This window comes from Miscanthus floridulus, chromosome 9 (genome assembly GCF_019320115.1).
Source record: "Miscanthus floridulus cultivar M001 chromosome 9, ASM1932011v1, whole genome shotgun sequence".
Classification (NCBI taxonomy): domain Eukaryota; kingdom Viridiplantae; phylum Streptophyta; class Magnoliopsida; order Poales; family Poaceae; genus Miscanthus; species Miscanthus floridulus.
In genome coordinates this window covers 95499778-95571179 of record NC_089588.1, presented here as the reverse complement: position 1 = coordinate 95571179, position 71402 = coordinate 95499778, and the positions used below count along the sequence as shown (strand labels likewise).

General features: G+C 43.1%; 4 protein-coding genes and 2 long non-coding RNA genes across 17 annotated transcripts; 5 read left to right on the top strand and 1 right to left on the bottom strand.

Annotated features, from left to right (window-relative positions):
- The first annotated feature begins 7496 nt into the window (after positions 1-7496).
- Positions 7497-9913, top strand: LOC136482420 (binding partner of ACD11 1-like). Of its 3 annotated transcripts, XM_066479631.1 has the most exons (4): positions 7497-7685; positions 8268-8390; positions 8929-9108; positions 9230-9913. In XM_066479631.1, exons 1-4 carry the CDS (start codon positions 7680-7682, stop codon positions 9866-9868), a joined length of 948 nt encoding a protein of 315 aa, XP_066335728.1. In that variant the 5' UTR covers positions 7497-7679; the 3' UTR covers positions 9869-9913. The 3 variants fall into 3 exon arrangements, with proteins under 3 accessions (XP_066335728.1, XP_066335730.1, XP_066335729.1); XM_066479633.1 differs by lacking the exon at positions 8268-8390; XM_066479632.1 differs by lacking the exon at positions 7497-7685 and having other exon boundaries at positions 8262-8390.
- A 989-nt stretch (positions 9914-10902) lies between these two features.
- LOC136482419 (uncharacterized) lies at positions 10903-13793 on the top strand. Of its 6 annotated transcripts, none has more exons than XR_010765068.1 (5): positions 10903-11426; positions 11496-11666; positions 11834-11918; positions 12021-12175; positions 12302-13793. It is a non-coding gene; the product is annotated as an uncharacterized lncRNA (long non-coding RNA). The 6 variants fall into 6 exon arrangements; XR_010765067.1 differs by having other exon boundaries at positions 12021-12338; positions 13223-13793; XR_010765064.1 differs by having other exon boundaries at positions 12021-12871; positions 13223-13793.
- A 27960-nt stretch (positions 13794-41753) lies between these two features.
- LOC136483985 (adagio-like protein 3) lies at positions 41754-45060 on the top strand. Its single transcript, XM_066481150.1, has 2 exons — positions 41754-42160; positions 43155-45060. The coding sequence occupies exons 1-2, from the start codon at positions 41865-41867 to the stop codon at positions 44740-44742; spliced, it is 1884 nt and encodes a 627-aa protein (XP_066337247.1). The 5' UTR covers positions 41754-41864; the 3' UTR covers positions 44743-45060.
- Positions 45061-46223: 1163 nt separating this feature from the next.
- Positions 46224-53184, bottom strand: LOC136483986 (14-3-3-like protein GF14-D). Its single transcript, XM_066481151.1, has 5 exons — positions 52334-53184; positions 47977-48055; positions 47772-47894; positions 46822-46938; positions 46224-46710 (listed from the first exon to the last, which is right to left on the bottom strand). The coding sequence occupies exons 1-5, from the start codon at positions 52948-52950 to the stop codon at positions 46648-46650; spliced, it is 999 nt and encodes a 332-aa protein (XP_066337248.1). The 5' UTR covers positions 52951-53184; the 3' UTR covers positions 46224-46647.
- On the top strand, positions 48076-51998 carry LOC136483987 (uncharacterized). 5 transcript variants are annotated; one of them, XR_010765719.1, is made up of 5 exons: positions 48077-49270; positions 49369-50068; positions 50461-50560; positions 50698-51401; positions 51487-51998. It is a non-coding gene; the product is annotated as an uncharacterized lncRNA (long non-coding RNA). The 5 variants fall into 5 exon arrangements; XR_010765717.1 differs by having other exon boundaries at positions 48076-49270; positions 49369-50560; XR_010765716.1 differs by having other exon boundaries at positions 50461-51401.
- Positions 53185-63522: 10338 nt separating the features above from the next.
- Positions 63523-64701, top strand: LOC136482417 (probable phospholipase A2 homolog 2). The gene is made up of 4 exons (XM_066479630.1): positions 63523-63824; positions 63934-63970; positions 64062-64184; positions 64365-64701. Exons 1-4 carry the CDS (start codon positions 63645-63647, stop codon positions 64541-64543), a joined length of 519 nt encoding a protein of 172 aa, XP_066335727.1. The 5' UTR covers positions 63523-63644; the 3' UTR covers positions 64544-64701.
- The last annotated feature ends 6701 nt before the right edge of the window (positions 64702-71402 follow it).

The following is a 71402-nucleotide window of genomic DNA, read 5'->3' as shown; positions in this document are numbered from 1 at the left end:
GATTGAGGAAGGTACTTTACTTGTTGATGATAAAATAAATTCAGATTTTATCAGCCAACACATCGTTCCATATGGCAAGACCGATAGTGGTAGTTTGTCAAAGCTAAAGCTTCTCAGTAGCAATTGTAAAGGTGTGGCTGAATGGATTGATTTCAAATCTGATCCATTCGTTTGCCTAGCTTTAAAGTTGACTTCACAAAAGAATCGGCTAAGAAAATCAAAGTGCACCTTTGACTTTACTTTTTGTGATCATGTCTCAATAAAACATATTGCAATTAGAAGTATTATGATTAGAAGAATTATGCCATTTGCATTATGTAAGCTCTTCTAAATTTTTAACAGATGGCATAGGTTTTGCTAAGGTTAGAAAAAGAGGCAATAATTAAGACTTAGATTTTTAAGTTGCCTAATTCACCCCCCCCCCTCTTAGGCGTCATGGTCCCCTTCAATTGGTATCAGAGCCAGGTTGGCTCAATTTGGACCTTTGGCTTAACCATCGTTGAGCCGACGCTATTTAGAGTGGTTGGGATGGATACCTCTAGGCCTCCGCACTTTGACGGCACTAACTTTCCTTATTATAAGGCTAGAATGGCTTGCCACCTTGAGGTGGTTGATTTGGGTGTTTGGAGAGTCACTCGTGACGGAATGAAACCCATTAAGAATCCCAAAAAACCCACAAAGAGTGATGAAAAAGAAATTCATTTCAATGCTAGAGCTAAAAATTGCTTGTTTGAATCATTTAGTATGGATGTGTTTAACCAAGTGTTCACTTTAAATACGGCAAATGAAATTTGGTTAAAACTTCAAGAGCTCCATGATGACACATCTAATGTCCATGAGCAAAAACATTGTCTAGCTAAACAAAATTATGATTCCTTTAAAATGAATGATGATGAGCTGGTTCGTGATATGTATTCTCATTTGAATCTAATTATCAATGAGCTTCATTCAATAGGATTAACAAAGCTAGATGATGCAGACATCGTAAGGAAGATTATCTCCGTGCTACCACAAAAGAAATATGCAAGCATCATCACCATCCTTTACAACATGGAGGACTTGAGCACCATGACACCGGGCATAATCATTGACAAGATAGTGGCATTTGAAATGTCACGTAAGATGGGTCAAGAAGAAGCCTCTTCTTCAAGCAAAGGCAAAGCTCTCGCATGTAGCGAGAAAAAGAAGATGAAGGGCAAGCAAGTTGAGACAAGCTCAAGCTCAAGCTCCTCAAGTGAAGATGATGAAGAAGATGATGATGTTGAAGATTCAAGTGATGATGGTCAATCTTCCTCCTCCACCTCCGACCTTGATAAAGAATCAATCAAACTAATCAACAAGGTGGAGAAGATGATCCAAAAGCTCAATGTCAAGGGTGTGCCCATCCAAATTCAAGATCTCATTTTCACCAATCAAAGAAATGAGCAAAGAAAGAGAGGATGCTATAGATGTGGCGAATTGGGGCACTTTATGGAAGTTTGTCCAAACAAGCCCACACCCAAGACAAAGAAGAAGGCGTGCAAGAACCAAGCCCTCACATCAATAAGGTCATGGGATGATTCTTCAAGTGAAGAAGAACACCATCACAAGAGGTGAGGGCACAAGCACTCATCATCAAGTTCTTCTCGTATGTGCCTTATGGCATGAGGTAACGAAAGCTCATCCTCTAGTGAGAGTGATAGTGATGATGAAATGCCTTCTTATGATGAAATTGTGCAACAAAATCTTAATTATGCTAAAGTTTACACTAGTCAACAAAAGAAGCTCGAAAAATTAAAAGAAAAGCTAAATAGTTTACAAGAAGCATACAAAACTTTGCTTGAACAATATGAGAACTTTGCTAATCTCAATGTTAAACTATCTACTAAAATTGAGCAACTTAAGGCTAGTGCAACAACAAATGCATGCACAATCAATGATGAGCAACTTGTAAAGAAATATGAAAGATTAAAAGAAAAGCTAGCTAGATCACAAGATGCTTATAAAAGTTTGCTTGCTAAAATGGAAACCATGTGCAAATATTGTGATGAGCTAACAAATAAAGTTGCTAATCTTAAAGCCGTTAGTACAACCCCTCCAAGGCATCTAAAAAGAAAAGTTCTATCATTAACATGTCTAAAAAGGATGCCTCTACTTCTTGTAATGATTTATATTTAGACTCATCTTTGTGCAACCAAGTTTGTGTTGAGAAAGTTGTTATAGATACATGCACACAAGAGGTTGCAAAGGAGAATGAGCTACAAGAGATTGGGCCTTCTATGACAATTTTTTGGATTATGACAGACCTTCTATGACAATAGCATATTGTCAGAGAAGGGGTACTGTGGCAAGAAAAAGCCTACAATTGTCACAATCAGAGTGTCAGAATTACTGATTGTGATAATTTTCAGGATTCGGTCATATTTACAGGCTTTTTTGGTCATTGTACCCCTTCTCTGACAATATGTTGTTGTCATAGAAGGTCTGTCATAATCCAGAAAATTGTCATAGAAGGCCCAATCTCTTGTAGTAAGCAAGAAGTAGCTCGCCTCACCAAGGACTTGACTCAAGTGAAAGGCAAGGCAAAGCAAGCCCAACTTCATCAAGATAACACCATCAAGGGAGTGAAGAAGCTTAATGAAGGATAAACTGTGGTTTGCTATGTGTGCCACAAGGAAGGTCACAAGTCTTATGAGTGCAAGGTGAAGAATGGGGGAGGAGCAAAGAAGAAAGAGAAGAAGCAAACTAGCAAGCTCTCCAACACCTACACCAACAAGGTGGACAAGAAGGCCTCTACACCATACTTGTTAAAGAAGAAGAAAAATGACAAGGTGGTGTCCATCAAGGTAAACAAGCAAACCAACAATGGGGTCAAACACTTTTGGGTGCCAAAGGAAATCGTTTCCAACATGAAGAGCACCAAGAAGGTTTGGATCCCGAAAGGGAAGTGAGAAGTCCAATGGACTTCGGGGAATTTAGAGACTTGGCAAAGTATGGGTGTATTTCATGGGGTGCATCATGATGGACAAAATCATTGCCACTATGGACCCAAATTGCCCATCCCATTTAGGTAACTAGATTCAATTTCCTTCGAGTAGTATCAATTTGCATTTTCTACAAGTGGTATTTCTTACAAATTGGTATCTTTAAGCATCTAGTTACTCTTTCATGCCTATGTTTGCATTTGCATGCTTATATCTTTTGTCATGCATACACTAGGTATATCTTATGGTAGGCTTGCTCGGTTTCATTCTTAACCCTTGGAGCAAACCTACATGGTTTAAAATTGTTTAGGAGCACGGCACATAGCTTATCTTTCGATTGTTCATCTAATATGTGCCATAGACCAACTTGTAGATAGTTTCTCCTGAATATTGCCTTTGAAAATGACTCTCACATGTGATGTCATCTTTCAAGTAGTATTTTTTATTCTAAATCAATGTGCATGTTTCCTACAAGTATTTCATACTTGTGTGCATAAATTTAGGGGGAGGTTACTCTACAAGTTGGATGCTTTGAGACTAACATCTTTTCAAGCTTATCATGTAGTTGTCTCATTGCAAGGAAAATGGAGTCCCCAGAGTTAAGCATCATACTTCAAATATCCACCACCTATTGCAAGTGGTAGAAATCAAATTGGTTTCCGCATGTGGTATTTCTAAACCGATATCATCATGTTGATTTCATTTTGACATTTATATGCTTTCTCCATGCATTATATAGATTAAAATTCCCTTGAGTAACAACTTGCTAATTATGCATATACTTTGCCTTCTACCATATGTATACATATATTTAGGGAGAGCTTAATCTATATAATGTGAGAGTCAAATTTTGTGACCTATTCCACTCTACATACAAAGGATCACAAAGTTTGACCCTTCCTTGTGCTACTAATGTCTTCCTTTTCGGTGTTTGATTCTAAAGGGGGAGAATTTAAAGGACCAAAAGCAAGCATTAATTTGTAGGACCAAAAGCTAGATCATGATAATTTACAAGTTGCAATGGTCTACAAGTGGTGTCTACAAGTGGAAATGGTCCAAGAAATGGAGGATAGTGGATTATGGATTGCGTATGTAATGGGGAGAATTTGTAGGAAGCAAGGCTTAAATCCATAATGCCACATGGGGGCATTTTGCAAGGGCCAGATAAGTTTTTATGTAGTATCTTTTAGTCTTACAAGTAGTATCTTTTAGCATCATATAACCTTGCCCCTTGCATTGCATCCTAGCAAGTAGACAGTTTTTAAATTCCAAATTTTTATTATTTGCTTGCTTTGGTAAGGAAAACTTACCCTTGGCCCATTTACTTTGGATTTTGGTGTTTGATGACCAACACAACCAAATTGGACTAATGAATTTGTAAGTGATTGTTTTGTAGTTCAATAGGATGCAAGACGTGACTTGGATGAAGGCGACATGATAATCCGATGATCAACACCATAAGCAAGACCTTAGAAGCACAAGAGAAGACCCAAGATATCAAGCAAAGTCCAAGCATGAAGATAGAAACCAAGCCATAAGCAAGATCACGAAGAAACGAGCTCACAGAAGTGACCGGACGCTAGACCGGATGTTGGTAGCACAGTGACCGGATGCCCCGATCAAGAGGCTCGGCAGTAGCAGTGACCGGACGCTGGCGGCAGATCGACCGGACGTAGGACAGCAGAGTCCGATCGAGTACAGAGAGATTCCAGAGCGGCAAAAATATGACTGGACGCATCCGGTGGCATGTGACCGGACGCTGACAGCGTCCGATCAGTGGATCGCGGCTCCAACGGTCGGGACGACCGGACGCGTCCGGTCAGTAGCAGAAAAGCGGGATTTCGACCACAACGGCTACTTTCTCAGTGGGGCTTATAAATACAACCCCCAACCGGCCAAATGAGAGGTGTGGAGTTAAGGAAACATACCAAGGGTGTTGATACACCATTTTAGTGATCTCCACTTGTATAGTGCTTAGTGTTTTATTAGGTGATTAGCGTAGATGCTTTGCGAAGTGCTTAGGTTGATTAGACCACTGCTTATGCGCTTGCTCTAGGTTTAGGCCTAGTGTTTAGTGAGGTTTGCATACCTATTATCACTCGGTACTTGCGCGCACCATTGTTGTACATCGGAGGGGCTTGTAGTCTTGCGAGATCACGGCAACCGCATTTGTGGTGTGGCCGCCACCGTGTACTAGAGGGAACAAGGCCCACGGTGTTTCGGCCGAAAGCTTGATAGTGAAGACGGCGGGGAGCATCTAGGAGAGGCTTGCCGGAAGGCACGTCGGAGACCCACTTGCGCGTGGGGAGGGCCCGAGGCTATCCATGGAGTTACCTGACCGGGACCTTGACCCTTGCGAGGGATTCCTTGCGAGGGGCTCCAACGAGTACTAGGGAGGAGCTTGAGCGCTTCTCGATACCTCGGTAAAAATACCGGAGTCGTCGAAGGGAGTTTGCATATCTCTACCTTGCTCTTTAGCTTCTGCATTTACATTGATTGTATTACTCCTTTTGCGGTAGAGATAGCAACATACTAGCAAAACCGTAGTTGCACATTAAGATAGTTTATCTTTTGCATAGGTTTTGCTAAGGTTAGAAAAAGAGGCCATAGTTAAGAGTTAGATTTTTAAGTTGCCTAATTCACCCCCCCCCCTCTTAGGCGTCACAGTCCCCTTCACAAGGCATGAGAATTTTAAGGTCAACATGTTAGTTTAATAAGCATCTGGCTTTGACATCGGTGAGCGTAATTTTCACATCAAAGAAAGGCTGATGCAAGAAAACTTTGTTGTTTTGTGTGCAGAAGCAACAGAGTCGGCTGAGTTGACTCCCTGAGTCGGCTGAGCCGACTCCCCTAGTCGGCTGAGCCGACTCACCAAGTTGCTAAGCTGACTCTCCTCTGGCTCGATGGGTCGGCTCGCCGAGGAATTACCAAATCGACCCAACTTGATTTCCAGCAATAACATGGCCAATTTGGATGATTAGAGGACTCCCGTATTGCAATATTTACATGATCCAAATGCCAAAGTTGGTAAAGTATTCGGCGGAGATGAGCTATACCGAAGAATTTCCAAAGACTTGTTAACTAAATGTTTAGGATCTGATCAAGCAAAGATGGTTATGGGAGAAGTCTATGGATTTTGATCAAGCTCATCAAGATGAAGATTGGAGATAATCCAAGGAGGTGACATGAGGTTTTATCTGAAGCTCTATGGGCACATCGTATTTCAAGGCATGGTGCTACAAAAGTTACTCCTTTTGAGTTGGTATATGGTCAAGAGGCTGTGTTATCCGTCAAAGTGAATTTGGATGCATACAGGCTTGCTTAACAAAATGATTTATCTGTTGTTGTGTATCATGACTTGATGATGGATAATATCAATGAGGTGACTGATGTGAGATTAAAAGCTCTCAAGGAAATAGAAAAAGACAAGGCTCGAGTTGCCAAGGCATATAACAAGAAAGTCAAGAGCAAATCGTCTTTCCAAGTGGGAGTATTAGTGTGGAAAACCATACTTCCAATTGGATCGAAGAGCAATCAATTTGGCAAGAGGTCACCAAGTTGAGAAGGTCCTTACAAAGTGATCAAAGTCATATTCGGTAATTCCTATCTGCTAGAGACATTACAAGGTGAACATGTCTCACAAGAGGATTCAACGGGGGTATTTGAAAAAGTACTTTCCAAGTGTTTGGCAAGAAGCCTAAGTGCTCTCCAAGCAATGGCCGATACATGTATCGCCCTTAGAATAAAAATGGTTGATGTATACATCGCCCTTAGGCACTAAGCAGCCGATGAGATGGGTATCGTCGCTGTTTGGTTTTTAAATTGTGTTTTCAGGTTCATGCATCATTCACCTGAAAACAGGGGGGCATATGTTGACACTCAAATTGGGCTCAAACCAATTTACATAGGACCATGACAGTTTTAACCCAATCTAAAGAAAACTCCATAGAGCGACATGATAATAGTACCACTTGGTTTTTGTATGGGATAAGACCACCCCTACCCCTTATAAAATAAGGGGTATATGACCGATTGAGTTTCCATCTATCCAATCGTCATACAAATCAATATATTACCTCTACTCCAACCCTTTTATCCTTTTCTCCAACCCCATGTTGTTCATCCCTTGATCCGACGACTATGGATAGCGCCCTAGGCTTGCCGGCCGACCTAGGGCAACCCGGCGACGTCCTAGCCCTGACGGGGTCCCTCCCGGACAAGAGCTTCCACGGGTTCTTTGCTAGTTTGTCTGAAAACTAGCCGGTTCTTCGTCATGCAAGCACGTTGGTTATCCTTGGTGGTTTGCTTGTAAATCTCTTCGTTCTTCACCACGAAAGAGTGACATCTTGCTGCGTTCTTCGGTCCGTAGCAGCCCGGACATCCAATGCCCTACTGGTGTGTGATTCGGACCACTTCCGACGTCAACGGCTAGGCAAAGTTCCATCCATATATATACTACCATGTGTGTGTGGTCAGGACATGAAATGAGCTGTGGACAAGTGCTCAGTGCTTTGCCCGTTAGAAGCGGTTCTGGACTGGACCGAAGTTGCCGCTGCTCCAACCACTGTCTCATTCGCTATTTCTCTCTCCCTCCGACACGAACACGCCGGTGAGCACCAGGAGCGCCGCACTCGTGTACCCTGCCGTGTCGCCGCAGATTGATCCAATCCATCACCGTGGCTTAATTAACCCGGCTCCGTCGTCGTGGGTGTGTTCATGGCGGTGAGTGGCCGCGCTTGGATACTGCTGCATTGATATATTCAGTTGTTATATACAGCCTGTTTTTTCCCCAATTGTTTTTTTCTCTCAGTTCGTTCCAATTGATCTACACATTTTGTCGATGTTGGTCACTATTATCTTGGTCATCCATCATGAAACAATAATTTTTCTCCCTTCCTGAGTCGTAAATAAACGAGATGTAATGGAAATATGGAATAAATGCAGTGAAATCATACATGCATGAGATTTTTTCAGAATCGGAAAGCAGACACTAATGCATGCATGCAGTGAAATCGATCGTCGAAACCAAAGCCCCCGTCATCATACACACACATTAGTAACAGCGTGTGTGTTTTTAGCTAGGATCGGATCCATGAGATTTTCTTACAGTGCTGAACGAAAAGCGCATCTGGCTAGGGACGCACCTGACTGACGAGGCCTATTAAACTATTATTCATCACTGTATTTTCCAACTTAGTCTCAGGATGCTTGCTAGGTGCCTTTGCTTCAGTTCCAGGAAGATAATAAACCATAAGCCCTCCCTTGATTAGCTGATGATCGTCGTGTGCATGTCTGCTAATGCAGGTCCGGCTGGGCCCTGGCTGTTTGAGGATAGGAGTAGCTCCTGCTGAACTTTGCACCTCACCATCACCATCACCATCACCACAGCTCTGCACTTCCCCCAATTGGACCATCGATGTCTCAGACGTGAGTCGGACGATCCATCTCCCTGCATCATCACTATCCTGCATTGCTGCTCATATGGTTCATGTGTTTTTTTTTTTGTTTTTTTTTGGCGGAAAATATCATCTGTGTTGCGTCTACTTAGGCCTGTACATGGTCCGGGTTTACCCGGTTATTGTTAATTTTCAACCCAACCCGTGTGTCTAGTATATGGGTTGGTTTCCGGTGGTTTCAGAGCAGGTTCAGTGAGGTGCTGGGTTGGGTTGGTTTACGGGTTTCGCGACTCTGGAGGTTTCGTCTGCAGCAGCTGGCCTTTGCTGTGGGTCTGGTTTTCCTAGGAGCACCGCCAGAGTAGGCAAAAAACCTAGTCGATGCCCATACGGTCATACCTCAAAAACTGTTTTCTTTGGCAAAAAGATCAAATCAGTGAACAATGCTCAGCAACATATTCAGTGTGTCAACGTAACATATTTTTCGTTCTGCACAAGTACAAGCTAATAAAATAACAAAAGCTCATTCATTGATTGATCTAATGTGTGATATGATGTTCTCTCTGCTTCAGGTCAGAACGATCAAGGTGACCAATGTGCCTCTGTCAGCAACAGCAGAGAACATGAAGGAGTTCTTCTCCTTCTCTGGCGAGATCGAGTACGTCGAGATGCGAAGGGACTCAGAGACGTCTCAGGTTGCTTATGTCACCTTCAAGGAGTTCCATGGAGCTGACACGGCTCTGCTCCTCTCTGTATGCACACCTTCCGGCAGTCCAACATCTATCTCTGAACATTTTTTGCTAACTTTCAGTAAATCGTTTCTAGTTGACCTCTTGATTCCAAAAATGAAATCTTGAATATGCTTGGTTGCAGGGATCAAGCATGTGTGGCGATGTTCCTGTGAACATCGCACCAGTGGAAGACTACGAACTGCCACCGGAAGCCTACTCCCATCCAGAAGTAAGGTCACCGGCGCCAGGAACGCCGACCAGGGAGGCCGTGAAGAAGGCGGAGGAGGTGGTGAGCACCATGCTGGCCAAGGGCTTCGTGCTGAGCAAGGACGCGCTGCGGCGCGCGCAGTCGTTCGACGGCCGGCACCAGCAGCTGCTGTCCACGGTGACGGCGCGGGTGGCGTCGCTGGACCGCCGCCTGGGGCTCAGCGACAAGTTCAGCCTCGGCACGGCCGCGGCCCGCGGCGCGGCGCGCGGCGTCGACGAGCGGTTCCAGGTCACGGAGCGCGCCTGGGGCGCCTTCTCCGCGGCCGGGGAGGTCGTGGCGGGCAGCCCCTACGCGTCTCGCGGCACCGCCTGGGTGTCGGCCGCCGTCGGCGCCGTCGCCAGGGCCGCGTCCGACGTCGGCGCCATGACCATGGAGAAGGTGGTCAGGGCCGAGGTGGAGGGCACGGCGGCGGACGGCGCGGGCGCCGAGGCGGCGGGGCAAGGGCACGCAGCCCGTGTCGACGTGCACGACGAACATGGAGTTGCAGCTCAGCACGGTCCACCAAAAGAATAATAAGACAATGTAAAAGTACATACAAAGGAGTAGTATGACTGATGATTTTTTTTCTTCGGCTTTCTTACCTATTATAGTTTTATTATATATATATATATATATATATATATATATATATATATATATATATATATATATATACATACAATGAATGCATAAAATTTCCGAAAAATAAGATAGAAATGGAACTGCATGCATTTGTCCTGTTAATTTGACACAATATATTGGGAGTTGCTAAAATTCAGGTGACTGAATTTTAGCTTCATTTCAGGAGACGGTTATTGCACATGTTTTATGTTAAAATTGCAGCTTTAGTTTATCGCAATTTCTGTAGGCCATAATCTGCAATTTTCAGGTCCGAGAATAAAAAACCCGCTAGACAAAACTACACAACTGAAAAAATTTGATCTATATTGGCACAAAGACAATTAACATTGTATAATTGTTTTCTGTAGGTAGACAAAGACAAAAAAAAAAATAGTATGACAAAAAAAACAATTAACAAAATAATCTAGCTACTACTAGCCTACTAGTACTACTCAGCACGTTAATGATAGGAGCATCCAAGGAAATCCGCCTCTTTTGCCTCATACATGCTCCGTCGCATAGCTTCAGCATTCGCAGGTGCACGCGTGCTGCAACAGCGTCGTCGCTCCGACGATGCACCAGCTTTTCTAGCACCACGGAACGCACCAGTGATGGCACGAGTTCACGGCGTCGCCTGAATGGACTAAAAAAATCAGGCGACTGATAGATAGGAATTGTGCAATATATTATATATCTTTTTCGTTTTGAGATAAGTTCAAATTTGGCACATAATCTATCCTACCCTATAGCCACGTAATCTATCCTACCCTATAATACACCAGTTAGAATAAATCTATAGTCACACAACAAATACCTGCTCCACAGTCATGACCTATGCTACATCCACACTATAAATACACCTAAAAAATATAACATCATAAAAATAAATACACCAGATTATCTCTTACTCGTTCTCACCGTTACTCATCCAAATCTGACGAGTCATCACTCCGTCGCCTTCCGCGGACCTCCCACACAAGGAAACGCACGAGAAGAACCGATCGAAGCCTGGAATCTCTCCCCTTCCCTCACGGTACCGATCCCTCTTCCCCCCATCACCCTCCTCTCTCGTCCAAATCGGCAACGCGATGGCGGTCCCTTCTCCCCGTCGCGAGCCGCCGAGTCGCGACTCGCAACCTCTCTTCTCCCCATCGCCCTCCTCTCTCCCTTCGACATCCGCGTCACGGGTGGATCTGCGCCGCCAGACATGGCAACTGCATTGACGGCGACGCGGGTTGGGCCACGCTGCGTCGGGCGTCTCCACCACCCAGATCTGCTCGTGCTCCAGCGGGCCGGCGCGAGGAGCACTACGTGTTCGCGGCGGTAGTGGCCGCTGGGGACGAGGACGCGGGCCCCAGAGGACGGAGTCCGAGCATAGGGACGTGCTCCAGCGGAAGCGGCCACCGTACGGTGCCGAGATCGACGACCGGTCCTACTTCACCATGTTCGGCATCAGGGATGTCTCCGTGGGGTAAAAGCTCAGCCTTTTTGTTTGTTCTGAATCCAGTAGACAACCTGATACTTCGTTCTTCCATTGCAGTAGCTGCAAGACTACGATTGAGTCTAGAACCTAGAATTCAACTAGCGGTTCTTTTTCTCTGCACAGTATAAAGAGATGGGCTATGTACCTCGGGCTGAAAATGAGATTATTTGATGATACTGGGCTGGCTTGATGGTACTGAAAATGAGTTCTTCACTATTGATGATCTAGGTTTGTTCTCGATATTCTTTTTCCTGTCATTTTCACTGAAAATTTCTTTGTTTCCTGCTGAATTTTAAAACCCGCTATTCTCACTGGTGGTCTTTCTAATTTACAGTCCAGAAATTCACAATAAATCGTGTCAATAAAATGGTTTTCTTTGTTTGTTTCATATGAAGCCCCGAGCAAATAGTCTTGGTATATTTACTCGACCTTGGTTCACTGCTGGAACCTGGAACCTTCTTGTGCAAGGATGATCATCAGGTAATGTAAACTGATGCCTGTATCTCTTGCTTGGGCAAGGAAAAACTCCCAAAAGATTGAACATATTTTGATCAAATAGATTATCATGTGCCTGTATTATAGAGGGGTAGAGATGGTCATGGACCGCACAACCTGCTCATGGACTGCAAGATCATGGCGTTCAAGAAAATTTTGGCGTGCTATAGAGGGGTACAGATTGGGTAAACAAAGATGACATGGATTACCTTTTCCGGGAAGGCGAGCAAGTGAATTGCGCAGTAAGTATGTTTAAGACTGTCCTTTGCATTGATTGATGTATACCAAATAAGACGTGAATCTTAATGAATTTGATTGTTCATTTTATTTTTTTTTTATAAATTTTATCTTGTTTTGTAATCGTCCAGATGATAGTGGGGTTCAGATGGGAGGTTCTTCGTGCTGGTACCTTCTAATCTTGTAGTAAAATGATATTATTTGTACTGTTCGTCAAGAAATGTATTTACAATTCAAGATGAACATGGAGGATTTGTAGTACATTGTATTTCCTCACTCAAGTGGTTGTGCTGGGAGAAGATTGCCAGTAACAAATGCAAATGCGTTGCTGTGGTGAAAGGCCTTTTTGCTGTGCAGTTCCCTGTACATACTTGCATTCAAGCAAGGGATTAGACAAAAAAAAAATGTATATGCAGTTGTCACAACTTTAATAATTATCTAGCTGGTTCTTAACTAGGAACTTAGTGTTACATAGACCTAGAAACATGACATCAATTTGAGTCAAAAATATCTGCAGTAGTGGTTTTATGTCTTGTTAAATGATTATTAGTTATTGTGTGTACCATAAAAAAGGGCAGACCCAGTGTCGGAGGCTTCTACAAAAGTGCGGTCCCACATGAGTGGAGTCCGGGGAAAGAAAAAACCGAGGAAAGCCTTCCCCTACAAAATCTACGGAGAGGCTGCTTCGAATCCACGACTTGGTAACTTAGTGAGACAGCTATCACCCTACAAAAAAGAAAATAGAGCAATAAAAATGGAAAAGTTAGATATATAACAAGAGCTCTGGGCAAGAATAGCCTAGAGGAAACAGATATATTGCATCATGTGTTGCCATCATGGCTTGAAGTTGTAGGTGTAGCACAGTAGCTTTGAATGAGCCATATCTCTCTTTCTAACATCCATATCATTTGTTGCCATCATGGATTGATGTGCTTTTTTATCCAAAATTATGGAGTGATTTCTTTTTAACTGTGCTTGTGTATGGCTGGACTATTTTTCTATTTTCTAGGGTCTGCACTAATGTATGCAGCTTTAATTCTATGTCTTTTCAGTCCAACAAGCACGGAAGTTACTAGATGAGAGAAAAAGGAAGATCAAAGTGCAAGAAGAAGATCAAGGTGCTCATGGTGGCTGTTTTGTTCCATGACTTCCTAGATATAAAACATTATTGAAAAGAACTTTATCGTTGTGCAAGCAAGACATGAGTTATGGGTTGTACTTGTACATGACAATCATCTTAGCTGTGTACATACTTAAGTGATCTAGCTTGGTTGTGAGTATTTTGTATAAAACATTGTACAAGTACAAATGTTGATCGGGTTGAGAGGAAATTGTGAGCATGGTTTAGTCAGTTTCAAATGAGCATTGACCCTGAGTGGTCGAGGTGGAACCGACTGCACGTTGTGGTTCGCCTCAGGACATGCAAAATGGAGGCTCGATGAGGCGATGACAGCTTATAGGGGTATACGGTGGTTGCCATCATTTTAATCTTTCAAGAAATTACATATCAACTTAGTCAAAAATAATTTTAGAGGTTAGTAATATATATTTCCAATTATATATGTGGTTGTGTGGTAATTAGTGGAGTTGCAATGTAATTATTTTTAAATGAAAACATTGGAATGTAACTAGAGAGTAGCGGTTTGTGGTATCTTTTGGTGGTTTTGAATTGCACCCCGAATGTTGCCGTGGCGTTAGCACGGGCACGCTACTAGTTATATTAAGGATTTTAAAAAAGATCTGTCGCCTTATTAGAGCACTGGTTTTAAGCTTACCAATCAGTCACATTTTCTAGTAGACATCGAGTGTTGATTGAACAACTTAGATTTGTTTGGGTAAAATTTGTCACTTCCTGCTCAAACAGCGATAATGGGTCTGCTCAAAGCATATTTAAGGTGTTTAGTGGCCCGTTTGCTGCTGGGCTCCTAGCAGGCTTTTCTCAAGCTGCAGTCCAGGAGTTACCGGCCTTGAGTTTTCTTTGTGGCAAAAGTCATTTCGACTCCTTCAATATCACAATAGTCTACATTTTCTTGAATTTAAAATTAGATATCTTACCCCCACCCCACCCCCCTAAACTCTCAAAAATAGTTCAAATTACATCCCTCCCCCAGTTTGAAATGGTTCAGAGGCAATTTTGTTTTTAGTTAAAAATCTGGTAAATACTTGATAATATTTTAAAACTATAAAAAAATCTCACTAAGTTTCCAAACTTTTTGCGAAATATCTAAGAGATAGATTGGGATACATGAACCAAAATAAAATATTTAGATCCCATAAAAATATCTCTATAAAAAGTTCCAAAAATCATGATTAGCTCTAGGAAAATAGAAAACTATACAATTTTTAAATCATTCTAATACATGCTCAGATGTCGATTATAATATTTTTGGAATTTTATATATTTTATATATTCTTTTATTTTTCTATAGCTAAATATATTTTGACAAGCTCTAAATATTTTATTTAGATTTTCCATATCCTTGTCTATCTTTAGATTTTTTTTCTTAAAATTTTTAAAGCCTAGAGACACTTTTCTATGGTTTAAAAACCTCATGAAGTATTTAACAGATTATTTTTATTTTTAACAAAAGAAAAGATAAATCCACCTTCGAAACCACTTCAACCCAAGGCAGAAAGGTAATTTGAATAGTTGTAAAAAAATCTAGTTTTAGAGTTTGAGGAGCAATATCATATTACAGTTATATTCTAGAAAGATAAAATATAATTTTTCCCCTTTGTTGCTGCTCTCTCACCAGCGGAGCGGAATGGCCAGACCACTACGCCAAGCCCCTAGAGAAAAATGGCACGGGTCACCTGTAATCGACGACAGCAATTGGCGTGGCATCCTCGTTGGCAACTGTGGCGCCATCAGCATCGACAACTGCGGTGCCACTAGCATCAGCAACCACTGCACCATCAGCATCGACAACCATGGCACCAGGGACATCGCCAGTGTTGTGCTCTGGTGGCGCAGTATGCTGGATGTTGTTGCTGGTGGGCTCGTCGGAGGCCATTGGAAGCGGCGACAGTCATGTGGATGGATGTCACAACAAAGTGGGAGGCGAAAGAAGTTGTGCACTACTAACTTTTTCACTTACGTAATTGCTACATCAATGCGGTTGATTTGATATTGGGCCGTGTCTGTAGCATCGCCATGGGCATCGCAACCGTCAAAGTTCGCTCTTTCTAATCAGAGGACGTGGGTGCATAGCTGTTGAGATTATTGGGACCCTAAGACAGACCGATCCTACAAAATATAGACGCTCTGGATCACTGCGAGTCGATAAACAATGAAATATAGTCTGGCAACTATCAGGGGCTATCCAACTAGTTCGTAGAACCCAACTATCAGGGGCTAACAACTAGTTCTAGTCTATAGAACCCAACAACTAGTTCGCTTTTTTTAGCCATGGCTAACTAGTCATAGTCCATCCAAAGAGGGCGTAAGATAGTCTGATACTAGGAAATCTAGATAGGTCGGATAATAGTTTTGATGAAACAACAAAATACAGATCGTGTCAACTCTTGAGTCGAGTTCACCACAACCATCCGTCGTTTGTCTTGCGCACCTCCACCTTGAGCTTAGCTTTATCCTACTTCTGCTCCTCCTCCCATTCCTTGTCCTTATCATCGCTACAGGTGGCCTTATAGATCATGCTGAAGAAGCAGGTGTCGCCAAACATTGAGGTGGTTGCTTGCGCAGAACTCGTCCCACCCATACTTGAACGACATGCGCACTTTGTTTTTTGTGTGGGTCCTCTCCAAGACCACGAACCAGGACTGCCCAACCATCTGTAGCTCGACCGCTTCCCACTACTAGTAGCCGTGTGCTACCTCAAAGTCCACTGGCATATTCTTTGTGATAGAATCGCCCAATTTATACAAGATCAAGTACGGATGTCCCCGCTAACACGTTGACACGCGCATACTTTTACTTATATAAACTCGGTAGTCCATCGAGTGTCACGAAGGACCCCGGTAAATCACCATCACAATCAAGATCACATGATTAAGCAAATACACATCACATACACAGAGTTGCAGCGGAAATAATATTACAAATGGGTTCATAAATAATAGTACAAGTTTGGGTTTCAAAACCGATTAAAGGAAAATAACATAGCTTTCAAATGATTATATTAATATAAGTTCCAAATACTTTGCTAGGATAAGTGACCTCCTCTGATAGAAGCATATAGATAAGAAATAAATATAGTCACCGAGCCCACCGGCGATTAGCCACCATCTTCAGCAGGCCAAGACTTCACCTGCAACATGGTGGAATAAACCCTGAGTACTCGAATGTACTCAGCTAGACTTACCCGTCATAAACCAAAAATAAAGTGACACCAAGGAGTATGCAAGGCCTTATCGGTGGAGTTAGCTTGACAACATTTTGCATAAAAGCTTAAGTAACATAACTTGGAGATTTAATATTTTTAGCATCAAATTGAATACCTATTCAATTAAGCATCTCTAGATTAGCACATATACTAGAGCAATCAAGTGATTAAGCTAACAAGCATTAGTAACCATATCCGGTGTATTAATTTGAGCATCATCATAACCATCAAGTTCCATCAATTAATGCTACATTGTCGCTGCTCAGTCAAGTTCTCACTATCTGGGAGAGACGGCGACTCGAATCGATTCCAACCAGCTGAGGAGTTATTCCTAACACAAACCCAGACATACCTACGCCAAGGTAGTCTTAGGTTATCTTTGGTACAACTCAGGTACAGTCGCGGGTTCGATTAGCGCCGCACCCTCAAGGATACTACCAGTCTGCCAGGAAGTTCAGGTCTGGACTACCCTTGGACTCAAGCCACTGGCTCCCCGCACATCCTTACTTCCTCTAGTGTGCGCACTTTCACTTATCAGGTCCCGACCTGAGTTGAGCTACTTGGCTTCACGGTCAGATCGACTTATCCGGCCAACTAAGTGCTAGGCATGTGTTCAACATGACATGAGGACGTACAGCGAATCGGTCCTTAACTGACACAGCTGGGGATAAATAGGCACCAAGACCTCTATGCCTTGTTGCTTCTCTATCACAATCCCGCCTGGTCTCTTTTTTCATCAACATATGGTTATTTCCACGATAGCAATTATAGCCAACCATGACCAGATATCTACCTATATCTTGCAGGTGATAGGAAATCACCCAACTTCTACGAGACTAAGCATGGCTAAGCATATATTCGATCCTAAACCTACAAAGGATTCAAGATATATTTGTCTAGACAAAGAAATTATATGCAACAAGTGTTTCCATTCAACTCCTATAACCTAATGCATCAAACATAAATGATGCAAGTGATATTTGTAAAAACATAGGAGGCTTAGAATGCTCCAGGGCTTGCCTAGGATCCAACACTAGGTCAGTGTTTGTTAGATGACACTCACTTGGCGAGCATCTCCTGTTCAGACATGTACTCTAGGGGTTCTTCTATCTTTCGGATAGGTCCACCAACACCGTCTTCTAGTTCTACTCCATCATCACGTGCTTCACGTCCACGTGTTGTGCATCTAGCGTACCTAGATGAGATGCAACAATACAAGTGTATGAATGCGAAGAATGGTAACATGAGATGCATCATATAAAAGCATTCAACACCAGCATCAGGTTACACCTCAAGACATAAACACTTAGAGAGCAAGTCATTTAACTAATTATTGCACAAACCTATCATGGTAAGTTAGAAGAAAATAACACCAAACTTTCACCAATGCGGCACTCAAGTTAAGCTCCTTTAATCAATCATCTAGCACCAACTACTCCTAGCAATCACAAAATCAAGATCAAGCATAAGCAATCAACTTCAAGTATATGCACAAAAATTGGACAGCAACATAGCAGCCATTCAATTTAACCATAACTAGAGTTATAAGCATCAAACAAAGATGATCCTAGAATTTATGGAAATCTTAGGAAATTGCCTACAACTTTGTTATTTACATCTAAAGCTGATTCAAAGGTTAACAATGTTGAAAAACACTAATAAGCAGATCCGCACCAACTAGGACAAAAAACTGTCATGAACTTCAGAAATGCATAACTAGAATTCTAATCATCCAACAAGCATGATTCTTAACTTTATGGAAATCTTATTAAGTTACCTATAACTTTATTGTTATCATCTTAAGATGATTCTACAGTTAACAAAGTTAAACAATATCAAGAAGGCATCTTTGTCCAGATTTGGATAGAATCTGCCATTCTACTTTGAATAGCAATCACTAGAGTTATAGACCACCAAAAACAGTGATCTTAGACATTTTAGAAATCTTCGTAAAAGCACTACAACTCTCATATTATCACCAATATATGATTCCATATTTACATAAGCCAAATAATACAATCATTCAGAACTATCTAGAGGACATGCAAAACCTGACAGCAAATTTCTAAAATCTATAACTCCTAAATCATCAGGCCTAAAATCATAAAATTTTAGGACAAGCAAGATAAAGAAATTATCTACAACTTTTGTATTCAACATATCTACATAAAACATCATTTGTATTACAAAAATATCAGCACCACAAAAACTGTACATGCAGCCATAACAACAGAGATACAACTATATGCATTTACCATTTAGGTTGTTAACAACTAAGATTTTATTGCTATATATATGCAGCTCCATGCAACTCCTAAATATAACCAAGCAATCACATTACCTAGCACCAATTATTAGAAGTATTACATGGCATAAACATAAGCATCTACTAACAAACTTTCATTAGCTTTTCTATATATAAAAACCTATATATTAATTATAGGTGATGTTGCAAACATCTCATTTGGATCTCAAATTTTTATGTGAGATAGATGATGCCAAAACATGATTACTATATAAATCTTACATGCTCAGGTTTTATAATTTAATTGCTATGAAAAAAGACAAATCTTAATTATTAATAAACATGTGAGAAAAAGATAAATCTAATGATCACTATTTTCTATAAACATATAGCCATATTAGGGCTTCTCAGGCCACATTATCACCATGCAAGGGCAAAGGAACCACATTTCACATTTTTGCACATATAAATTATTTATAAGCCATTTAAAACCATTTATCAAGCATTAAACTAGTTAAATCAATAACTCAATCAGACTACATCCAATGACCATGAAATTTTTACCATAGCACACACATAGCATCAGTAGCCTACCATAAAACTTTCACAGCAATTGAAGCACCACAACTTTAGATATGAATTTATTCCTAGAAAACCCTAATTAACATAAATAAATAAAAACAGCAAAAACCTTCTACTAACACATATCGTAAGATGACTCTACTGCATAGATCTACTCACAAGGATTCGAAAAAGATCTCATTTGCTATTTTACAATTTTTCTACAATCTATTATTATTTTCCAAAGTTTCAGCCACAAAAGGAAAACAAACTTGCACCGAGGACCCTGAACTTCTATGATAATAAATTCCAGCGAAACAGTCCTTCTAGCCACCATTCACATGAGTCATGACTCTGCAGAAAACCCCTTCCCTTTCTTTGAATTTGAGCACGACATCCTTCACGCGAATGGAATAGAGGAGGTGCGACTGCTCGCTAGTTAAGGCCGAAGGAGGCCATGCCGGCGGCCGGGGAGTGGCGGTGGAGCATCAAGGGACCGGCACGCACCCATGGGTGGCCTCGTCTTGGCCGAAGACGGCCCTAGGTGGCACGGCCATGTGTGCCGGCGGTAGCGACGGAAGCGACTCCAACGGCAGCAGCTGTAGGCGGTGGAGGGAGGCGCGAAACATGGACAGGGACGACAAGGTTGGTTGGGGAAGGCGCAACGCTATGGCCAGCTTAGTCAGAGGAGGGAGGAGGAAGAACTGACGGTGTTGGAGGAGCTATGCTCGGTCGTCAATGGAGTACGAGCAGAGGAGACAGAGAACGGAGAGTGAGAGAGATAGAGAAAAGAGAGCGAGCGAGAGGAGGGAGGGCGAGGTGGCACACATGCGAGGGCACGAGGGAGCCACACGGCCTACGGTGCTTGCGCGTGGTCGGATGATGGTGCTGCTCCCCAAGCTTTCAAGATAGATAAAAAATCGACTAAATCCCCAAACTTTTCCCCTCTCTATCTCTCGATTTCGTGCTGTAGCGGATCAAACTTCCTTACTAAGAGTTGTAGAGCTATATGTGGTGAACAACTTTGCTTAAAGGATCATGGACTAGTTTGGCATGGTTACGAAGATACAAGCCTCCAAAGTAGGGTATACGAAACTAAAAACTGAATTCAGTTAAGGGCCGAATTCAAGAAACTTTTTGTTGTTTTTGCAATAACTTTTGAAAGTCCAAACATGCTCCAAAAGTGATGAGACTTATTCTATTGTTTTCTTCACTAAGTGTACTTCAACTCATATTAAGGAATCTAGTTGAGCTACCATATGAATTTGGAAGATAAAAATTCACAAACATGTCAACTTGCTGTTGCCAATCAGGGACTTAGAAATATTTCTAAGGGGCCAAAACAGCATTGCATCCAAACTTGAGGCCACTGTTTGAACCACTTAGGAGTTGAATCAGGGCTTGGTCTAAAAATAAAGTTTGTTGTACTCGGTTCAAACTTCAACTTTTATTTAAGGTCAAACTCCATGCAAGTACTCCAAATAGTTGGTCAACATAGGTCAAAACCATACCATGAAAAAGACAATTTTAGCCATTCCCACACTTAGAAGCATTTTCTTGACATTTGCTCAACATGAACCCTTCATGATTTTTGTTCATGAGTTTAAGTAGAGTTGTTTGAGCAAGGTTGCAAGGTTTAGTGGACATCCCATGTTATAGTTCACTTAATAAAGCGATTCAAGAAAGATTATAAGTTATCATTTCATGTGACTTCTTGATTCCAAACTTCATGAAAATTTTCCACTGGTCAAGATGGATGCATGTTGATGTAATGTTCACAAAATAAGCATGTTTAACATTACACATGCCTAATCTTAACCAGGGTCTACATGTAAGCAAAGGTGTGCTGTCCAAGTTCAAGTTGGGACTTAATTTCATAGATTGGACCTCAACACCTTCATCATCACTTAAAAATTATGACTAGAGATCATGATCATTGCTTGACATCATCTACTTAAGTCCAAATCCACTGCTTAACTTGTGACTAACACCCTGGGTGTTACATTCTTTGCCGCACAAAAAAAGATTGATGAGAAAGACGACACTAGTAACTTGCGACATCAGTGAAAGCATCTAGGCCCCTAGTTGGGTTTCGGTGATTAATGACAATATGTGATTACTGTGACTAACGTGTGTTTTGCAGAAACAATTGAGTTAGGTCACGGTAATGGAGATCAATTGGGCAATCATGGTTGTCATGCCCCTATGATGGAAAATATTTCGGTTTTCAAAGGATGGACGACAAGGTTAAGGATGGACTAGTTCTAAGTGTCGATTGGAGTTGGAGAGACACTTAGAGTAGTTTAGGACTTTGTTTTTTCCTTTGGCCATACTATTAAGGGGGTATGAACAGGTAGCTTGACCTAGGTGAGTCTAGTAAGTTAGGTGTGGTGCACACTTGTTAAAACTAGCACTAGGTAGCTCCACAACAGCCCTTTGATCGAATGGAGCAAACTTCATTCACATATGTTTGAGAGTTGGAAGTGAATGGAGGGTCAAATACTGACCGGACGCTAGCTCCGGTGTGACCGAACGCTGGCTCAGAGTCCGGTCAGTTCATTTGACCAAGGTGAAATCGTCTGGAAATGATCGGACGCTGCGAGGTTATGGTACCGGACGCTGAGGGCCAGCGTCCGGTCGACTCTAGTAAGGTCCCAAAGGGGAGAATCCTGATCGGACGCGTCCGGTCAATGCTGACCGAACACTGATCAGGTTCTGGTTACTGACCGGACGCTGCTCAGCAAGTGACCGGACTCTGGAGGTCCATCGTTTGGTCGACATCAGTAAGGTTCTAGTGAGGGGAAAATGTGATCGGACGCGTCCGGTCAGTGTTGATCGGACGCTGCCAGCGTCCGGTCAACTCATAACCACTGGAGCTCGGGGTATACTGGCCGGTGCGTCCGGTCAACATGACCGGAGCGTCCGGTCACCCCGCTGAGGCACATAACGGTTCGTTTTTCAGCCAGTGTTATAAATACAACCTCCGCTTGTGTGTGGGGGTACTTTTGCTCATTCCAACAGCTGAGAAACACCTTAGAGAGTGCCAAGAAGAGCAAGGTCCTAGTGAGGTGATTGAGATTTGAGAATCCCAAAGAGAGCCCTCATTAGTGAAGATCAAGAGTAGCAAAGTGTGCATCCACCTTCTCATTAGGCTTGTCGTGGTCAAGTGAGAGTTTGTGCTTGTTACTCTTGGTGATCACCATCACCTAGACGGCTTGGTGGTGATTGGGAGTTCGGTGATCACCCGACGGAGCTTGTGGGTGACCCAACTCAAGTTGTGAGCGGTTGTGGGTGATTCACCATGACAGAGTGTCGAAGAATCAACCCATAGAGAGCACTTGATCCTTGCGCGGATCAAGGGGGAGCTACACCCTTGCACGGGTGCTCCAACGAGGACTAGTGAGGAGTGGTGACTCTCCGATACCTCGGCAAAACATCGCCACGTTCCTTCCTCTCTATTTACTTTGAGCATTTACTTTGAGCAATTCAATTCATGTCTTTACATTCCTAGAATTGCCTTGCTAGATTAGGATTGGAACTTAGGTTGCAAGTCTTTTGTGCGGTAGAACAATTAGAAACACTTTCTAGGCACAAGGGGTTAATTGGGCTAACCATAGGATTTAATTATTGCAAAAAAAATTAGAATTAGCCCAATTCACCCCCCCTCTTGGGCATCTTGATCATTTCAATCAGTACGTTATGCGTCTCTCACGAGTGCTCACCAGATACTTCGCTTTGAGGTGGTACTTCTTTAGGATCACTGCAAAACTCCTTGGCTCCGCGATGGGCAGGGAGAGCTAACTACCGCTAGCCTCGAAGTCGTGTGGGTATTGCTTGCGGCAGGTGGTGAGGTCGAAGACCTTGATGTTAATCTGTGATTGGCCATCATACCGCAATACAAGAGAGAACCCATCTTAGAGGTCGAGGGCGCGGGCGAAGTGCTTCCAGCCCCGGTGGAGTTACAAGTGACCACCATTGGGGAACACCTCCACCTTCCACCGGGCCAGGCTCTGCTCGTCGTCTAGACATAGCTCAAGTTTCCGATGACCTCTGACGGCCCAAGCCATTGCAGCTAGAAGTTTCTACGTGCACAACGATCAACATAGCCAAATAGAGGGACAAGTTCATTCCCAAAGGCAAACCCCAGCAGATCAGATTCAGCACATAGAAAATGGCCAGTTACTAATGTTTCTGCATACAATCTAGGAAGAAGGATCTTCATGCACTCTAGGTCACTCTGGCTTGGTCCTGCCATGTCTTCTTGTAGCCCCATCGTGCCAACTAGGGAACTTGATAGTCTTGAGGAATCCTTGCTGGTATGTCTCTGTTCTCGTTCTCCACTCATGGGGGGCTTTCTTTTTCTATGGTTCTAGTGTTGTCACATACGCAAGGAGTGCAAACAGTGTTGGGGCATCAGTGGAGGAGCTAACATGTATAGTAAAAACCAGCGCCGAGACTGACGCCGTCTCATCAGCGTAAATGGAGGAGATGTGCTCTGTTATCATCAATGTACACTTGGGAACGTCAATACTCCTGCATCTCTAGTCGAACACGCCTTCTACAGTACGACTGGTTGAGGTTCCAGCGGGAGTGCGATAGCCCACGAGGGGTGAAAAGACCTATCACCACCGCACCAAGCTTTCAACTCTCAACCATGTCATGGTGATCAATTCACTCCTATCTAACTTTCATCCTACATTCACTTCGCTCTTGGTAACCGCGCAAGGTTTCTTTGAGAGGAGCAAGTCTCAGCAACCAGAAAGCCCTATTGCCATATGTTTGAATGCATCGGATAGTATTCGTGTCATACGCATTTGTGTAAATATTTTCGTTCACAAAGGAACATTTACCATTATCTTGTTGAACACGTGATAGTCTGAGCATTGTAAATCTGATAGGGCCGGACATATCTCACTCATGCTAACCGCGCAATGGTTGCTTTGTGCCTCAGTTTGGTGAACCAAACACGTATCAGTAGTGGTAGTAGTCATGAGTTGCTCTGATCATTCTCAAAATGAGTGGCTCTGATCCGTCGTGAACCCAACTCATCTTATTTGCATGTGTCTGATAAAAATTGTTGAACTTGCAACATCCATGCAACGAGGAGTTCATCTGAACAAGTCTTGGCTCGATCTAATGCACAACAGAGGAGGCATAGATGTTGCATTTTTATTGCACATGCTAGAAAGTCCCCCATTGTCCGTTGGATCCCTTGTCGGAAAGGAAGTGTACCCATCTCTAGCTAGCCGCTACATGTTTCTTCAAAAGAGAAATTGCTTACCAAAGCAACTCCTCTTCACTCTTCTATTTGCCCCCCGACTATTGTGACTATTGTGACAACTGCACCAGGCTTTCAAGTCTCAACCATGTCATGGTGGTCAAAATCTCTTAAATTTTCACTCCTGTCCAGCTTTCACCCTGCATTCACTCGCTCTCGGCAACCGCACAAGATTTCTTTGAGAGGAGCAAGTCTAGCCTAATGCAGAACAGATGAGCCATAGGTGTTGAAAATTCTACTTCACATGCAAGAAAGTCCTACCGCCTTATATTTGAATGCGTCGGATAGTATACGTGTCATACACATTTGTGCAAATGTACTCCTAGCCCCATGTCATAGATTATGAAAAATGTTACTTTCTTTTAGGAATTATTAAATTAAAAGCCAAGGAGAACACGGTCACATGACCATGCTCCTACTACTAGTAATAATAATATTGGATGAAATGACGAGTGAGTATAGTCGATCACAAATTATGAAATTTTACTACGCATGCCAGAAAGTCCGTTGGCCACACAATTGATGTCGTCGTGCCAAGACTCACGCTGTCTCATCAGCGTAAATGGAGGAGACGTGCTCTATTTTTGCAATCACCGGTGTAAATACGGTTGCGATTCCCAAGAGAGCACGACGGCACCCACCTCTGGGAAAGATAAATCTTCACAGAGGATCTTGCCTTAGTAGCCATAGAATCCTAGTGTATAAATAAATCTTTATGGAGTATCTTGCCTTAGAAGCCCTAGCATCCCTGTGTATACATAAAGCCTGGTCTCACCCCAATTTATACTATTTACCATTCCACCTTCCATTGCGCAAAAGCCCTCTCCTCGCCACCCACCTCTGCCACCCCGTTGGTTGCTATGAAGGCCGGCGGTGGCCTAGCTACAGTCCCCGCTTCCTCTAGTGATTCGGTGGAGGCGAGGCCGATGGCGCACCCTGGGTTGGTGTCGGCGAAGCAGGCGGCGACGTCCAATCCCCGTAGATCAGCATTCCCATTGTCGAGACTCACGACATCTCCTAGGCTGCTGCTTTCCCCATCGCCCTCGGCGACGACACTGACGCCACCGGCACTGGTGGTTTGCCCACCACTGCCGGCCCCGGTGCGGTCCTGCTCGTCGTTGTCGGGTCCGCTCGCCATCGTCGAATCCGCTCCCTGTGTGGGCGGGTCACCTGCACCATCGTGGTCCCCCTCGCCATCCGTCGAGGCCGATGACGAGGCCGACAATGAGGTGACATCTTGGCCGAGGCCGAGGCCGTGGCCGACATCTTGGCCAACGCTGAGGTTGACTCCGACGGCTCTCTAGGCTATGTCATGATAGACTTGGAGGATGATCGTCTGCATGGCTATGCAACACCTATTCTCCTAGGCCCAAATCTATTCTTGCGCATCAACCCATATGGCGGCCTGGTGTGCCCCGTCTGCCCCAACCGTAAGGCTCGTGGTTGGATCGAGGCCGACGCCAGGGCACATGTGCTAGTGAGGGCACACGCCCCCTAGACGGCACCTACACCAACGACAAGAATGTTGCCTACCATCGCGTCCTAGCAAGGAACCAGGGCTGGATGGCCTGAAGGGATCGTCTGGCCACGCCAGTTCACCGTGGCGGAGAGGTTTGTCGGCTTCAACCAAGGCCGGTTTACCTTGTAGGCATTGGATTTTGTTCGCACCTATTGGTGCCCTTGTTGCATGACTTGTGTAGAGGTGTGGGATGGCACTCCTCATTAGTAGTATCAAGTCATGTCAACATATGTAGTTAGGACTAGTTTGCTATTAGGTGCCGTTAGAATTAGTATAAAGTCATGTTAATCATCTGTAGTTAGAAATAGTTTGTCTAGGTAGTAGTTAGATGACTTTGAGTAGTGGAATGGCACTGCTCTCCTCTTATTATTATGGCAGATGAAGGCATGGTTATGTAGGATCCACATATATATGAAGTCTAGTTTGCCATTATCTTCCAATCTAGTAGCACTGATATCCTCTTATTATGCATGTAATGTGCATATTTGTGCAAACATTTTGGTTCACAAAGTATCGTTTACCAATATCTTTGTGCGCATGTGATGGTCTGAGCATTGTAAACCAAAATGGGTCGGACATATCTCAATCCAACCATGTAAGGGTTGCTTTGTGCCTTGGTTTGGTGAACCAAACATGTATCAGTAGTGGTAGTAGTAATCATGAGTGTCTTTTGATCTGTGTTGAACCCAACTTGTCACTTCGCTCTCAGCAACCGCGCAAGGTTTTTTTTAGAGGAGCAAGCCTAGCCTAAATGTAGAATAGAGTAGCCATAGGTATTGAAATTCTACTACGCACATATGTGGGGTGAACCCAACTCATCTTGTTTGCATATATCTGATAAAATTTGTTAAACTTGCAACAACCATGCCGCGAGGTGTTTATCTAAACAAGTCTCACCTAGACAAGAAGTCCGACAGCCATACATTTGGTATCGTCGTGCTAGTTCGCCGTGGCGGAGAGGTCTAGTATGTTGCCTCATGTGAAGTCATGTTAATCATCTATAGCTAGAACTAGTATGTCTAGGTAATAGCTAGATGCCTTTGAGTAGTGGGATGGCACTGCTCTCCTCTTATGGTCAGATGGCACTGTGCATTTGTGCAAACATTTTGGTTCACAAAGTAACATTTACCATTATCTTTGTACGCACTTGATGGTCCGAGCATCATCCATCTGACCGGGCTGGACACTTCTCACTCTTGCTAACCGCGCAAGGATACCATTGTGCCTTGGTTTGGTGAACAAAAAACATATCAGTAGTGGTAGTAGTCATGAGTGGCTTTGATCTGTGGTGAACCCAACTCATGTCTTCGATCAAATTTGTTGAATTTACAAGAACCATACAGCGAGGAGTTCATCTGAACAAGTGTCGCCTCAATCTAATGCATAATGGAGGAGGCATAGTTGTTGCATTTTCTTACTACACATGCTAGAAAGTCCACCGCTATCCATTTGATCTCTTGTCGGATAATAAAAAGTGTAGCCATCTCTAGCTAGCTGTTGCATGCCTCTGCAAAACCAACCAAGAGAAATTACATACGAAAGCAACTACTCATCACTCTTCAGTCTGCCCCTCGACTATTGTGACTATGTTTTTTGAGTGAAATAGCTGCAGAGGCTTTCCTCCTGCATCTAATTCACTATTGGCAACTGCGCAAGGGTTGCTTTGTGCCTTGGTTTGGTAAACCAGTCATGTATCAGTATACATACTTGGCTTACTGGTCGAACTAATTAACGATCTCGCCGTAGTGGTTGAAGCATGATGTGTGAAAGGAATGCTTCATGTCAATGGCTTATGCAGTGTATATGAACCTATAACAAGTACTAGTTGCAGTTGAATGGAATAGTCATGTACACAACAGACAATCCGCATAGTGTAGTACTGACACCGGCGAACAAAGCCAATGTGTCCGTTGAAGCACAAGTTTGTAACAACTGAGCATACCGAACATGTTTAGAATACAAAGCCAGAAATCCAAAGCAAAGTGCAGTTTTAGAATACATCTTCTCCCAAAGATTATACATGAAATCACCTACAAGTCATCGTCATCTCCAGACATGTGATCTTTGTTGCCACAGTTACTGTCGTCACTGCAACATGGGTTTCTAGTATCATCTTCATCCTCGCTGCCTTTAAGTATGCCAACTGCTTCCCTATTATCTCTTAGAAGGTATTCTAAATTGGCTTGAATGACAGTGCCTTCTCCAACATGACTAGCTTCGTGCATAACTTGATCACCATCACCCAACAGGACTTCATGCTTGTTGTTAGAACAATGATCATCTTGGTGCACTACAGGCTCTATTTCATTCATGTCATACATATCCCTATGTTTAAACTTCTACATGACCCACCAATCTTTGCCCAAGGTGGTGTCCTACAGATAAAAAATCTTCCTTGCATGTGTCGCGAGAATGAAAGGGGCATCCTTGTACTGATTTAATGTTGATGGATCTATAATGTTCGTCATTGTCAATGTCTACAGACTTTGTAGTGCCATCTAGATTGTACTAGCCACAGCGCAGAACAACCACCGTCCTATGGCTTTGTATGCTAGAGTTATACATCAACTGAATAACTTCTCTAAGGACACCATAAAATTCCACTGATTGGCCTTCATTTGTGACGGCGGTCATGACACCACTTTTTTGTGTACGCAGGGATTTCTCGTGGTCAATAGTTGTATACCTGACTCCATTAATACTGAAAGTTGCACAGACTCAAACTTGGGTATCAAGACCACATGACAGTGCAAACAAACCTTCACTGACCTCTGCTAGTTTCTCTCTATGTAGCTCCTCGATCTACACACAAACATGAAACCACCGTCACCACTAAGTTATCGTATATATCTGCCAATGATCGGTCTAATAGAACTAAAATATGTTAATCACATACTTAAGACTTAAACCACGCTGGAAACTCTGCTGCTAGCCTACTATCAACATCATCACTTGCCCCTTGTTCCTCTAAAATTTGTTCATATATTCTGTAGCACGTATAAGCATTATTATTGGTAACATTTCGTATGTAATATAGGAAACAACAAATCAGCATATAAAAAATCATACTTACTACACATATGGTCCAACCTCGTCGTAGTTATTAAGCACATACCAAGCTAGCTTATTGATTTTGGCTTTATCCTTGATGTCCTTTACCCTAATCTGGCCAGTGGGCTTGACACCATGCATGAAAATAGAGGTCTCACCAGGTGCTGGCCCATCATGTGACATATTGTCATCCTGGTTATATCTTGTTTTAACATCATCCATGAACCTCTCTCAAAATGCCAACGTCTCACTTTCTAAGTAAGCCACCGCAATTGATCCTTCAGGCCTGGCCCTGTTCCTTAATAAATTCTTCAACATGCCCAGTCGCCGTTCTATTGGGTACATCCATCCATACTGTATGGGCCCTCTAAGAAGTGCCTCATCAGGTAGATGGATATCCAAGTGCACCATAACATCGAAAAAGGCCAGTGGAAAAATCTTCTCAAGCTTGCATAAGATGAGTGGGATGTCCCGTTTTAGCTTTTCCATGACTAATTTCCTCAAAATTCTACTACACAATCGCCTGAAGAAGTTCCCAAGTTCTGAAACAACTTCATATACATCTTTGGGAACAAAACCTCTTAAACCTGTAGGTATGATCCTCTGGAGAAGGACATGGCAAGTATGTGTTTTCAGCTTGCCAACTACCTTGGTACCATCTGCACTTATGGATTTTGCTAGGTTAGCTGCATAACCATCTAAAAACTGGACACCTTTAAGGAACTTGCAAAATTCTGCTCTGTGTTTTTTCGTCATGACATAGTGAGCTTCTAGGAATTTAAGCGAGGTGCCTTGCTGCACGCCGTGATATTGAGGCCTTATCTTCATATCATGCAAATCTAGCATATCATTCATTGTGTCCTTTGTCTTGCCCTCCACTTTTAGCAATGTCCAAAGAATGTTTTCACATATGTTCTTCTCAATGTGCATGACATCAAGATTGTGTGGCAGCAACAAGTCCTTCCAATATGGTAGCCCCCACCAAGCAGATTTTCGATCATAAATCACTGGCTCTTCTCCATGCTTTCATTTCCTTTTTCCACCGTGCTTACCTGGGCAGACATCTTTCACCTTCTCGAGTTCCTCAAGGACCTCTTGTAAGGTGAACTTTTCCAACGCATCTCGGTCCTATGTTTTTCCATCAAAATCCAAGCTCTTCCTCCAAGGGTGATCCGTAGGAAGGTAACGACGGTGTCCAAGGTAGCCTAGCTTCTTTCTTAGGCTCCTTGATAATGGATTTTTGTCACAATAAATACATGCATAATAAACTTTTTGTAGTTTGGCCTGACAAGGTGCTCAATGCTAGAAAATCATGTATGCACCAAAGCACGGCAGCGCACAGAGTGAAGCCTTTCTTATTATAGTGATGTAGTACATGAAAAGTGTTGGCACCCTTCCATAGTTCTTTCAATTCTTCTATAAGAGGCTCCAAGAATACATCAAAATCCTTTCCTAGAGAGGTTGGGCCTAGGATCAGTAGACACATAAAGCAATTCAATGAGTTCACTCATTCCCATGGTGGCAGGTTCAGAGGCGTTACAAGAACAGGCCACATACTATATGTCGAGCTAAAGTTGCCAAATGGATTGAAACCATCTATGGCAACGACAAGCCTCAAGTTCCTTGGATCCTCTGCAAAAGTTGGGTGCTATCTATTAAAGTCCTGCCATGCCTCCCCGTCTGTTGGATGGCTCATTTCACTGGTATTCTTCTCTCGCTTAGTCTCGTGCCATTCGGCGTCCGTTGATGTTCCTCGAGCAGCAAAGATCCTCTGGAACCTCAGTATTAGAGGAAAATGCCTCAAAACCTTATGAGGAACCCACCTGCTACCATCTACATCCTCCCATCTATACTCTTTGCATTTTGGGCACGCTTGCAATTCCTCACGATCACCCCAAAACAACACACAGTTGTTCTTGCACACATGGATACTTTCATGACCTTTTCCCAATTCTTGAATATATTTGCGGGCCTCTCCTCACATGATTTTGGTACGTTGCTACTAGGGAATGCATCTGACAGCAATGCCAATAGTGCATCAAAATAGTTGTTGATAACTCGATAGCAGGACTTGATATCAGTGTTTTCCTAAACGCTAAACGGTAAACAGTCGGTCACCTACCGTTTAGCCATTATTCGGGCAAAACGTCCCATTAAACGGGCTAAACGGCCAATTAAATGGGGTAAACGGGTGATTAAACGGAAACGGCGCACCACTGTGTAGCGTTTACACGGTGTTTAAACGGGCTAAACGACCATTTAGGCAAACAGTGCTTGATATAGAGCAACCTGACAAGGAAGGAGAATCTTGAGAAGGTAGATCTAGAAGAAACTGATTGCTTCAACTCATCCAACACTCTTTCAAACTTTGGGACTCTTCTAGCCCACTCTTCAGATATCAATAGGTTTTGAACTAAATCATAAAAAATTGGTAATATATTATAATCGCGGTCCTCCTGCTCCTCCTCCTCCGCAATCCAACCATCATGATGAGTCCATGCACATCTGATGGCTCTATAATGTCAATACCTACTCCCTCTTCCCCATGATGAATCCATATGGTGTATGCGGGTGACATTCTATTTATAAGTCAGTCGTCCTTCACCTCCTACCAAGTTTTAACCACCTGGTTAAGACAATGTGTACATGGACAAGGGATGTTTTGCTCTGAGTATTTTTGTTTAACCATATCCATGAACTCTTCAACTTCTATGGTGAACATCGGCGAGAATGGTCTCCCACTAGGAATCCAGGATCTATCCATCTGTTTTAGCAAAAGTACGCAAAGTCTGTTAGAATTTTGACCATTGGGTGGACAATGGCAAAACTAGCATTAGAACAAAGCATACAGTGTTCAAGAGCACTAATATGTGCATTTGTTCATATCATACTATGGGATAGTCTGGTTTTCTATTTTTGTGTGACAAAAGCATTGATTTCAATTGAAATTCATACAAAATAGCCTTTCTTTATGTGTTCTTTACTTTATCGTGTACAGAAAATGTAGTCCCATAGTCACATAAGAAGGTACTCATACCTTTATTCTACAAACAGACATGGCTCGGCTGCAAGCTGCCTCTGCCGTGGCACACACCTGATCACGCGGACGCCAATGCCGCCATGCTCCATCGGGAGAGCTCCGCCACGCCACCAAAAGGATGCCTAAGCCACCACAGCAGACCGGGGATCCTCCGCCTCCATCGCCACCGCCGCTGCAAGTCTAGTGGGCACATATTTGTTTCCACTTGCAGGGATATATCCAATTTAGGTCAACCTATAACACAGCCAATAGGATACTATAGCGACTCCAAAGAGATGTCAGCACAGCCAGGCGTCTAGCGCAATGGTAAATATGCTCCAATTCTTGGTCCAGATCATGTGTTCGACTCCCAGGTATTAGACCATTTTTTGAGAAATTAAACCCCGATGGCACACGTGGTACAAGTGACACGCAAACCGTCGGGTCCCATAGGTCAGATGGATATGGAGAAAGGTCCCACAGGTACACGTGACATGTAAGCCGTCGGGTCCTATAGGTCGGATGCAGAAGGACCAAGCGGAGACTTTTATGATGAATTGCAAGCGTCAAGTGATACGCAAGCCATCAGGTCCCACACGTCGAATGGAGATGGAGAACGGTCCCACAGGTACACATGACACGTAAGCCATCGGGTCCCACAGGTCGGATGCTGAAGGGTTCCGCAGGTACACGTCGGACGGAGAAAGGACTGAGCGGAGACTTTTATGACGAATTGTAAGCATCATGGATGAGTAACTGCAGGTCCCACAAGTACATGTCGGATAGAGAAGGGTCACATAGGTACATGTCGCATGGAGATATGATCGAGTGGAGACTTTTATGATAAATTGCAAGCATCACGGATGAGTAACTATAGGTCCCACAGGTACATGTCGGATAGAGAAGGGTCCCACAGGTACACATCGCATGGAGATATGATCGAGCGGAGACTTTTATGACGAATTGCAAGCATCACGGATGAGTAATGCAGGTCCCACAGGTACTTTTAAGTATTCGAGTTTTTTTTATCTGTGATGAAAAGAGAGAGCGGAAAGTGGGATTAATCAAGTCCGAAATAATAAAGTTCCCCTTTTCCATGAACAAAATGGTTTGCTCGGCCTACATAACCACAAAAGGCTCGCCCTCATGTTTTTGCCTAGATCCCTTGAACAATGGCCAATGACGAATCAAAAGCACACTGATACTACTTCTCTTATAGTATAATGCCCGTGCTAACGCCACGGCTTCATTTCAGAGATGCACATAAGAACAATTAAACAACGATACTTTTTTCATACACGCAATTGTATATGACCATGTATATAATTTAGAAAGCATAACAAGGCATAATAAGTCATATCTCGCCTCAACCATCTACCTTAAGATTTGCTTAAGTAGGTCTTGGAGTTGTACAGTAGCGCCTAGAAAAAATAAATCATAAATTTAAAATAAAGCATAATAAAACTAAAAAAATCATAAAACTAACATCATGGTCCCTTTTCAGCCTTAAGGCAGCCTCCGTATTTAGGATAGGTACAAGTACAACCAAGGAATTCCGTCAATTCACTGAGCATTTTTTTACAAGCATTGATGAAAAACATTTGGTATAGAGTCTGGAGATGCAACAAATTAACCCATTATATTCCAAACAAGAAAAAAAAGCATTTGCTTCTCTTTGTTGATATCTGTGCCATTCTCCCTCCACCACTAATCTCCACAATCACATCAGTGCCATACTCCCTCCGCCACTAAAGCATATCAATCCACATTTGCTTTGCTTTGTCGATTTCAAATTTTCTTGCTTTCAGAAATCTACGGAGCATATTTAGCTAGATTTATATAGCTCAGCATCATATGATAGTCATCATGTCTTGCAGGCAACAGCTCATCCAAGAGTAGGCTTGTCTAAATGCTTCAACAGCTCCTCTAGATCGCGCACGTCCTTGGTCTCCTGTTTGATTTACCTCCCTAAATTATTCCAAGAGGTTGGCATATCACAAATGTTCTCAAACATTTAAATCAGCTAATGTAAAGTACAATGTAAACCATTTATTCTGCCATCATTTTAGCAAGCCAATCATTTACACATAGATATGTGAAATCGAGGAGCATCAGATGCTTACTATCAGTGGAATCAAGAAATGCAGACAACATGTAGTAATTTAGTATGGCAGCTATGATAAAACCTGATGATCCAAAACTGCAGCAACATATATAACAAACTACAAAAGACAGAGAACAATGTATGAAGCCCACACTCACATCATTGTACTATGGCTTTGCTTTCCTCTTCTGGCCACAGCCTTTCTTCTTCCCTTCTACATGTAGAAATTAGTTGCTCCAATTTCAGTTGAACTTTCCCATATTCTATTTCTGAATCAAAGATCTTGGTTGCCCTTTACCTACATAAGGTTGCAATTGATGCGATCTTTAGCTTCTTATCCGCAGTTTCCTGACATTTCTAGATAGAATATGCTTCTAAAAGAACTGTTAAATCAAAACTGTAATATAGTCTAGAGGAACATAGAACATGTTGTGGCCTGTGACTGTTCTCCATTGATAAAAAAAATAGTTTCTATGAATACTCAAATGACAATCAGCTTAGAAAATTCAGATCTGCAACCTAGTCCTCTAACGCATATATTTGAAAAGGAAAACTGACCATAGATGCTACCTGAAGCTTGTCATTTTCTTTTGACATCACCATGCAACCTCTCTACAAAGCCCGCATCTCCTGCACACGTAGCCAAACAAGAACAAACTGCACTCAATGGAGTATATAATTTGGCTTCAGGACTTGAGTATATATCCAGTTTTATTTAACCAAATTGCAATCACACATTAGCAAAGCAAGATCGTGACCATGACTTGTTTAAAAAATAATGACCACTGAAGTGTTGAACCTAAGTTGCTATCAAGATTTTCAGAACTGCTAGATTTTTTAAGGAAGTTGAGAAGTCACTTCTACATATTCAGAGAGTTAATTTTTGAACATTTGCATAGTCCATGCATAGGAAATGCACTGCTTTTCTACTTACCTACACAAAAATCAGTAGCAGCAACATCAATTGCAAATTTTATTCTTCTATTATATCCAGCCCTCTTTGTTGCCTTTTTGAAGTGGATCTTCAACTTTTTGCAAACAAACAAAAAAAATCTGAAGTGGAACTTAAACTTTCTTAACAATTCATTTACTTGAAGACCCTATCTTACCAATTCATTTATTGGAACAAACAATAGCCAGGTTTCAGTAGTAACATTTCTAAGGTAAAATGATTACGGACAGTATATGATAGCTTACCATTTCTGTAATCATAGTGGGGGCAGCAGGATAGTTTGCATTTGTCCCTCACTTTTTCCAGAGTCAAGGTGATTTGGGTACTGTCACCATCTGCTGCAGATGCTGTGAAAGCATAGGCAAATCTTTTCAACATCAAGAAATTGAAAAGTGCAGATTGATGTTTCGCCATGATGAAGATAGATGATCTATACATAGTGGACTTTATGAGCAAAAATAAAATTGCTAACAGCGGGGTCACTTAATTGGAATGGAGAGTGCACCTCTACAACGTCAGGTCTGATGCATATTTGTTTGAGGTCTGCAATCTTCATCCTGCACTCCAGCTTCTTCTTATTGGACAGACCTCCATCCTTCTTCTTATCGGCCTTCTCCGGCATGTACTCTACCTCCACCTCCACCTCCACCCCCATTTCCACCCCAATTCTCATCCTCGACATGCAGTGCTAGGCACTTTGTGGCGGAGTCAACATATATTGGGGGAATAAGCCATGTGTTTGCACGGAATCCATACGGCAAAATTCCCAAATTGCAGATGCAGAAAAGGTTATTCTCATCAAGAGTTCTCGAACTACATCATTCAATTTAATATTCAGCACACTGAGGGCTACGGTGAACCCGATCTGCCTTCCTCCCTCATCGCACATACAACGCGAAACCCACAAAATCCTCACCCCCGCAAAACCACGCAGAAAACCACCAACAGAAATTGACCTCACACAACCACCCGAAGTACATCGGCGGAGATCACCCACCACGCAGAATTCCACAGTGGGACCCGCACCAGAGCTCACCTGGGTCGGATCTGGAGGAAATCGTGAGCGCGAGGACGCCTTTCGAACGCCCGCCGTGTTCCCTCTAGCTCCGCCGCCGCGGAGGCGCAACGTGCAACCACGACACGCTCAACCCAGGCATCGACAGCGGCACACCACGCCTCGGTGAGCTTTGGGTTCATCGGTGCGCCGCGGGCTGGGAGATCCTACGTGAGCAGGCCGTGTGATTGGCTTGGAGCGTTGAATCGTGGTTGGCTTCGAGCGTTGAATCGCGGTCGCAGCGTGTGAGGAGGGTGCGGGGGTGAGAAGGCGGGGTGAGAAGCCTGGCATCCCACATCCAATCGTGGCCATTGGATTTGGGTTAAATGTTTTATTAGCCCTTGATTTTAATGGAGATGAATTTCTGTGTGTAATTTTATGGATGCACAATGATTGTGGGCTCTCAACAAAAATCGTTTTTTTTTATCTAGTATAATTTTGATCGGTCAATCGTAGCAGAGAGAGAGACCACCACACGTACGTCATGGACTCGTGGTTCCTGAATTCCGCTCATGTCCAAAACACCTTTACGATCCTCGACGCAAACCGGCCGGTATCGCGTCGCGGCGACAGCGACGGCGAGCCGGCCGAACATTCCGAGACCAGGTACGGATGGGCGGGTGGCGTACGTGGCGCCGCGGAGATATTTTTCCATTTCCGCTGGGCCGTGGGGTGGTGCACCGTGCACGAGCAGAGCGGCAGATCCGGCTGGCGACACGCACGAGATATTATCTTACGCAGGTTGCGCCGGTGACGGTTCTGCCCCCCGGTGGCGCCGGCCATTTACGGCGAGGCCACGGGAGATATTTTGGCGCCAGTTGACGGAAGGTTCTGGACTCGTGGCCGCTCGCCGGCCCTTCCCTTTGCTTCGTAGTAGATGAGCATATCTCGCGGCTGGGTTGTGGGGTATCTATCTCCTCCTCTCCAGCGGGCCCTCTTCTTTTCGAGATCGAGAGATCAAGAAAAGGTAAATGATATTCTAATAGGCAAAATTATAATATTTTGAAGGGCACCGTGCGTACATAATCTATTTTCACTGATCATGACGCCAATATTAGTAGTGGTTATTATGCTGACTAAGGCTGGATAACGAGCCGGCTCGGCTCGTTTGGGCTCGGCTCGTTCTGACTTGTTAAGATAACGAGCTAGCTCGGCTCGGCTCGTTATCCTAACGAGCCAGAAAGCCAGCTCGGCTCGGCTCGTTAAAAGCTCGAGCTGGCTCGTTAAGCTCACGAGCCAGATATAAAAAATACACAAAATATAATATTAGCATTTATCTAAAGTTTGAGAATAATAATAATACAAAAGAAATGAATCTAACAACCTTAAATCGAATAAAAAATTAATATGCGCTAATATATATACAAGTATAATAAAATACTATAGTATTTATGCATCTAACTACCTTAAATGATACTTTTTTTTCTGGAAGCTTGGCTCGTTTAGCTCGCGAGCGGCTCGCGAGCTGGCTCGAGTTGGCTCGTTATAGCTAACGAGCTAAAATCTTGGCTCGGCTCGGCTCGTTATCTTAACGAGCCGAGCCGAGCCGAGTCGAGCCAGCCACGAGCCGAGCAAGCTAACGAGCTTCGAGTTTTTCGTCCAGCCTTAATGCTGACTGTGACAAGAGATGGAGAGCATGTGCATGATATGTGGAGTGAATGAATTGACCTGATATTATAAATAAAGCATGAGTGAACTAGGGGCGTTTAGATATTTTACATTTAGGTGTGATTTAATTCAAAAGAAAATAACAAAAGGTTACATAAACATCTGATGAACACCATATTGAACGTAGCAGACGTAACGAATCCAGCAAAATCAGAGGTATACCCAAAGGTGGGACCAGTGCTAGAGGCATTGCAACGTCGTTCGCATTAGTTCACATAGTGGGCTGTTTAAAGTTGTGAACCTCAGTCGATGCGGGCAGTGGTTCGCTGTGCAGTACTACGAATAATGGCCACCAGAAAGTACTCGCTCGTCGGAGTGCTGCAGGTGGGAAGTAGACGTAGAGGTGTGTTGATCGCAGAGAACAAAAGAGTTGATTCGTCCGCACAAGCGAGCAGGTGTCATAGATGGGCATTGGTTCGGAAGGCCTGCTCCTCAAACTTTTATGGCCTCGTTCGTTTGGAGGAATTTTGGAGAATTTTGGAGGAATCTAGATGAATTTAGAGGAATTTGTGAGAGAAAAATACTGTTCCGGATGAAAAAAGAAACGGATTTAAGGGCACGCGAACGGATGTGCTCTCCGATGTTGAAACGGGAATGCGTAGGAACAACAGGAACATAGAAGGACGTAGGATGGTTCTAGAATGTTGTACGCGCGAGACTCAGACGTGTGCTTGCTCTTACTCCGTACTATGTGCCAGCGGAGGAGTTCGATCGGATGGGGGCTGACAGGGGAATGCACCTAGACACTGCAATATTACGGAGTAACAGACAAAAATTCCCACATCGGTTACTCTCGAATAATGTGCGGAGCTATCCCAGGTAACTGCTCATCTGATTGTTACATCAAACGGTTCAAGTGGATTATTGTTAGTTGGAGTAGAAATAACCTATGATCTTACGAAAGTAATTTTGAGATTGATCATAGGATTACAATAATCCGATGGTTGGATTACTATAACCTAGCCTATAATCTAGGTTGTTTGGATCACTTTCAGATTATTTTATCTGATTAGTATAATAATCTAGTAGGATCCATCTACCCCTAGTCCATTAACTGATTAGTATAATATATATATATATATTAGGATTTCTTCCTGTCAAACTTTTTTTAAACTTTAATCATTAATTAATAAAGAACCGCCTACATTGACAATATATATTTAGATGCAATTGTGTTTATTTGAAATGCAATATCCATATAAAAACTATTGGTCACAGTGGCAACCCATAGACCATATATACCTATTTAAATCCAACTAGAAAGTTTTATCTCAACATGCAAGCTATCCACCACCTCAGCAACCCACTATCAGATGTAATGTTATAGTCTACTAGCATATGCAATTATGATATACACGTCAGAGAGACACGTGTCATCTACTAACATGTATTAGGTTGTTCATATCAGCGTGTTACTCCATCCGCTAATATTATTTTATAATAGTTTATCCTTTCATATAAATAGTTACATATAATTTAATGGCATTCTATATTATCTCTGTAATTCTCACAACAATACGTGGGGTATGTTTCTAGTTAATAATATCCTAAACGACATATGTTCTAAACCCAAGGGACTAGCATGACAAGTGCATCTCACTTCGTCATTGTAAGCATCATGCAGTATATATCTATGGTTGATAAACATAATTAAAAAACTTGAGAGCTACTTGATGAATTCTTTGCCTAAAAGCATGACATCCTTACAATTAAAATACAAAAAGTACACTAAATAATGGGTAAAGTTAATGAATAATACTTGACAACTACATGTTGTCTTTGTTTAGAAGTAACCACGCGCGAATTAAGCGTAACCCGACTGGTTAATAAATGTCTTATAATGAAACCTGACCAATGCTATTTTTAAGTGATAAACGATGTGTGTTCATTGACATGACACATCTATAGTGATTTCATCAATTTTAAGATTTATTGGCTCAATTTTTTCAAACATACTCAGTAGAGTGTATATCATAGAGTGAGTAGGTCTATATATATATGGGTGTTTGTGTTTATACCGTGGTTCAGAAGAAAAAGACACGCATAAGTGCATAACTAAATCACAAGAATGTCTAGACACAAAACTTAAGTACGTATCGCCACAACAACGACTTTTGAGTAAGATGCGAGATACTATTTCTGATCGGGAAAGATATTTTCTTTAGATGACGTTGATATTCACATGATATTTTTCAATGTAAGCTGGTTGTTGGGTGCTTTTTTAGATGGGATGTTTGGCACGCCATCTCTTTGCACCTCCATGCAGTTACATTCTGGAACATGCATATTAAGGACTGCATAACATAGAATTTGACATGACACGGTCTCCTAAGTTATACTGTAATTATTAATTTATTTTATATTGTATTTTTTATGATTACAATTGTATGATTAATAGATAGTATAGTCGATGACAAATCTAACCGCAAAAAGTTTGTATTAAATAGTTATAAAATTTGTTGACTAACTATGGATCAAAGATTATAAAATCCTACCTAATAATAAAGAGGCAAAATTTCTGACCATTTTTTTGTCTATTGTCCCCTAACTAACTCAATAAATGTGGAAGTTGTCTATATCCACGATTACAAATCTCTTGATTTATATGACAATGGCTTGACACAGGTTCTTAAAATAACTTCAATAGCTAGGAATCATTTTCCAAATATATTCTCAGAAGGAATCCTAATTCTAATCCAGATAGAAAAGGAAAAAAGTAGAAATTAGGCAAACTTATCTTATTATTTTTTGTCCTTTTATTTTTGTTTTTGCATCTTTTTCTTTCTCTGCTTTTTCCACGTGAGTGTTCCAATTTCTGTTAGGAGCAAGAGAGAGTTTTTCGTCTCGCACACGGGTAGCGTATGTGAGTCCATCTTGCACAGGGTACCATCCATTGTCTATGTATGCTATTTCTTCTCCAATTTTTTTTCTATTCGGATGTCTTCTTTTTGCTAATTTCGTTGCTTTTTTTCTCCTGTTCCAAACTTGTTAAACTAAATATAAATAAGAAATAACTGATACACAAGAAGAGGCAAATTAGTTGTACGCTAAGAAAGACGACGAACATTGAGCCATCATCAATGAAGCTGCTAGTGCGCGCAATAGAGACCTACCCATACACGACTGCTCTGGTGAAGGTGAACGACTAAATAGTGTGTTTGTAGGTGCAATGATACATATTGTTGTCGACGGACGCAAAGATAGAAAAACTGTGAGAAAGATGTTAACATCTTATTAAAAATGAAAATAACTATCCGTGGTAACGTATGGGTTTTTTTTCTAGTAATATTAAAATCTTAATGTTTGTACAAGTCCTATAATCTGGACAGCAGAGACTGAGAGAGCAGGTGGTTTTTACACGTGGAAGAGCAATGTTCTGCACGCGACAGTGTCCATAAAGACAGAGGAAATGCAAAGCTATTGGACAGAAAAGTTAAGGAAAAGCAATTTCTTACAGGTAGACATAAAAGGCAATACCCCATATTATTCCAATTTTCAAAAGGAGTACTGTTGGGTGGCGCAGCCACCGGCCGTGGTACTCTGCGGCTGCGGGCCCCACTCCCCCAGCTTCTTCTCCTTCTTCTTCCCTGCGAAGCGAAGGAAACCCACGGTGCACCGTTGGATTGGGGTTGGGGATCCCGCCCCTGGTCCACCGCCCCACCTGGCACGGGCCCACCCTACTACCGCCTCCGCGGGAGATATTTTCCGCCAGCCTCGCGTGGCAGATCCCGTAAATAACCCGCAACCACGCCCCTTTTCTGCGGGTCGTGCCGCGCCTATAAAATCCAGGCGCAGAAATATCTCCCCGCCCTGGCAGAATCTCCCACTTCCCTCCCCCCGCACCAAACGCAAACCACGGGCGCACGCCGAGGAGAGAGAAAGGGGGGCGACCGGCCTCGCATGTTTGACGACGAGGGGGGTCGCGGCGTCGTGGCTGTGAAGCGGATGAGGCTGTGGGAGGAGGACGAGGTGGAGGTGGTGGAGGAGGACGAGGAGGCGATGGAGGTGGACGCGGAGGCGGAGGACGAGCGGGGGTGGCCGTGGGGCGCGCCGCCGGCGGCGGGGCTCGGGGAGCCCAGGGCGGCGGCGATCGTCGTGGCGGACGCCGTAGAGGTCGACTTCCCCGTCATCTACGTCAACGCCGCCTTCGAGGCCGCCACGGGGTACCGCGCGCACGAGGTGCTCGGCCGCAACTGGTCAGTGCTCTGCTCTGCTCCCGGCCTTCTCCGCTCTGTTTTTCCTCTGCTTGGGGATTGGCAATTCGTGATGCTGGGGAATGCCGCTTGCTTGCTTGGCGCCTCTCTTGCGAGCGGCAGCTGGAACCACAGAGTCGCCGCTCGTTGCTGGGGATTAAAGAGCATTTTGATGGTTACCTATGAGATATTTTGCTTGATACTTAGGTTGCACTTGTAAAGATATTTTGTTTGATACTTAAGTAGTTAGGTTGCACTTCTAAGTTGGCCACTTCCACATAGAAAGACGAATTATTCAAGAATAATACCTAGCATATCTGGGTCTACAAAAAAGATTTGTAGGCCATGCCAAACTGGGTGAGCACCTGAGCAGGTGGTTGATTTGAAGCCTGGTTGTAAAATTCGGTTATCTGAAATTGGATGTTAGTGAAAGATTGGGAAATCATTGGGAATTCCAATTTACTTCATATGATAATGTTGAATAGAAATCATTGGATCCAGTATGAAGTTGTCTAGGCATTTAGCATCAGATCTACTTAAGAAGTTCAGTACTGAAATTTTTAGAAATTCAAATGTTGTGCGAAAGCAGCATGGTAACGGCCAATTTTGGAACTTGTTTCCTGCTAATGTTGACATAAGACAATGAACATCCACATGGAAGCAGAGAGAAGTCATTTATCTTTTGTCAGGCTAGTCGATCCAAATGATTTTATGTTATAACATCTTGTACTCCCTCCACTCCAAATTATAAGGAGTTTTGGCTTTTTAGATACATTTCTTTTACTATGTATTTAGACAGTGTATATCTAAGTGCATAGCAAAAGTGTGTGTCTAGAAAAGCCATAACGTCTTATAATTTGGGATAGAGGTAGTAGTAGTAGTTATTTTCTGCTTGCTTTCTTGCTTGTACAACTTTAAAATTGTTAACACTGACAAACTTGACAGAGGGCCTATTGAAGCATCTCACGAACTGTGTTCACTCAAACTTGTCTTTCAGCCGATTCCTACAATTTCGGGATCCACGTGCCCAAAGGCGACATCCCCTTGTTGATCCCATGGTTGTTTCAGAGATTCGGCGATGCCTCAATGAGGGGATTGAATTCCAAGGCGAGCTGCTGAATTTCCGGAAGGATGGTGCTCCACTTTACAACAGATTAAGGCTCATTCCTATGCATGGGGATGATGGCTATGTGACACATGTTATTGGAATCCAGCTATTCTCTGAGGCAAACATCGATCTCAGCAGTGTATCATATCCGGTGTATAAGCAACAGTCCAACAACAGGCTCAGCATTCAAGATCTGAACTCAGCTTCCCATGAGCATGCTCCAAAAATCCAGAGTTCAGACCACTGTGGTATACTTCAATTGTCAGACGAAGTTCTTGCACACAACATTCTATCTCGCCTGTCACCAAGAGATGTTGCATCCATTGGATCAGTCTGTACCAGAATGCATGAACTAACCAAGAATGATTACCTGAGGAAGATGGTCTGCCAGAACGCATGGGGAAGGGATGTCACTGTCAGGCTTGAGATGAGCACCAAGATGGTAGGATGGGGTCGTCTTGCAAGAGAGTTAACAACTCTTGAGGCAGCCTCATGGAGGAAGTTCACAGTTGGAGGGCGCGTTGAGCCTTCCCGATGCAACTTCAGTGCCTGCGCTGTTGGTAACCGTCTTGTCCTTTTTGGAGGGGAGGGTGTCAACATGCAGCCTATGGATGATACATTTGTGCTTAACTTGGAGGCTGCAAGGCCAGAATGGCGCCGCGTCAAGGTTTCTGCCTCTCCACCTGGCCGGTGGGGGCACACTCTATCATGGCTGAATGGGTCATGGCTGGTAGTATTTGGAGGCTGCGGACAGCAAGGTTTGCTCAACGATGTCTTTGTCCTTGACCTTGATGCTCAGCAGCCAACATGGAGGGAGGTTGCAAGCGAGGGTCCTCCACTGCCACGGTCTTGGCACAGCTCATGCACCCTGGATGGTTCGAAGCTCGTCGTATCAGGTGGCTGCACCGAGTCTGGTGTTCTTCTCAGCGACACCTTCCTCCTTGACCTCACAAAGGAGAAACCTGCATGGAGGGAGATTCCTACATCCTGGTCACCTCCATCCCGCCTCGGCCACACCATGTCCGTCTATGGTACAACTAAACTGTTCATGTTTGCTGGACTGGCAAAGAGCGGCTCGCTCCGACTGCGCTCCAGCGATGCCTACTCAATGGATGTTAGCGAAGATAGTCCGCAGTGGAGACAGTTGGCGACGACTGGATTCCCAAATGCCGGCCCGCCACCAAGGCTCGATCACGTCGCAGTGAGCCTGCCCTGTGGACGGATCATCATATTTGGGGGCTCGATTGCGGGACTCCACTCCCCAGCGCAGCTGTTCTTGATCGATCCCGCAGAGGAGAAGCCAACATGGAGGATCCTGAACGTACCCGGCCAGCCACCCAAGTTCGCCTGGGGGCACAGCACCTGCGTGGTTGGCGGCACCAGGGTCCTGGTTCTCGGAGGCCACACAGGGGAGGAATGGATACTGAACGAGCTACATGAGCTCTGCCTAGCAAGCAGGCCCGACGAGGACGACTGACTAGCTTCGTCCTTGCACATGGTTCATCTGTTTTACACCTTAATGCTATTATTCGTATCTACTTCCAGTCTGTTGATGTGTTGTGTATCGGTATAAGAAAATTTAGCAGAAATTGGTTAAAAAAAGTTAGTCTAGAAGAGTTTAGTCTATTTTGTTGTCATGGGAGAAGTTTTCTTTCATCGGTCTAGATAGATTGGTATATATATATATGTTTATTTTCATGTCTCAAAAAACCCCAAAAAAATTGAAACACTGCATTGTAAATTTACATGCCAATGTCGTCAGTTCCAATGTCTTGTACTCTTATTTTTGTCTTCACGTCTCTGTCAAATTTGACTATCGATGCACTGCTTTGTACTGTAGGTATGAAAATCATATTTAAAATATAGCGTTGCTTCAGTTTGTAGGTATGAAATTGGCCGCTGATTCAGTTTATGGTATTGATGTCTTGTCGAAATCGCGGTGTTTGGATGTTTTTTTTATGTGATGTTTGATTGAAAAGCCAAGTGCTGACAAGATTTTGAAGGCAACTCTAAAGGCCCATGGTCAATGGCCCCGTTCGCTTCGCTGAAAAAACAAGTTGAAACACTATTCCGACTGATTTGTTGTGAGAGAGAAAACGCTATTCCGGTTAAAAAACTAAGCTAAAAAGTACGGATTATAAGAGAAGCGAAAATGACCATTAATATCACTTCCTGCGTTAATGCGTTTGTTGTTTTAATTTGTTGCAAGTCATATTTTTCTATTTTAAAATTAACTAAGTTTATGAAATATCTCATTAACATCTATAATACTGAATAAGTGCACCATCAACTGCAATACTAGATAAGTGCACCATCCGCTACAATTTTAAACTAGTGTACTGCCAATAATTTTTTGGTACAGATTTTAAGATATATTTTTTAAACTTAGTCAAAATTAAGAGACTTTCACAAAACTAAAACAACCTATTATGCTACATAATATAGATGGTCCCATCGCTTTGAATGGGCATTGTTGAAAGATGGTCTCATCACTTTGAATTAGTAGTCTTGAAAAAAATTATGTCTACGTCATTGCGTCAGACTTAAAATACGACGAAATGAAAACCGGAGACATTGGAATCTAAGGGCTTTGACGTTTCGTAAAAAAAAGTTGGGAGAAAAGGAAAACGAGTTAAGAACGCACTCAACACTCTAGTACTGACGAGGGCGGTAATCTCGACTGGATGACTCCTGGCATCTACATCATCTTTCGTGTCAACAGCGAAGTGCAGAACGGCAGAATTATTGCCTTGCATATTGCACAAGTGGGACTGTTAGTATTCCCACTATGCATCGAACCTGCATGATTCTTGGTCCATACCCCCAAAAAAATGCGCATCAGATGCCACAACGGGCACGGCCTAAAAGCCGATGTGCGTGCATGCGGCCATAGGACACGCTAGCAAGAAATGCCGACAACTATGTTCTGTCCAGTTCCAGTAGCGACCACACACACAATTCCAATGCAGCCAATTCAGATTATTCTGGGACATTAAGCCAAATAGCTTTGCAAAAGCCATCATAACAGAATACCACTCGGCAGCAGGCCTGTCAAGTCAAATACTCCGTAGGTCATTCTAACACAACGCTGCAACACAAGAGAAGCAGGTCTTTTTCCCGGTGGCCGGCTTGGAGCACGAAAACCAGCATCCAGCCATCATTTATCGACTTGAAACCGAAACAAAACGTGCGGCATGACATCTAGAGTGCTTAATTAAAACATCAGCAATAGCAGCAGCTCCATCGCATACACTGGTGCGTGCGATGATGACGACAACAACAAGGTATACTAGAAGATAAGCTATCAGAATTCAAGAACAGCAGCGGTCCTGGTCACTCCCCAACATCAGCAGACACATCAGGTCGGGAGATCCAGTACATCTTACTGACCCTCTGCGGATTCTTTCGGGGCAGCAGCTTCCTTGATCTCGTCGCCGCCATCCTCCTGATGAGGAAAGAAAGAACCAAGGTCACATGAGAACCATGACTAGTGATGATGGGCAAAGAGAGCCAAAGGTCACATGCTTAACAATTCTGTGGGAAAGAAGAAACTCACGTTGGTGTCGGAAGTCCATAGGGTCAAGTTGTCACGCAGGAGCTGCATGATCAGAGTGCTGTCCTTGTAGGACTCCTCTCCCAGGCTGTCTAGCTCAGAGATTGCCTCATCAAAAGCCTACAACAAACATTGAATTTAATTCAAGTCAACTCCAGCAAATATTAAGTGAAGGATGCTTAGATTGATGACAACATCAAGTGTACTACTTCGTTGCCTAGGAATGCATCTGTCATCTGAAGTAATATATGAAGACTGTCCTCTGTCCAACTTTATGTATTCTAGACCAGTTAATCAGTCTAGCCATCATAGAAGGGAAATTGAGAATTCTCTAGGTGACTTATAATCATTAGGTTGTAGCTTGTCAATGTTCAACATGAAATAGAAAATGTATGCAACAAAACATGACAAATTGAGTGAAGAAACAACAGCGAGCATTTGTTAGCATCCCAGAGTAATTAGATCCATTACTTCAATATGACACACCTAATAGTAAGAGATAATGTTTCAGTAAATACGCATGCAGAACACAAACCTGTGTTACATGCACACAAACAGTAATCCCCTAATAGAGTGCTATAAAATTTGTTCGGGGATGCAAGTAGTTCAAGTCTAGGGATCTACAGTTCACCACAAACCAGTAATTCCGTATAGAGGGCCAACAACATGTAAGTAGCAGACTAGCGGTGATGGCCATCAATCAAGTTTTGCTTGCAATACCAATTTAAAAGAAGTTATTATAATCTACGAATCCCTAGCATCATATATCATCAGCTACAAGTGAACTATTTCCTTTGCACCATCTTTTATTGAACAAACCAAACCCTACATAAGCAGATAGAGACAGAGGCTGTCTATGCACTCCACCGGTTGTCCAGCTATCCAATCTAGGAGACATCATGTCTCAAAATGAAAATTAATCACTAAGGGAGATGGAAGGACAAGAAGCAAACCTGTTTTGCAAGGTTGCAAGCACGATCAGGGGAGTTCAGGATCTCATAGTAGAACACTGAGAAGTTGAGTGCCAGCCCAAGCCTGATGGGGTGGGTTGGAGCCAGATCAGCAAGAGCAATATCCTACAAACCAAAAACCAACAACAATGAATCTCAATTAACAAGATATGCAGTCAACCTATCAACATATGCACAAAGATCAAACCTGAGCAGCTTTGTAAGCATTCATGGTACTCTCCGCAGCATCCTTCCTCTCCGCACCTGACTTGAACTCAGCAAGGTACCTACAAAATCATCATGAGAAATCAGATACCAAGATATCCATACAGTAGGGGGGTAAAAAAAATCAATAGATCACGAATTCGTATCCTTGAATCTTCTACTATAAGAGACAGCACATCATATATAGACAAATTGGAACCTCAGCATGCACCATAAATGAAAGGAGAACAACCTCACTCAATAACGTCACAGGCACCACAATCGCTTTCCCTTTCTTTCTTTTGACTAGAAACCACAAATTACAAGAGTGTAACCCACAAAAAGATTTCAAAAAAAAAGAGGTCATGCATTAGATTTAGACCTAATCATCACTCACACCGGCGTCATCCCCACTCGAAACATCTCTATCTCTATCTCTATCTCTACCCCTATAATACACCACTTCAAATTATCCTACAGCCACCAAACAAATCTCACATCTACAGTCACAACCTAAACTACGTCCACCCCACGAAACGCGCACAGATAAAGATCACATTAAAAACGTAGGCACCGGATTAACTCTCACTCATTCTCTCTCCTTACTCAACCACATCCGACGGTCCTGCTTCTTTGGATGTGCCTTGTGCCTTGCCCCAGCGACCGCCCGCTCCCAGCCCCACACGCCCGCTCCCGCGCAGCCACAGTTTGATCCCCTCCCCCTCCTTTTCACCGATTTTTTTTTCAAAAAAAAATCTTCCTTGCGCCGCCCCTACCTCCAACCCTCCCCGTCCTGATCCGCATCGTCACTCCGTCAGGATCCGCGGCAGCCGCCCCGAACCAGGCCCCCGACCTCGCCCTCCCCATCCCCCCGACGAACACGCGACAGTCGCCACCGCTCCTTCCTAATCCACGCGCGATGCCTGCCGCGGCCTGGGGCGCGCTTCCTGCTGGCGCTGGTCATGTCCGAGCACTGCTCCACTGCCTGGACGCGCACCACCACGGGCTGAAGCGCCGGCGGCGGAAGCAGGAGATCCCCGATGCGCGATCCTGGGACCCGATGTGCTCGCGGCGGCGACGGCGCCGCCGGCCCAGCCGCCACCGCTTGGCCGGTATCCTATGGGCGAGGTTCATGGCCACAACCTTCACGCGCACGTGAGTACTCCTTGGCCCAGATCGGTTCAGACTCATGTGATTCGTGATTATCCATTTTGATGGATTCGTTTCCTTCGTGTGATTCACTTTCCAATCCGGATCAATCTGCGCAGGAAGCCCCATGTGAATGTTGACACCATTGGGTTGGCAAAACCACTTTCACAATTTCTCTGATTATGCGCTTTTGTTTAGAAATATCTTTTTTATTACTAATCTTGCTAATTGTTTTGATTTCGTGTAGGTCAATATGCAAATTTATTCAGGGAACAGGCCTTTGCTTCTGGGAGTATTCCAGTACACTTTCATCAGCTGATCCACGATGCTGTAATTTGCTCCTCTTGCTGCTTCATTTAGTTATGGGCTTATGGCTCTATGCCTGTATGGTTTTTTAATGAGAGGACCCTACTAATGAATATGATCTATTATTTTTTTGCTGGTGCAACTCTACATGTTTCTTGTAGGAACTAATTACAGCTTTGAAATAATTCTGTTTTATATGAAAACAAAATGCTTAATGAAACATTTTCTTTCATTGTTGAACTGTACTTTGGGTACCATATTTGTATAGATCCCATCAGGGCATCACTTTGCTTGCATTTTTTTATCTGTTATCTTTGTCCTTTGGCTGTGCTAACGGGTCATCTTTTCTGATGTCGGTTCTTTCTATTGGGTTATCCATCATATTGTTGTTAGCAGATGCGGCGGGCCAGCCTGCTCACGCTGCTCGGGATCTGCGCCTCCGCCGAGCGCCGCAGCGTGCTCGCATTTTTTATCTGTTATCTTTGTCCTTTGGATGTGCTAACGGGTCATCTTTTCTGATGTCGGTTCTTTCTGTTGGGTTATCCATCATATTGTTGTTAGCGGATGTGGCGGGCCAGCCTGCTCGCGCTGCTCGGGATCTGTGCCTCCGTCGAGCGCCACTGCGTGCTCCGGTCCCAAGGGTGAGTTCATCAAAGGCGCCTCTTTTTCTGGCAGTTATGCCCCGGCGCGGGAACTGCTTGAGCTGAAATGTGTCGTTGGTTTACTCTTACATTGACAGTTATGCCAACACTGATGTTGTACTTCACTTTAAGTTAAAAGACAAAATACCTTGGTTAGAATAAGATGAAGGTGTGGGATATCTGTTGTTCTGTCTGAACTGGGCTTGAATTCTTGGAGCAAGCTCTAATGGCAATTCATTTCTCTAAGTCCATCAGAATAGTTAAATTATTATTGAATTTGAGAATTTGTCCAGTTCTAAAGATGTTAGCATTTAACAAACACAGTATTAGATTTGGCACCTTCTTCCATTTTATTACTTATACAAATGCCTTCCTTTTCTCATATCCTGTAGATTGGTACAACAAATTATCGATGCTATTTTGGTTCTGGACATTGATGATCCTCCCTGAGCTATTGCTGCAGGAGCTCTTTTATTTGTTTTGGCAAGTGATGTGAGTACCTCTTAATCTCAGTCTAAATCCTGCATGCTGTTATGCTTATTAAATACCTCTCACCTTGAAGTCGCCTTCGCCTAGATGATTACAAGGTGGAGAAAAGCTATTAATTCCCATTGTGTTTTGTCTCTTAGCTGCAACCATTTCTTTCGCACTACAATGCCACTTGTTTTCACATTACGAGGCTGGCATGTCCTATGAGAAACGTTTGAGCTGTTCTATTATCAGGTAGTTCACTGTGTTGTTTCTGAAACAACATTTTCCAGTAACAGCAAAGACAAGCAGCACTCTTTTCTGTTCTTTCTGGTAGATTACCTGTCTGGTTTTTGTTTAATCCTTTTTGGTGTTTTGGGAGCAGTTCGATTTGCAATCTGCTACAATTCCATTTCTATTTCAGAATCAACAACAGCAGCTGTATTTTTCTAGCGTTTCAGGTTCAGTTCAGTATGTCTCGTCCTTCAACCTGTTAGGCTGACTGAAAGTTTTGATTCATCGCCTTTCTTCAATGGTTTAAGTTTAGTTTTTCTGCAACAAATTGTTTGGGTCGATTGCGCTTTTCATTGTCGTATGCAATAGCCTGTTCGTAAATTCATTAGCAGCTTATCTCAGTGGACGTCAATCAATAACAGAAGGACCCTAGCAGAAGCATATGACCAACAGGTACCAAGTAAGTGGCAAGGTTCAGTTTTCGTCCTGTCAACTATTGCTTTCTTGCTTCACTGACCTGCCGAAGATGAATCCGAGGAAAAGACATTGAAGATGACGATAGCTTTGGAACAGGAAGCCGAGGTGGTGGCGGCCGCATCAAAGCAGAAGGTGTAGCAAGACGAACCGAAAGGTGAGGGGATTTCATTTTCCAGATCAACTTGCTTCTACTGTCTGATTGTTGGTGGACAGCTTTTTTATGCTAATTTCGTTATCAGGTAGCTGCTATCTCGGATGTGAAATGTGATGAGCCAAAGGAGGAGAAGGTGCAGCAAGAGGAACAAAAAGTTGAGGATTTCACTTCCCCAATTGCTTTGGTTCTACTATTCAATTTTTTTGGAAGGAGACAACAAAGAGGAAGAACTGGAGGAGGGTGAGGAAGGTGAAATTTATTTTTGCACTCTATCTGTTATCCTGAAAGTTTCAAAGTTCCTTGTTTGCTCTGTAATTCGTAATTTACTGTTAGCATGGGCAAATCACAAGTTTCCATAGCCATCGGCTTCTTTGTCCATAAAAAATTAAAGAAGACCACCAGATGGCATTGTCAAGCAGATGGCGGTCCTCTGATAAAATAATAGGAGTGAATCTAGAGCTAAGTTCCTTCACTGTTGGAGGACAACAATGATGAATAGTTGTACATTTATACGCTGATTACGTTATCAGTTGATTTATATTTTAGTTTTATGACTTATTTTTTTTAGATGCCACCGTAGCGTTAGCACGGGCAATATACTAGTCTGCATACAGGTCTTGACTTCTCCAAACCACAACTACCATGGTCCATATATATACAAAGGCCCCAAATCAGATCGTGGTGCCCCCCACAGATAATAATAACCAAGCAATAAATAAGGACTCAAAACCTCCGCTAATCTAAATCCCAAACACAAAGATCCCTCATCATATACTAAGGGAAATTCCATCAGCTCCGCCACACATCGCATATAAGATCGCGCGTACATCCACCAAAAACCTCCCTCCTCGGCCACTCCATAAATAGATCGCATCGTCTACAGGCGGATACGCAGAACAAAAAGCGAGATCCGCTGGCGGTAATGGTTATACCTGTGGTAGTCGCCCTTCATCTTGAGGTAGAAGACCTTGGACTCGGCGGCGCCGGCGGACGGGACGAGGTGGGAGTCGAGCAGCGCGAGGATGCCGTCGCAGATGCGGGCGAGCTCGGCCTCGATCTTGGAGCGGTAGGCGCGGATGGAGGCAGCGTGCGCCTCGTTCCCGCGGCCCTCCTCCTTCTGCTCGATGGAGGAGATGATCCGCCACGACGCCCTGCGGGCGCCGATGACGTTCTTGTAGGCGACGGACAGCAGGTTGCGCTCCTCCACGGAGAGCTCCTCCCCGCCGCCGGCGCCGCCCGCGGAGCGCGCCACGCGCTCCATGAACTCGACCATCTCCTCGTACCGCTCCGCCTGCTCCGCCAGCTTGGCCATGTACACGCTCTCCTCCCGCGTCGGCTCCGACGGCGACATGGCTGCGAGCGGGGCTGGGGTGGGACGGGTCGGCGGATCGGGATCGCCGGCGGCGGCGGCGGCACGGGCGGGGTCACACGGTTGCAGTGGCGCAGAGGATCCTGTGGAGCGGGCGGAAACGACGCGTTTGTGCGGAGGTGGGGAGGCGAGGGGTGGGGGCATTTGAGGAGGGCTGCGCGCGGGGTGCGGGACCCGCATGGCAGTTGGATGACGTGGCGGTCAAAGGAGCGTCGCGCGCGCCGCGGGGATCGGTGCGGGGGCAGGGTGTGTGGTCGGCAGTGTGGCGGGGAGGTGGGTGGACGGGGCGTGGTCGGTGGAACACGTGAGGATTTCTGGTTGGGTGGCGATGGTGTTTGCTGTGCGAACGAGGAGTGGACGAGGAACGTGAGGTGCAGAGGCTTGGGCGGTCAATCTGGGGGATGGGATGGGCGGTGAAGCTTCGCCCATGCTTCTGCCATTCAAATTAGTACAGTGGTTTTTTAATATAATAAAATTTGGTTTATACGTCCATAGTTTACAAAGATGCACCCGGTGTTTGTATTTTTGGCCTCGTTTAGTTCCTCTTAAACTCCCAACACTACGCAAAAAGAGATTCTCCGTCACATCAAATTTGTAGTACATGCATGGAATACTAAAAGTAGACAAAATTAAAAACTAATTGTATAGTTTGGTTGTACTTTGTGAGACGAACATTTTGAGCCTAATTAGTCAACGGTTGGACAATTATTACCAAATACAAACGAAATGCTACAGTGACGCTATAGTACGTTTTGTCAACTTTACACATCCAAAGTTTGGCAACTAAACAAAGCCTTCCATTGAGATGGTAGATGTATTGCAAAATCTAAAAATCTACGGTAATGCTGCTTATAGATCATCGTTAAGTCACGTCGCCTGTTCGTTTTGCGCCCGCCTTGGCTGCTTGCTCAGCGCGCTGCGCGCCTCTACTTTGCGATGAACCCTGTCCTCAGCCGTGCGGTCCCGCCCGGGCCATCGCCTTCGTGCCCCCACCTAGACACACGTCTCCCGTCGTGTTCGCGCTCCATCTGCCTGCCCTTGCCCTTGTCGAGGTTTGTGCCGCCGACGAGCTCCACATCGGTGACCTCCGCGCCACTCCACGGCATCGAGCTCTACACTGGCGTCGAGCTCCGCTTCGACGAGCCTCCATTGTTTAAGCAGTAAGCAAATGCTACAATAAAAACGTATGTTGCAATAGTATGTTTAAGTTTTTTTTCACATGTTTCAAAGGTAGTTGAAAGTGTTATATCGATGTTGCAAAAGTAGATCGAGATGTTGCACATTGTTGTAATGGTTATACACGTATGTTTCAAGTATATGTTCCAAATGTTTCATCTGTTCCAGACGAATGTTGAAAAAGTAAATCTAGATGTTGAATATACATGCATGTTGCAAGCATATGTTTCAAGTGTTTTCAGGTGTTTGATATGTATGTTTGCGAGTGTTTTATCTGAATGTTGCATATGTTTGCAATTATTTACAAATGTTTTTCAGACGTTTTTCACAAGTGTTTCAGACGCTTGTTTCAAGTGTTTCATTTGTCTTCTTTTATATGTTGCAACGGTTGCATCTGGATGTTTCAAAAGTAGATCAGGTGTTGCATATGGGTTGCGCGTGGGCATCGGGCGGCAGCGTGGACAACGTTCGGGGCGACGTCCAGAGCGACACGGGCCCACCGCTGGTGCACTCCCTCGCGAGCCCGACGCGTTATGCACTCGTCCGCTCCCTCTGTGCGGCAGCGTCCGGACGCTAGCGCTCTGGACGGACGTCAGTTTTGACTTTGTTCTAAATTAGGAGTCAGTTTTGACTTTTTTCTAAGTCTAATAGAACTTATCTAATTTGATTAAATTGATAGAAAAAAATGTATTAACCTCTACCATATCAAAAGAATCATTGTCAAATATATTTTGTGATGTATCTAATGAAGATTGTTTGACATAGCCGTGGTCTGTAAATTTTTCCACAAATCGAGATAAAGTTAAAAAAATAACTCAACACAGGGCTTAAACGACTTATAATTTACAACAAAAAAAAAATCATCTCTAATCTCGCCACCGATGGTGTTGTACTATCTCTGAAGCAGCCAAACGTTTCTCCTTAAGGGCCTAAGCCCATTGTTACAACAACACTTCTCGTTTTGTGAGGCCATGTCTATACAAACCCCAAACGCTTAGTTCATTGAGAAATCTAGGGTCTTTTGGGTGCGTTCGGCCTGATGGTGCAAATGCTTGGGAGGAGCATACGGCCGGTGGTCAAACACCACTTCAGAGAAAAAGGAATGGAGTGAACTATGATAGAGTGTCATCCAAGGTGAAGTGAACTATGGAAGATTAGAGTGTCATCCAAGGTGCGTGTGTTCTTACGGAGATTAGCCCGAAATTCTGTACCGACGGGTGACGTTTGTCATCAAAGGAATATAGCACCGAACAAAAGATGCTCTTTATGTGGGGAGTCAGATTCATGGAAACACTCGCTAATTGAGTGTAATGTTTCAAGATGTGTGGAGCCTAGAAAGGGAAGAGATCGTGGAGTTCCTGAGACAGGTTCCATAGGTCGACACGAGGACCTGACGCGGGTGGTGGTGCGCCTTTGGGTGATCTAGTACATGAGACGTAAGGCTATACACGAGGGTCAGTTTCAGAGCCTGCTCTCTATTCACTGTTTTGTGAAGCGCTTCATTCACGAGCTGGAGCTAATCAGCCAGTGACCAAGGTGAAGCAGACAGTCCAGAGGAGCGGAGCAAGGTGGATTAGGCCTCCTAGTGGTCTTGCAAAGATCAATGTCGATGCGGCGATTTCCAAAGACACGAGGACACGCCAGTAGAGAAACGATCTTTGATCCCACCTTAAAATTTAGCTTTAGTCCCAGTATTTTTCGTGTCCAGAACTAGAAATACCTTTATTCCCAGTTTGTAGCTTCAAACGGGACTAAAGGACCCTGCCCAACGGCTACTGCGACAGGCTTTTGCTGCAGGGGACCTTTAGTCCCGGTTGAAGCTACCAACCGGGACTATGGTTAACTTTTACTCCCGGTTGGTCCCTCCAACCGGGAGTAAAAGTCTACTCCCGGCTGAAGGCTTTGTTCGGGACTAGGAAGGGACCTTTAGTCCCGGTTTCTGTCTCCAACCGGGACTAAAGGTCCCCTCCTATATAGCCCTTGTTCTTCTCCGAGCCCGAGCCACTTCGAGCTCAGTATTCTTGCTTCATTGCCGTCCTCTCTTCTTCCTCATTACCGGTGTATCACAAGATTTCTTACATTCCTCCATTGATTCTTCGGTTCTGAAGGTTACCAACTTTATACTCTTATGTTTCATTAGTAGCTTATTTCATTTTGTGGACTAGATATATGTGGTTTTTTTATGTTAGATTTTTTTATTTGTAAGTCAATTAAGCTCAAAATCACTTTAAAGTTTGTGTATTTGGATGAATGAAGGTTAAAGTAGTTATTCAAAACTAGTATTGAGTTTTCAATTCTAGCATACATAGCACACTTCATGGTTTGGAGATATAGAGAATTTTAGAGTTTTTTTAATTTTATTTGTTTATAAAATGAGAAATTTATATTATATTAAAAATGAGTATAGAGAGTAGATGGCAACTGCTTCCGGGTCCTCGGCCTCTCATCGGGTTCTAAAGCGACTGAGGCCGGACCTTCCTCTCATTGCATGCGGCAAGTGTGAGGAGAAGATTGTGATGGAGTACCAGGTGAGGAAGGAGTGTCCCAATAAGGGCCATATCTTCTACAAGTGTCCGGATCGCAATGTGAGTTATTTTGTCACATTTGATGATTATGGTTAATTTATACTTATTTTCATGATGATTGTGATTAAAGTTCTAATTTTTTGTTTTAATTTCAGTGGGATGGCAATGAATGTTCAGGCTGGTACTGGGAGGAAGAGTATGTTGAACACGTGCAAAACTCTCTTGCACAGGCGGCTACGGCGGTTGATGAGGCAGTGATCGATATGGCCAATAGTCGGTTGAGAATCTTAGACTCATTAAGAAAAGAGCAAACAGAGTACCAAGACATGATAGATATTATCCAAGGGTAATATGGTCTCTCTAGCAACTATATATACCCCGATCTCTTAACAGCAACAATTATTAAAGACCAAATTAATGTTTTATTTTATTAGGCGCAGTGTTTGGAAAAGTTTCATTGAGAATCACCACATGAAACATTGCAAAGCGCCACTGGATGTAATCGCACACAAAGTAAGTACTATCTACATTTATATATATATAATTCAATTAACACCATGCATGCTTTCAATTCATCGGATCTTTTTTCTCGTAAAAGTGGGTTCTGAGGCAAGAACAGGGGACAACTACTGCAGATACTATGTTTGCGAGTTTATCGGGGCGTACACAAAAAGAACTCCTGAAGAGATCCTCAAAGTATGTTATATAAATATATTCATATATTCACAATTTCTTTTGTTGCTCATATATATAAGTAATCAAGTGACCAACATATATATATATATATTAATATTTTTCCTTTAACTTTTATTGAAGACTCTATGGTTGAAGGAAAAAATCATACGACGTGACCAACTAAAAGCAATTCAAGAGATCATAGCAGGATTTCTTAATGACTAGGTCCTCAACCCCGCCGGTGAGTTCTACAATGACGTCAACGAAACGTGGAAGCCAAACTAGATGAAGTAATTTTGTTATCCTAAGGATATGATAGAATATACAATGCAACCTTTATTTGTTATATATATATATACATACATACATACATATTATATGTACATAAAATAACATTACAATATATGTATATGCATGTAATATATACGTTAGTTTCATACTTTAGTTTGTACAAAATGTTCGAACATTATAAACGTGTAGAATACGTATATTATTAGCAGCGTAGAATGCGTATTCGAAAACCAAAACAAATCATCAATTGAAAATAGAAACAAAAAAAGAAAAAAAGGAAACCTTTAGTCCCGGTTGGTAATACCAACCGGGACTAAAGGATCGCCCCACGTGGCCAGGCCGAGAGACCCTTTAGTCTCGGTTGGTCTTATCAACCGGGACTAAAGGTGCACCTTTAGTCCCGAGCGCGAAACCGGGACTAAAGGAGGGGACCTTTACTCCCGATTTCGTACTCCCAGTTCCAAAACTAGAACTGAAGGCGGTTGAGAACCAGAAGTACAGCCCGTTTCTCCACTAGTGACCGCATCGAGTATGGCGGTCACTATGTAAAAACGTTTTTTAGCAACGGGACGAATTTTTTATAGGGGCGGCTGATGATAGAGCCGCCCCTACAAATGGTTGCCAAATGAGTCGTCCTTACAAATGAATTTGTAGGGGCGGTCGGTGTTATCAGCCGCCCCTACAAATGGCTCGATTTGTAGAGGCGGCTGTATATCCAGCCGCCCCTACAAATTGATTTGTATGGGCGGCTCAATATCCAGCCGCCCCTAAAAATTGATTTGTAGGGGCGGCTCAATAATGAAGTGCCTCTACAAATGGTCGCCGAATATTAAAAAGTAAGCACTAAAATTCAAATTTTGTAAACGACCTCGGATGAAGAAACAATCAAAATGAAAGTTGTAGATCTCGAAAAGTTATGAAACTTTGTAGTTGACAACTTTTTCAGTTGAGATCATTTGCTACTTAAAAAGGACTGTTTGAAATTATTATTCATGTTTTGTCCTCTAATTCGGAGCCAATTCTTAAAACTGGTCTAATTTTCGCATACGAACTCCGTTTTCGACGTTCCATATATGCAAATCGATCAGAAAAAAAATTCGGATCCGTCCATCCCCTGCTTTGTCGGGGTTCGGAAATTTTAGATTGGTCAAAAAGTGGTCACAAGATCCTCGTTTCGTGGTCACAAGGTTTTTGTCGATTTTGATCCAGTTTTCTGAAAATTCCACAGACCACGTCTTTCACTTGTTTGAGCTCATATTTTCTGTGGTTACTTCTTTTGTGCTCCTAAGTAAAGGAAAATATCAAAAAAAATAAAATAAAAAAGTCGAAATTTTCCAAAAAAAACAACGAAAGCCCAAAAAATAGAAAAAAAGAGAGGGACAAAAGAGGAATAATATCTAGAGGAGTACATAGAGAAGGCCAAACGTTATTTTGGAACACTAATTGATTTCAGATGAAAAAATCATGAACATAGAAGTTGCAGAACTTATCAAGATCTAAAAGTTTTATTTTGGTCATTTCTTCATCCAATATAGTGGTAATAACAGTGTTCACAAAATTTACATATCCCTTTTATAGTTTCATAAACAATAAGAGGGATATGTAACATTTGTGAACAATGTTACTACCACTATGTTGGATGAATAAATGATTAAAATAGAAGTTGTAGATCTCGAAAAGTTATGAAACTCTATAGTTGACAACTTTTTAATTTAAAATCATCTTGACAAGGAAAATTACCTTTGAATTTTTAAAATTTGAAATTTAAATTTTGTAAACGACCTCGGATGGAGAAACAACCAAAATAAAAGTTATAGATCTTGATAAGTTATGAAACTTTGTAGTTGACAACTTTTTTATTTGAAATCATCTTGTCAAGAAAAACTGCGTTTGAATTTTCAAAAATTTGAAATTTGAAATTTTTAAACGACCTCGGAAGGATGAACAGTAAAAATGAAAGTTTTAGATCTTGAAAAGTTATGAAACTTTGTACTCGATAACTTTCTCATTTGAAATCATCTTGTCATGGAAAACTACGTTCAAATTTCTATTATTTGAAATTCAAATTTTATAAGTGACCTCGGATGGAGAAACTACCAAAATGAAAGTTGTAGATCTCGAAAAGTTATAAAACTTTGTAGTTGAGAACTTTTTCATTTGAATTAGTTTAGGGCCTCAAACAATCAATTTATGCTCAGTTTTGTATAATACATGAGGAATCAAAATGGATTGTGGATACAAGTGAATGTGAGGTATAGTGGTAGAGGAGATGGCGCGAGAGAGAGGTCGCCGGTTCGAATCCCGGCACACGCAAAGTGTGCAAAAATCATGAAAAAATGCTACAACCATAGAGTGAGGGTGTGTGTTGTGGGGACCTCCTCGGTTAAAAAAAATTTGCTATTTTTTGCCCCTTTTTCGTGGTTTCTGAAAATTGATTTGTAGGGGCGGCTCAATATCAGCCGGATTTGTAGGGGCGGCTGATAACACTAGCCGCCTCTACAAATCGATTTATAGAGGCGGCTGATAACACCAGCCGCCCCTACAAATCGATTTGTAGGGACGGCCTGAGAACCGCTCCTACAAATCAGTGATTTTTAGCCACCCTTTCATAGAGGCGGCTGACCAAACCGCCCCTACAAATAGTCTTAAACCGCCCCTAAAAATACTTTTTGGCGTAGTGGGTGGCTAGGGGATGAATCGGGCCATTTCCTAGGTGCCTCGGCCCTTGTTCTTGAAGGTACAGACGAATGACTAGCACTTGCCAGGGATCTGGGTCTGCAATCCTTTGTGTTGGCAACAGACTACGCAAACGTGTTGAGGAGTATATAGGGTGATGGCTTTGAGAGACACGGAACAATCATCTTGGAGATCAAAAGTCGAGAAGAGAAGCCTTTAGTAAGGTGGAGTTTATCCATGAGGGTAGGCATGCTAATTTTGATGCTCATTTGTTAGCTAGAAGTTCAGTGATCAATTTTTTTTGGTAGGCATGTCTGGTTCCTTTCTCCGTGACGGAGTTTGTAATATAATTGCTTATGAATGTAAATTAGGGAGGGTTGTTTCTAAAAAATATACAAACCCCAGTTAGTTCATTGCACCCATATATTTTCTTTGTTTCTATGTATAAATAAACATTCTCTGAACTAAAAGGCCTGAGTCAAGAATTTTTCAATGTCATTTGGGGATCCGTGAAGACCTTTCACTTTTTTTTTTTGGGAAACGACTTTTTTTGAAAACGAGTTTTGGTAGTATGTGTGTTTAATTCAGTGTATTTGAGTTAGTGTGAGGTAGCAATTTTTCAAAGTTTGGACCTTTTGAAATAAGACGAAGTGGAGTAAAAATATATACTCCTTCCGGTTTATGTAGGGCGCATTAAGATTCGATAAAGTCAAACACGTAAACTTTGACTATTAATTACTCAAAATACATAGTATATGGCTAATACTTTTAACTTAAATTAAAAAACACATCAATTGCGTCCTATTCACACGTCGTTCTAGTAGGAAGACATTTCTTTTATATTAATTGAAACTAACACTAGTCAAACATAATTGTCACATTTAACTTTAATTGCTCTTTTGATCTGCGCCATTGACCACTAATCCCTTTTATAAAATATTCTTAAAATCCTTCAGATTTATCTTATTTTTAAGTATATACAAATATAACCTTTTTGTTTCCAAACTGAATGTTTTCAAAAGTGATCCATTTTTATTGTTTTTAACATGTAACCAAATCTCGTCCTCAACACATGTTTTTACTACTACTACACAGATGAAATAGAATAATGTAAGAGAAATAAATGGTCGTGAGTATTATATATACCTTAGAAAACTTTCCCAAATCCAGAAAGGGCTATCGGTACACCCCACTCGTTTGTTGTACTGATATTTACATATGTAAAAATAGCATTGCGAGTGGCACGGGGGAGAAAAGGATATATCTGGTACAACTCCGCTTTATCGGTGAAATAGATTTTTTTTTACTTCACCTCTAGGAACAGCTTAACTGGTGGAGATCAAGCTGTGTTTATTGAAGTGTTTGGTAAAACAACTTCTCGTATAGTAGATAAAATAATAAAATATCCATAATACCTTTTTTTTCCTTCACCCTTTCTTTTCCTTTTTTTCCTTATCATTATCTTCTACGACTCGTGAGGCCTCTGCGGACATGCGGACATGCCTCAGATTCCTCCACACGATGTCAGGATGAATGGATGGAAGCTATGGTCATCCGTATTTTAGAAAGGATGAGTGTCTGGTTTGTTGCAGCTACGAATGCAAAGTGAGTTGAGTCTAAGTTTGGTAATGCAAAGTGAGTTGAGTCTAAGTTTGGTGGGCCGAATGTAAGGGGGTGTTTGATTTCTTCTCCTAAACTTTAGTCGCTGTTCCATCGGATGTTTGAAACATGCATGAAGTATTAAATATAGACTAATTACGAAACTAATTGCACAGCTTGCGACTAATTTGTGAGGCGAATCTTTTAAGTCTAATTAGTCCATAATTTGACAATGTAGTGCTACGGTAAACATGTGCTAATGACGAATTAATTAGGCTTAATAAATTCGTCTCGTGGGGTACCGATGTATTCTGTAATTTGTTTTTTTAATAGTATCCGAACACCCCATGCGACGTCCTCACATGACACCTTCTAAATTTTAGTCACCGGATCCCAACACCCCTAAGCATGCTCGAGCGAATACAAGATGTTGAGACGATTTCTGTTGTATGTATTAGAACGGACATGTACCAATGACGTGTGGGTCCTTTGCAGTATACAACTTGCACAGAGCCAGGCCCAACAGATATGCTCGATCCGAGGACATTGCAGGATGCTGCATGTTGCCATCGTTTGCACGCACGGAGCCAGGGTTGAATTAAAGATTCCATCTACCAAACACATCCTTAGTAGCTCCGTGTGGCCGCACCGAAGTGTCCCTGTCCTACGTGCGCGCCCGTGCTTCGGTGTCCCCGGCGTCCGCCCGGTCCGGTAGCTCCACGCCCCGTCGTCCTTGGAGTCCGCTCACTCCTCAGCGTCCCCGTCCTTCAATGCACCACGCCCGGTGTCGTCACGCGTCTCATGGGTCACGACGTGCTCTGGTCCGCGCGCGCTCCGACGACTCCCGACGCCGTGCGTCACACACGCGGCTCGACAACTTTGCTCTGGTCCATCTGCGCCGTGATTTCTATTCAGAAAGGGCTCCTCATTTGTACCCCTGAAACAGCTTCAGGAGTGCTCAAGAATCTCTACAAAGGGCTCCTCATTTGTACCATAGGAAAGCCAAGCCTTGGTGGCCACGTGGATCAAAGACCCATTGAATTTCTATTCAGAAAGGTGAAGAATTAACGGGCCAGCCCGGAAAACCTTGTAGCCCACTTTGGGTTACGGTCCAAACCTGTGCGTGCCAAAACTTCCCTAGGGTAGCCTAAATAAAGAGTTGTTTGGCAAAAGCTTTTTTGGTTGGCTGCCAAAGGAATGGTCAAATTACTGAACCAATCTTTGGCCGTAATCATCAGTGCCCCCAGAAAACGGCAACTAGACAAGGACATGCAACGAGGCATAGGCAGCAACATGTCCCGGCAAACAAAGAGCAACAAAGCAGCGCGTGGTCACGTGGAGATCAGACTCAGATTCTGATAGATCACCGGGCGGGCAACCACCCTGAGCGAGCGTTTGGTCCACTAGCTAGCTCTTGCAGTTGAGCTAACATATATCACGGAATCTTTTTTTTTTTCCTTAGATAAGGTTCAAACGTACTGAAATTCTGGAGCGTATGCTGACACGCCTCCAGTTCATCTCCGGATTAAGTAAGCCTCAAGCACGAGCCAGTAGTTGAAGTACTGTTACTTAACGTCACGATGAGTAGAGGGAAACAAAGCAACAAAATATTGTTAGTTCGGTGAGGTTCTCCGTCGAGTCGTCGCCATCGGCCATCCTCCATCCATCAGTTTATTGTGCGAAGCAATTGGTGGACTACTTCGAACAGCTGCATTTTTCCCAACCAACCCGCACCAAACTTAAATTCGCACTTATATATAATCCCCTATTAATAATTCGTTCATATTTAGCTTTCATTCAGCAGCTCAAATAAACCTGCTGCATGCTGCAAGAAAACCGCCGAAACGCAGCAAGTACCCAGCCTTTGATCCATTGAGTAGCACTCCCCGGCCCAATCCCTTCTCCGAATCACCAGCTACCAGTTGTCCATTAATGGACGGAAGAAGAAGGGAGCTCGCCGTCGTCCGTTATCCCCTGCAACAGCGGTGCAGTACTGGTCATTGTCATCGTCGTCGTCTTCTTCCTCCTCTTCTCATCCTGCTGCTCGCCGTCGCCAGCAGCCAGTCGCCCACCGCCGCCGGCAGCATCTTCGGCGGCGGCGACGAGGACTCGGTATCGTCTCTGACCCATATATATACCTTTCAGTCCATGAAGCATGGACGCATATGTATATATATACTCATTGCAATGCGATGATCCATCTGTGTGCATCCGCGTGCAGGAGTGCAGCCGAGCGTGCGAGTCCCGGCACTGCACGGGTACGTATTAGTTGCGTGTCTGAATGTTGCGTGCGTGGAACCAATGCATGCAACTGACTGTATGTATGTTTTTGGCATCGATGATGAGCAGCGCCGCTGATGCGCTACGGCAAGTACTGCGGCGTGTCCTACACGGGGTGCCCCGGCGAGGCCCCCTGCGACGCCATCGACGCCTGCTGCATGCTCCACGACGCCTGCGTCCAGGCCACCGACAGTACGTAATACATATATGCAACAATTGTTCCATCACAAGCATTCTTCGTTCATTTATTCCAAGATCGATCGAGTAGTACAAGATCTCTCTTCGATCTCTTTTCTCGTTTTCATCCTGCCTGCTGCTTTAATTAACTGATGTGTTCTTTGCTTGTGCGTGCATGGAACGCATGCAATGCAGACGACTACCTCAACTTGTTGTGCAACCAGAGCCTGCTGGACTGCGTGGCGGCGGCGAGGCCGACGGCGGTGGCGGCCACGTTCCAGGGGAACCGGTGCAACGTCACGGACGTCGCCGACGAGATCACCACCCTCGTGGAGGCCGCCGTGTACGCCAGGGGCATCCTCCACAAGCCCTAGTACTAGCAGCTAGTAGCGTGTGTATGTAGAGACACCGGATATGAGCTCACCGGGGAGGGACCAGCAGGCGCTCACTCGTACGTCGTCCGGGTGGATGGAGAGGCTGGCCTAGAAAAGTTTGGTGGGATTGCTGCTGGCTGATGGCTTTGTCCAGGAGTGCTGGACAATGTGTACAGATCTGAAGTACTACATATATATGTGCTTATTGCATGCTTGCGTCATGATTCTTCACATTTTCCCAATTGCATCTCTCGGGGAAGTAAAACAAAAATGAAAACGTGACTTCTTGTTCCCACGAAAAGAGCTTTACATATTACCCCTCCGTTCCAAATTATAAGTCATTCCAGCTCTTTTGGAGAGTCAAAGTATCTTAAGTTTTACTAAAATTATAGTGAGAATTTCAAAGATTTATGACATCAAATAGATATACTATAAAAACATAAATAATAAAGAATCTAATGATAATTAGTTGATATCATAAATATTATTATTTTATTATATAAATTTGGTCAAATTTGAAATGCTTTAACTCTCCACGAAAGTTGAATAACTTATGATTTGGGATGGATAGAGTACTCTGGAAATATACCGAGCAATGACGTGCTCGACACACGTTGGCATATTGAACTGTCACACTGCTGAATGATTAGTTCTCTTCGCGAAAATGTGGGATAATTGATCTTGTGAATACAAACATATATGATTCACTAGTCACCACCACTTTTTCAGCGCGAATCATATAGTAGAGACACAGACCACTACTACAGAATGGACCTGTTGTCCTGGGCGGTAACAGCCTTTAGTCCCGGTTACCGCGCTGGGACAACGATCCCGGGACTAAAGGTGGAACCTTCAGTCCCGGGTCATCGAGCCGGGATTAAAGAGGGACCTTTAGTCCCGGTTGGTAACACCAACCGGGACTAAAGGCCCTCCAGCCGAGCGAACCTGGCGCACCCTTTAGTCCCGGTTGGGGTTACCAACCGGGACTAATGGTTCACCCTTTAGTCCCGGTTGGTAACCCCAACCGGGACTAAAGGTTCCTTTTCTTTTTCTTTTTTTTTGTTTAATTTGTTTTCAGTTCAGTTACACGTATTTGTTTAATATATAATATGTTTTTATGTACGTATTCTACGTTGCTAATATAAATACACGCATGCATATAATTACATCTAATTCTCATCTTGAGCATTATTATATTCGAATAAAGTATGAAACTATATATATTATAGATATATATATATATATATATATATATATATATATATATATATATATGTATATATACAACACTTTCATAATCTTGTTCTCGAAAATAACGATATCAATAAACATTTAATTTACATCATTTATTCCTTAAGATCAAAGTAGAACTCGCCGTTGGGATTTAGCACTTTTTCTAGAAGATATCCTGCTATTGACTCTTGAACTGCTTTCAGATGGTCTTTTTGCATGACCCTTCGTTTCAACCATTCAGTCTTGCATTTGAAATAAAAGGAAAAGTATTAATACACATATATGTATATATATTCATTTAAAAATAAATAAAAATTGATATATACGTACTCTGAGGACATCTTCAGGAGTTCTTCTTATGTGCGCAGTGATAAATTCACAAACGTAGTATCCACACAAGTTATTACCTGGTTCCTGCCGCAAACACTACTGTACGAGAAGAAGATTATTCTCATCATCTCACACGTAAATTGAAGTACGATATAGTAATTAAACACGTGGGGAAGTGTATATAGTACAACTTACTGGTATTTCAACTACATTAAGTGGTGCCTTGCAATCCTTGCGATGTTGCCGAATAAACTCTTTCCAAACCCTGTGCGACCAATAATGTACGATCGTTAATAAATTATGGCAAAGTCTATTCAATAATAGTTGTGCGCGAGAGATCGAAATTACCCCTGGATAATGTCTATCATATCTTGGTATAGTGCCCGTTCTTTTCTCAACGAGTCAAAGATTAGTAACCGACTTGAGTTTAACTCAATGACAATGAGTATCCAGTGAAAACTGCATTGGTTTATACACACACGTACATGCATATAAGTTGTATTGATATTACATAAAATGTGTAGACTACATTATTATTAACACTTACTCAAAGTTGTACGGGAAAAGTATTGTTGTCTTGTCGTGCTGCTTCACGAAGAACTTCATGATATTCGTCTGTGCTTCAGATACCCAGTAGTCCTTGACAATAATATCGGTTTTGAATACGATATAAGGATCAATGAAGCCAACACTGGTGTCTTGTATTCTTTGGAGCTCTGACATCTGGAATCTATATATAAATATAAGTTACATGTGAGGATAATTATATACACGTATGCATGGAAGTGAGTTTATTAAATAAAAGTAAGAATCACTTACAAACAAAAGGAGCTCATGATTGATTTGTCCAGAGCGTCCAAGTGGAATAGTTGATGCAATTCTTCGAAACTAATATGTAAGATGTCATCGCCACGGAAGTAATGATGGTCTCTAAATCTGACAAAGATCCACTGCTCACCCCTGCCACACGCCTGCATGTACCACTTGTTGAGCAAGTACATTTGCGTACCCAATTCATTCAGAGCCGCAGGGTTGTATAGACTTTTGCCATATTTATAAGTCTTCCAGGTATCAACTTCCAGGTTCTGGATTGGAGCTTTGCCCGTCAATTGATCCAAGGTTAAACCAGTATCTTTAAAAAAAGCATTAAGGGCTTGAACCGACACTTCTCCAGAGTTGTCTGGTCGATAGACTTCTATGTTGGAACCATATTCATTAGCAACAACAAGATTTTGCATTGGTTGCTTCTGTTGTCCGAGCTGTGGGACATCCTTCCCTGATGCTCTTTTCCTTTTCTTATCTGCATCATGTGACTTCACGAGGGAGCGGTCATAGTCTGATAGTGGCGAAGGCTTATGAAGTTCAATCATCTTTTTCTTGTGAGCATCGACCTTCTGCCTCAGCACATCTCGTGGTGTGTAAAAGTACGGCTTCTCCTTAAGCTTTGCTTGACTCTTGTTTTTGATATCTATAAAAAAATCTTTTACTTTTTTGTCTTCTTCAGCTGCTATTTGCTCATCAGTCTTTTCAGGAAGTATTTCTTGAGAAATAACTCTTTTTCTTGGGGTCTTCTTTGCCGCTGGGACCTTAGACGTCTTTGTAGTGCGTCGCTGTGGAGGGGGTGGGGGCGGTGTTGGAGATCGGCGTGGAGGCGATGAGGCCAGTGTTGGTGGAGACCGGCGTGGAGACGTTGGAGATCGTTGTGGAGGCGGTGGGGCCGGTGTAGGAGTTGGAGATCGTTGTGGAGGCGATGGGGCCGGTGTAGGAGTTGGAGATCGTTGTGGAGGCGATGGGGCCGGTGTAGGAGTTGGCGATCGCCGTGGGGATGAAGTCGTCTCGCCCCCCGCGACGCTGTGATGAGATGGGGAATGAATGATTAGGCTAGGCTAGGGAGAGACCCTGCTATAAAAACAATTTGTGTGTCAATTATTTTTGAAGCCAATAGAAAATTAATGGAAAATAATATTTCATTCACTTTCATTCGTACCTAGGGTGAGGTAGGGGAAGCGGTGGCGCCCCAGGAATGATGATGAAGCGTTTGCGCCATTGAATAAATGTCTTCTCTGTTTCTCCTAGTGTCTTCTCCCCATCACCGCCTTCAATGTCAAGAGGAACATTGCTGTAACCTTTGAGCACTCTATCGACCGAGACGCTAGCATATCCAGGTTGAATAACTGACCCATGGATTCTTGGTGTCTTCGTTCGGTCTATTGGAGATACAACCCCGACAGCCACCATGATTGATGCATTACCATCTGGAATGTGCAGCTCACATTTTGTTAGAGGCTCAGTAATGTCATCAACAGGGAAGCGCAACCCAGCGTCGTCTTGAATAACTGGCAGCTCCGTAGAAGCACAACTGCTTTTCATCTGACCAACGGGGCTAATGGTGACTCCCGGCGTTGATTGCGATTGCATTTGACTCATTGCTAGCTGCACTTGCCTCTTGATCTCCTCCTGCATTCTTGCCTCAAGAGATTTTCTCGTTCACGTGATTCAAGCAATGCTTGTCGTGACTCATCAACAAATAGCTCCAATGCACGAATTCGTTCTGCCTCCTCATCCTTCTTTCTCTGGCGGCTTCTGTAGGTATCCTTGTCTGCTGGGAATGCGTGTAGCCACGGAACCGCCCCATAGCCTCTTGTTCGACCACCGTGTTCGGGATTCTCTAGGGCATATGTCAATTCATCCTTCTCTCTGTTGGGCTTGAAAACACCACTATCAGCTTCTTCCCTAGCACGAGCTAGTCTCTGTGTTGCTCTCTCAATTTTTTGGCCGAAAATTAGCTTGCCAGTGTCTGGGTCTAGGCTTCCCCCATGAGTGTAGAACTAATTCTTCGCGCGTTGAGGCTAGTTCTTTTCTATTGTTTCAGGTATGATTCCCTTGGCAGTAATCTCTGCTTCTAGGTTCTGCCACTTGGGAATAGCACTCCTATAACCACCTGATCCCATGCGATGATGGTATTGCTTCTGTCGGGCATTCTGCCGATTCCTCATCACACGTTCCTCACTGTCTTGAGATGTCTTGTATTCTACGAAGGCATCCCAATGGGACTCCAACTTGACAAACGCCTTAGCATTGAAATTCGGCGTAGCATTCTTCAAGATAAACTTTTTATACAATGTCTTCTTCCAACTCTGGAACAATGTTGCCATCTTCTTCATTGTCCAATCCCTCACTAGCTCCTTCAAAGCATCATCTGCTTGTAATGTGAAATGCTGAGTGATATCTCTCCAAGCTAGGTTCTTATCACGATCAGATACAAAACTAACATTAGGAGCGGATATCTTCTGCTTCCATTCACGAGCACTAACTGGGATCCTATCCCTTACAATGAACCCACATTGATTGACATATGTCTGAGCATGTGGTCCCAATGGTTTGCCGGTGTCGGTGTCGAATTCTGATATTATGAAACGGCCCTCTAATGGCTTTTTTGGCCCTCGGACTTTCCTACTTTTGTCGGTGGTTGATGTAGATCCAGAGACCGGCTACATGAGTAGAAACACAACGATTAACAACAAATATACGTACGCATGCATCTATAAGAGATGATAGATAATCGAATATACCTCGCCAGTATTTTCTTGCGCGACAATTTGTTGATCTTCAACCACCGGCATATTCAGGATATCCTCATAATCAGCAAAGTACTGACTCGTGTCATCTACATCCACATTGGTGCCGGCGTTGATAATATCCGCCATTATGTCATCACTCAAGTTATCATCCGGAGCAGCCATTTGTATCTTCAAGATAACACATAGATAGAATTATTATGGTACATAACATAAGTACATGTGATAACACATATAGAATTACTAAATCCAATTAAATATAATAACACATAATATTTCATAAGGATAAACAATAATAAGGTATAGGCTTTGGAATCGAATCAAAAACACTTTCGATCCAAAAACATGGAAATAAGTACATGTATATATATACACATAGAATGATACAATATATTTTCTCTCTCTCTCAACACATAGAAATAAGTGCATATGTCTATATCTCTAGATATGCATGTGATAACACATAGAATGTCTCTCTAGATACAATTTTCTCTCTCTCTCAACACATGAAAATAAGTACATGTATATATACATATAGAAATAATTAATTAAGTACCATATATGTATACATATAGAATCTCTCTCTAGATATATATATATAGAGAGATAGAATATATAATTACTAAATCCAATTAAATAAATCTAACATGAAATTAGATAAACTAGTAATAGATAATACATTTTAATCTAACATATATCAAAAACTATAATAAAAAACTATCTAAAAAAAACTATCTAAATAAGTACTAATTAAAATTTAATACATTTTAATCTAACATATATCAAATACTATAATAAAAAACTATCTAAAAAAACTATCTAAATAAAGTACTAATTAAATTTTAATACATTTAAATCTAACATATATCAAAAACTACTAATTAAATCTAACATTTTAATCTAATATATATTGGCCGGCCGAGAGCAAGCTAAGCTCTAGCAGGCTGTGGATCGAGGCGGATGGCGCGGGCCGGCAGGGCGTGTTGGCCGGCCACGCGCGGGGCCGAGCTGAGCACCTCGATCGCGCGAGGACGACGTATGGCGGCGGAGACGGCGGGGCTCGACGACGAGGCCGCCGGGCGCGCGGGAAGCGGTCGACGGAGGGGGCTCGGGTGCGGGCAGAGACGGGGCCGGGCGGATGGCGCGGCCGGGCGGGGGTAGAAGACGATGGCGGCGCGGCAGAGACGAGCTCGATGTACGGCCGGGCGGGGCTGGGGCGACGGAGGCGAGATCGAAGATGGCGGTGGCGGCGGCGATGATCGACGTGTAGATCGAAAGGTAGAAGATGAAACCGTTCGATATATATAGGCCGGGACCCTTTAGTCCCGGCTAGTAACACCAACCGGGACTAAAAACCCTTTAGTCCCGGCTTGTATTACCAGCCGGGACTAAAGGCCCAACCCTTTAGTCTCGGCTCGCCTTACCAGCCGAGACTAAAGGGTTTTTAGTCCCGGTTGGTGTTACTAGCCGGGACTAAAAGTATTTTGGGCGGGCACCGAAATTGCCGCTCACCCTTTAGTCCCGGTTCTTGGTCTGGGCCGGTACTGAAGGCCTGAAAATTTTGGCAACCCGCCAGCATAATTGGAAAGACCTGGGATTTTGATTTTGTTTAATACTAGGTATTCAAAACTTGGTATTCAAAACTTTTCAATTTTAGACAATCTAGGGTTCCGAAAACATATTACATAATATCCGTCTCTAAAACATAATATATTAAA

Excerpts from the sequence above, each read along its gene's own strand:
- LOC136482420 (XM_066479631.1), top strand. Across the intron at positions 8,391-8,928 it reads GGACCATCGATGTCTCAGAC|GTCAGAACGATCAAGGTGAC; the intron begins GTGAGTCGGACG and ends TCTCTGCTTCAG. Across the intron at positions 9,109-9,229 it reads ACACGGCTCTGCTCCTCTCT|GGATCAAGCATGTGTGGCGA; the intron begins GTATGCACACCT and ends GCTTGGTTGCAG.
- LOC136483985 (XM_066481150.1), top strand. The coding sequence starts at position 41,865 with ATGTTTGACGACGAGGGGGGTCGCGGCGTCGTGGCTGTGAAGCGGATG. Across the intron at positions 42,161-43,154 it reads GAGGTGCTCGGCCGCAACTG|CCGATTCCTACAATTTCGGG; the intron begins GTCAGTGCTCTG and ends CTTGTCTTTCAG.
- LOC136483986 (XM_066481151.1), bottom strand. The coding sequence starts at position 52,950 with ATGCGGGTCCCGCACCCCGCGCGCAGCCCTCCTCAAATGCCCCCACCC. Across the intron at positions 46,939-47,771 it reads CTTGCAACCTTGCAAAACAG|GCTTTTGATGAGGCAATCTC; the intron begins GTTTGCTTCTTG and ends TGTTTGTTGTAG. Across the intron at positions 46,711-46,821 it reads TATGGACTTCCGACACCAAC|GAGGATGGCGGCGACGAGAT; the intron begins GTGAGTTTCTTC and ends TTTCCTCATCAG.
- LOC136482417 (XM_066479630.1), top strand. The coding sequence starts at position 63,645 with ATGGACGGAAGAAGAAGGGAGCTCGCCGTCGTCCGTTATCCCCTGCAA. Across the intron at positions 63,971-64,061 it reads CGAGTCCCGGCACTGCACGG|CGCCGCTGATGCGCTACGGC; the intron begins GTACGTATTAGT and ends GATGATGAGCAG. Across the intron at positions 64,185-64,364 it reads CTGCGTCCAGGCCACCGACA|ACGACTACCTCAACTTGTTG; the intron begins GTACGTAATACA and ends CATGCAATGCAG.